This window comes from Manis javanica, chromosome 15, assembly GCF_040802235.1.
Source record: "Manis javanica isolate MJ-LG chromosome 15, MJ_LKY, whole genome shotgun sequence".
In the NCBI taxonomy this organism is placed as follows: domain Eukaryota; kingdom Metazoa; phylum Chordata; class Mammalia; order Pholidota; family Manidae; genus Manis; species Manis javanica.
The window spans coordinates 71,765,528-71,836,565 of NC_133170.1; the positions used below are offsets into that span (position 1 = coordinate 71,765,528).

The 71,038-nt window shown below is 47.9% G+C and overlaps 1 protein-coding gene and 1 long non-coding RNA gene across 3 annotated transcripts in view; one reads left to right on the top strand and one right to left on the bottom strand.

Annotated features, from left to right (window-relative positions):
* Positions 1-34,018: 34,018 nt before the first annotated feature.
* On the bottom strand, positions 34,019-47,910 carry TBX3 (T-box transcription factor 3). Of its 2 annotated transcripts, XM_017673555.3 has the most exons (8): positions 46,383-47,910; positions 44,541-44,808; positions 43,564-43,623; positions 43,154-43,300; positions 41,150-41,226; positions 39,854-40,011; positions 37,808-38,484; positions 34,019-36,061 (listed from the first exon to the last, which is right to left on the bottom strand). In XM_017673555.3, the coding sequence occupies exons 1-8, from the start codon at positions 46,769-46,771 to the stop codon at positions 35,600-35,602; spliced, it is 2,238 nt and encodes a 745-aa protein (XP_017529044.1). In that variant the 5' UTR covers positions 46,772-47,910; the 3' UTR covers positions 34,019-35,599. The 2 variants fall into 2 exon arrangements, with proteins under 2 accessions (XP_017529044.1, XP_017529045.1); XM_017673556.3 differs by lacking the exon at positions 43,564-43,623 and having other exon boundaries at positions 46,383-47,907.
* A 17,733-nt stretch (positions 47,911-65,643) lies between these two features.
* The window catches only part of LOC108405394 (uncharacterized), a 13,403-nt gene continuing 8,008 nt past the window's right edge, over positions 65,644-71,038 (top strand). The window contains exons 1-3 of the long non-coding RNA XR_001855165.3: positions 65,644-67,515; positions 68,333-68,508; positions 68,933-68,983. This is a non-coding gene — a long non-coding RNA (uncharacterized lncRNA). The remainder of the gene's footprint in view (positions 67,516-68,332; positions 68,509-68,932; positions 68,984-71,038) is intronic.

Here is a 71,038-nt window from a genome sequence, read left to right on the forward strand (position 1 = left end):
ACACACATCTTTTTGAATCAGGGATCTTGTTTTCTTTGGGTAAATTCCTAGGAGTGTAATTACTGGGTCAAATGGTATTTGTAATTTTAGTTTTTTGAGGAACCTTCATACTGCTTTCCACAACAGTTGTACCAACTGACATTCCCAACAGCAGTGTAGGAGGGTTCCCCTTTCTCTGCATCCTCACCAGTGTTTGTTATTTCTTGTCTTTTGGAGTTTGGCCATCCTAACTTGTGTGAGATGATAGTTCATTGTGGTTTTAATTTGTATTTCCCTGAGGATTAGCGATGTGGAGCCTCTTAGGAAGCTCTTTCTTCTACTGTTCGCCCAGCTGCCACCTTCCCCATCCATGTGACAAAGGAAGATTCTCTGTCCCCTGGAAACGATCATTGTCTGTCATCCAGCTCTTAATTTTTAGGGCTTCACAGTATGTGCATTTGCAGGAGGGGTGCTTAGAAGGTCAGGGTGTTGTTTGTGAGCCCTACTAATCATAGCTTTGGGGGACACAAACAATTAAACACCAGCCGTCACCTCCCTGGCACAATTAAGCCTCAGCCTTGAATCACCTTGTCTACACTGGCCTCTGTTTCTCGGCTCTGTGGATTTAGTATTTGCCACGGGGTCACACTGTAAACCTTTGGGCTGTGAGTGCCACTATTCTGTCACTCAGAGGCAGAGTGGCCTTACGTCTATAAGCATTCGTGCTTCGGTGACGCCACCTGGGTCTGAATCCTGGAAGTCCTACTAACCAGCTGTGTGACACTTGGGCAAGTTGCTCACCCACTGAGCTGCCATCTCTTCACTAGAAAATCGGAATAATGATACAACATACATCATAAAGTTGTTGTGAGGATTAAATGAAATATGGTGAAGTGCTCAGAAGGCAGTGCCTGGCAATAGCTCAATAAATATGAGTTGCTTTGGCCCCCAAAGAGACCATAGCAATATCTTGGGTTCTAAATTCTCCTGCAGAGCCTTCACACTCTCCTTAGTCAAGAGGTAGAGCTATTTCCCCTCCCCTTAAGCCTGAGTAGGCTTTTGTGATCGCTCACAAACTATGAGATGGCTTCCACTTGGGCTTCCTTCTTCTTGAGACACCCTTAAAACCCATCTGCCATATTGTAAGGAAGCTCACACCCCACAGAGAGGTCACAGGTGGGTATTTCAGCCAATGACCTCAGTTAAGGCACCAGCCAAGAGCCAGCATCAACCACAGGACAAGTGAGTGAGTGACCACCCAATGGTCCCAGATCCCCAAGTTCAAGCTGCCCCCACTGACACGGCAGGAGCAAGCTGTCTTCCCAAGTTTTGCCTGTGTTGCAAGTCTGTGAGCAAAATAAATGTTTCTGTTTTAAGGCACAAAGTTTTAGGTTTTGCCCCAAAGCTATAACACCTGGAACACAAGAAGATATCAAAGCAGTTGGCAAAGATATTGTCTAATTCAGCCTTTAAGCAGCAGCTGTGTAATGGAAATTCCCCTGTGTCACAGACCAGAAGTAGGACTTGAAGAAGTAAAAATAGTTGACCAAAATCGTACAGCAAGTATGTGGGGAAGCCAGGACTCCTACCCAGGTTTCTCTGGCTGCAGAACCCACATGGTTTCAGGGAGGGACACCTACCCAAGATGAGACAGAGTAGAATAAAAATTATTTAGCTGCTGTCAGAGCTATGGCACTAAAAAAAGAGCCCCCAAAATGGATTAAGCAGACTTAGACTATTTCCCTTTATGAAGACTTATTTCCCCAGATAAGAATCCAGCCCAGAGCATCTTGCAAAGTAGTGTCCCTCCGCAGTGGGGCTCCTTCATGTCCTGCCTCCTACTGCTGTATTCCTTGGAGAGGCCCAAGATTATGGGAATGGGATGTGTTGAGTGTGGGAAGATGTTTGTTTGGAAGCCTAAGGGTTTATGGAAATTCCTTTCTCTCTGGGGATAAATGAGGGCTTATGCTGACCTGCTGATATACATTCTGATTAACCTAGATTGAGGTTTATGATGGGAAAATTCAAACAGAGTATTTCCTCCAACACACCCCACTCCATTGAGCTCTGACCATAACCCAAAACACCACCAAGAAACAACCTCACAGATAAAGTGCTACTGAAGAATTCACTAACAGTTATTGAGAACTTCCATGTGATGTGATTTAACCTAATGGTGTCCATCTTGTGTAACCTGTACCATTATCATGCCCAATGTATGGATGAGGAAACTGAGGCCCAGAAAGGTGAGTGGTTTGATCCAGGTCAAGGAGCTAGGAAGTAGAAGAGGTAGAATCTGAACCCAGTTCAGTCTGATTTGGAAGCTACTGCTCTTTATAACTGCGACACTGCCTCCCTCTAGGTGGGGAGGAGAGGGCAAGCCAGGTGGAAGAAGTCATGTGAACAAAGACGAGAAGATGTAAAGTCAAGGCACACCCGACTTCATGAACCCGTAGAATAATGCATAGCGATGATGGTGCTGCAAAACACATTAATCATGAAGTAACTCCTTTCACCTGAGAGGAATCCAAGCATGGTTCATAGACAGGCTGATGTTTCAGTCTTGAAGACTGTCTTGGTCAGCTCAGGCTGCTATGGCAAAACACCACAGATGGGGTGCCTTAAACAACAAACATTTATGTCTCAAAATTCTGGAGGCTGGAAAGTCCAAGATCAAGGTGGTAGCAGATAATTGAGACCTTGGTGAGGACTCTGGGGGGAAAATGGAAGTTCCTACGGCCAGGATCCTCACCTGACCCTAAACTACTTGGTGATGTAATTGGCTTACTGCTAGGTTACTGCTTCCATACAGGTAGGCAATGTGCTACTACTGACTGAGTCACTATATAAAGAGTTCTGTCCAGTGCTCTGGGCAGAGGCAGAGATGAAGGAGGGTTACAGACCTGCAGACTGTTGGATGCAGACATGATTCTAGTGCTCAACCTATGTGTGGTAGAATAAAGCTCGGTATAAACCCTTTTACCCTAAGAATGTTCCCTTGCCATCCCTTGGTCTCACTGAATCTGTAGTCAACTTGTCCAGGGCTGAAACCCTCAGGCAAGACAGGCTCTCTTCTTGGTTTGCCGAGGGCCACCTGCTCACTGTGTCCTCACATGTCCTTCCCTGGGTGGGTATGCATGGAGAGAGACCTCTCTGCTTTCCTCTTCTTTTAAGGGCACAATCTGCATCATGTGGGTCCCACCCTCACGACCTCATCTAAACCCAGTTACCTCCCAATACCATCACCTTGGGGATCAGGACCAATGAATAGTGGGGGACATTCAACCCATCACAAAGATCATGTCAATTGTCACCACATAAGAAGCCATAATAATCAATATTATTACATTGGTGGCCATGACTATTAATATTATTTCTTTATGTGAATTGATGAGGGCTCTTTTGGTTGTAAACGACAGTATTCCAACAAACCTAGCTTAAGAAAAAAATAGAATTCATTGGTTCCTGTACTGGGAGGAGAAAAAGTGCACAGAGATTCAAACAATATCAACTGGCCTCAACTCTCCCTAATTCTCTTCTACCTCTCCTCTCTCCACGCTGGTCTCACCGTCATGCAGTTTAGCTAGCTAGCTTCTTCCAGGGCACAGCACGGCCCCAGGTCACTTCAGGCTCACATCTCTCCAGCTCTTCAGAGCTAAGAGAAAACCACTCTCTTCCAGCATCTAGATACACAATGCCAGGAAAGGATCTGATTGGTCAGGCTTGGGTTTTATGGTTCCCCTTGAGCCAATCACTGAGCCTTGAATATGGCAAGCTGTGATTGGCCAGACCTGGGTCACATGCCACACTCCTCTTCCATAACACACAATAAAGTTGTCTCCTTCCTAAGGCTGATGTGAGCATAGGAAGAGTTGATGTTTTAAGTCCTTAGAAGAGTGCTTGGCAAATATTAAGCCTTCAACAAATGTTAGTCATCAGTTAACTCTTTTTAATTCCCTCAGGAAAGCTCAAACTTCTTGACTGCTGAGATCAAGCCTCTTATTATGAACAAAACAGCACTTGTCTAGTGCCAGATGTTTGCTCCCTCATAAGAACAGTGAAAAGTTGTGTATTTTTTTAACCTTTTTTTTTGGTATCATTAATATACAATCACATGAGCAACACTGTGATTACTAGATTCCCCCCATTATCAAGTCCCCACCACATACTCCATTATAGTCACTGTCCATCAGCATAAAGTTGTGTGTTTTTTGGTCCCCATTTTAGAGATGAAGAAACTGTGAGGCTCAGCATCTGGTGCAGGGCCAAGAACAGTGGTCGCAAAACAATAAACAGCTTTTGGAAGAATGCCTTTGATAGGGGAGGAAACAGGTCCTCAGAGAGCAAAAAGATCTGCTCACATCTTGTCAATATCAGAACCGGGACCTGAATCCAGGACCCTGACTCTCTTTCCAGGGCTCTTTGCACTACCTTGGTAGGAAGCTTGTATTTATTGACTGCTTCTCATAAGCCAGTCCCTGGGCGGAGCCACTTTTCTTGATCGTTCATCTCATCTGTTTTCACATGAACCTCTGAAAGATCAGCAGAACCCTTCAAGGTCATGGAACTGGAAAGTAACAGAGGCAGAGATAGGATTTAGGATTGTCAGACTGGATCTCCTTTGCTAAATCTCTGCACCAAACTGCCTTGGGCTCAGAAAATATTTACCAAAGAGTTTCAAGGATGTTGCTTTGTGCCAGACTGGGAGGTTATTATATAGGGCTCGCTAAAGCACTGGTGAGAGCTAGAACTGAATTTTCGAGTTTTGCCACTCGTAAGCCACGAGACCTTGAGGGGCTAACCTCTCTGAGCCCTATTTTCTTCTCTATGGCATGGGGATAGTCTCTGTGTTGCGAGTCTTGGGCTTTGCAGGGCTTGGATTGATAGTGTAACTCTCAGTGCAGGGTCCTTGAAAATACTGAGATTAATGGCTGTTACGTTTGCAGTATTGTTGTATAAGGTGTATGACTTCAGCTACAACTAGCCCCTGCTAAAGACTGACCATTTAAGCAATGAAAAAGCGTTGCCACCAGGGGGCAGCAGAGCTCCAGTCGGAGCAGCAGACCTGGTCACCCTCCCTACCCCAATTCTGGCCACTCCTCTTTGGGAAGCTCAAAATCTAATCAGCCTTGCCTTTACATGCTTTGATCATAGAAGGAAATTGCAGACACATCTTAAGCAAAGTCAATTGTTTAAAGACACCAGACTTCTGGAAAAGCTGGCTGTGTGACTTTGGATAAGTAACGTTGCTAAATAAGCCTCATCTCCTCATTTTTAAAATATGGGTAGTAAGAGAGAGTAACTACCACATGGCGCATGGTAAAAATTAAGTGAAATCATCTCAAGTAGAGCACTTGAGGGAAGAATAAGGACTCATTAAAAACAATTTGGCACAGACTATAGTTAACCATATTGTATAGTATATTTGAAAGTTGCTTAGAGAGTTCCCATTAAGAAAATAATTTGTACCTATGTGACATGATGGATGTTAACTAAACTTATTGTAATCACTTCACAATATATACATTTAACAAATTATTAGATTGTACACCTAAAACAACTACAATGTTACATGTCAATTATATCTCATGAAAATCAATAAAAAATTATGTGAAGGAACATTTTTTAAAGCACACAATGAAGAATTTGATTAAAAAATTTTGAAACTTAAGAAAAACGTACTTGCTTATACTGAAGAACTTACGGAGATGGAAGCAAAGGTCTATGTACAAGGATGTTCACTGCAATGTTATTTATTATAGTGGCAAAACTGGAAAAATTACTTGTCCAACAATAGGGGAAGGCCAACCAATGGGAACTGGTTAGGTATACGTAACAATATTGATAACAAGGTTTCTAAGTAACCTTTAAGTGTGGGATGGATAGATTTGATCTTGACAAGGACATAAAGACAGCAGCAATATATTGTTGAACTAAAAAAAAATTGTTGCAAGCCAGCAAGTATAATGCAATCCCATGCGTGCAGACTTGGTGTGTATGCATATGTATGTGAATTCTTAAAGAATTATGTAGGAAATCCATTAGCTATAAACAGTGGTTACCTTTGGATAGTGGGATTTGGAGATCACTTTTGGCTTTTTATGTTGAAAAGTAAATTTAACAAAATGAAAAGGCAACCTACAGAATGGGACAAAGTATTTGCAAACCAGATATCTAAGAAGGGGCTAATTATCCAAAAAATATAAAGAATTCATACAACTCAACACAAAAACATAAATAATCCAATTTAAAAAAGGAAAGCAGAACTGAATAGACGTTTCTCCAAAAAAGACATACAGCTGGCCCACAGGTCCATGAAAAGGTGCTCAACATCACAAGCCATCAGGACAATGCAAATCAGAAGCGCAGTGAGCTATCACTTCATACCTGTTGGGATGGCGAGTATCAAAAAGACAAAACGTACTGCTCAGGTGAGGATGTGGAGAAAAGGGAACCCTCCTGCACTTTTGGTGGGAATGTAAGTTGGTGCACCCGCTATGGAAAACACTATGAAGCTTCTTCAAAGGATTAAAAATAGAATCAATTTATGATCCAACAATCGCACTTCTGGGTGTATATCTGAAGGAAATGAAATCCTTATCTCCAAGAGAGAATCTGCACTCCCATGCAGTGCAGCATTATCCACAATGGCCAAGACTGGGAACAACCAAAGTGTCTATTGACAGATGAAAGGATAAAGAAAATGTGGTATTTACATACACCAGAACATTATTCAGCCATTAAAAAAGAAGGAAATTCTGCCATTTACAACAACATTGATGGATGGCCCATTAGGGCATTTTGTTAAGTGAAATAAATCAGAAAAAAACAATACTGCCTGGTATCACTTAAAAGGGGAATCTTTAAAAAAGCCAAACTCAAAGAAACAGAGAGCAGACTGGTGATTACTAGGGGCTGGGGCAGTGGGAGAAATGGGGAGATGTTGGTCAAAGGGTACAAATTTCTAGTTAAGAGTAAGTCCTGGGGAAGTAATGTACAGCAGGGTGACTATGGTTAGCAATACCGTATTGGGCTTTTCAAAGTTGCCGAGGGAGTAGACCCTAAATGTCCTCACCACACACACACACAAATGTAATTATGTGAGATGATAGATGTGTTAACTAGCCGAATTGTGGTAATCATTTCTCCATATATGCATGTATCAAATTATCATGTTGCACACCTTACACTTACATAATGTTACATGTCCATTACAATGAAAAGAAAACTGGGAAAAAAAATCTAAATTTGACAGGGAAGTTGCAAGTGTTAGACAGTGAATTCCCATGATCCCTTCGGCCAGATTTAACATCTCCAACATTCTTCACAGTTACTTTATATCTATAACTATACCTATACGTCTATCTATGTCCATTCTGGGCTTGATGAAGAGGAACAACAGATTCTTAATCAGCCTAAGCCAAATAACTAGGGAAATAAAATATCACACTGACCTCGAAGACAAAAAGTGAATTCATTTGAGATTTTTGACTATTGGGGGATTCTCTGTCGTGCTGTTTCCCTCCAAGTGCAGGTATATCTGTATGAAGCCTCTGGGCTGATGAGAGTTGGTTTTGAGCTTGCGGCCGCACAGGCTTCTCTGCGTTGGTCACTGGACTTCCCTCCCCGGGGCACTAGGTGGCCCCGCTGTCCTCACTGCGGAGGGGTGGGCTGTGCATGGGGGGAAAAGGGGCGGGGATATTTTGATAACCTTTCATTAGGGATTTTTTAAAAAATAACATTTATATGGCTTTTATCTTCTTTTTTATGTTAAAAAGAGAAAGAATACCTGTTTGATGAAAAAGATAAAGACAATTGTCATTTATCGGGCCCCTATTAGCAGCGTTTTTTTTTTTTTTTTTAGTGGGCATGTATCAGAGTTTCACTTAGATGTTTAATGAAGGAACCAGTAGGATGACAAAGAACTTAAATTAACAGCTTTGTTTTACATTCCTTATTTCTTTTAACCATTCCGAGCGTGAGGAGGAGGTCCCTGCTAGTGTCATTTCATTTTACAGAGGAACAAACAGAAGCTCGGAAGATGACCTTACTTGCCCAGGGTCACACAGCCAGCGAGTAACCAACGCCAGGTATGATGGTGGGTGTTCCCCACGCTGGAGCCGGGTAGGCCCTCTAATGCATCGCCTGAGAACTCCTAAGGGGCATACAAGAAAAAGGAACCCCCCCAGGGATAATCCCTGGTGACATTTTTTTTTCCTGTCTTTGTGTAGATGTTTTTTTTAAAAAAAAAAAACAATTTGGGACTATATTATGTATTCAGCCTTATTGACTATTATTCTGTATTTTTTATGTTATAAAAGTAGTTCATACTTGTTGGGGATTTTTCTTTTCAATTGAAAATACATGCATGTGAAAGAGAACACATACTCATGCCCAACATGCTCCAGTGGCTACTCCTGGGTCTCTTTCTTTCCATTTGTCAAACAGGTATTTTTACCTGCTCTATGCCAGGCCTTGTACTTGGCTTCAGGAGTAAAGGTGTGTAAGGAAAATGGCAATCACTGAGCCTATGACTCTAAGGTCTAGACAAGGTGGGGAGGGGTTAGCCACAGCCATAATATGACCTAAAACCCAGGGACAAGGAGTAAGTATGGAAGGGATATGAATAAAATGAATGTGCTTTGCCGTATTACAGGGAAGAAGGAGCCCATTAGTGGGTCCAGAATTTCTGGAGCAGGTGAAAAGGGAGTAACATCTAGACAGGAATGAGAAAGAAACTCATGAACCATCTCAACATTCAATCATTTACTGATCCCTCCAAGCCAAGAACATTGGGGTCACATACTTCAGCTTGGGAATGAGATGTTAGCCTGTAGTAGCAGTTCTTATTTTTTTGGTGGGGTGGGGGGATCCCCCCCACCACACACCCCCAGGGGACAGTGGCAATATCTGGAGATATCTTTTGGTTGTCACACTGTGGGTGGAGTGTTGAGTCTAGTGGGTAGAGACTAGGGACGCTCAGTACCACACTGCACAGGACAGCACCCACATAGAGGATTATCTGGTCCAAACGACCCACAGCACCAAGACTAAGAAACACTGGCCAGGACTGGTTAAGTTAGGAGGCAAGGCACTCTCGAAAGCAGATTTTTGGAATCAGGTCCTAGATCAGCCATTTCTTAGCTAAGCATCTCAAGAAACCCCTTCACCCCTCTACTTAGTTTCCTATATGTATAATGGGCACCAAGAGCAGTACCAGCTTCATAGGTTGCAGGGATAATGTACCTGGAGACACACTTACTCAAGCACTGGCATACAGTAGGCACTCGATAAATGTTAGGAAATTTTTTTAAAAGGTGGAAGTGATGCAGTGGGGGGAGAGATTGACGAGATGTCAGCAATATCTTCCAGAGGCCTTAAAGGTGTTTGAATATTTGCAAAATTTGGTATCCAAGATAACTCACCTGATTTTTCAAAAATTCTTTTAAACCCACACACTCCTAGGAAGCTGGAATATTAGAGGATTACAGGCAGCCTGCGGTGGGGGGCTGGATATGTTTTGTTTTAACAAAAAGGCATTTTTTGGCAGCTAAAGAATATAATTTGGAAAGTGTCCCATTAGCTGGGGGGGAATCTTAAATGGTAAAACAAAGGAAATACATTACAAATAGAATAACAAAACAAAAATAAAATAAATGAATCTCTGACGATGATTTACTCTTTGAAAAAAAATGTCTTTCGGCCACAGCTCAAGAAAGCACTCTTTGAATAATTCAGAGACATACACACACATCTTAACTTTAATGGCTGCTTGGTCAATTATTCCCAAGAAAAATATGGAGCTATATTTCTCTGGTTTTTCTTCAGCAAGGACTGAATCCATGGCTCATTCGTTCAAGTTTTGGTCATGGCAAAATTGACTACATTGCCATTTAAGGAAAAAACCTGGAGGTTCTTCTTGTCGGATATGTACATGGTGGCGTAGAGGAGAAGTGTGCATCCATATTTCCCAAGTAAACTACTTCTAGATGGTTCTGAAGTTGTATTGTCCAGTGCAGGCAACCATCAGTGCACATGAACCGCCAAGAGCTTATCCTTCCAACCTTCCCAGTCTCTCCAGAACCTTTGAGTACATGCCAATGTCAAAGGGACCCAGTATAAACAATGCAGTTCCTGAATTTTTTGTCATCCACAAACAGCTTGAGACCTGTTTACTTCAGAACCAGCAAGAGGTGAACAGGTCTTTACTGAAAGTACTGGTTTCCAGAAGCAGATTTTAAATATAGGACAGTTTGGGAGGTGGAGGAGGTCACACAGAGAGCCAAGACCCAGGAATTGGAACCCATTGGGGAAGTTCTGGGTGGGCATCCTGGCTCCACCACCTAGGTGACCTTGAGTATATTACTTAACCTCTCTGAACCTCGGTATCTTCCTCTATTCAAAAGGATCTATTGCCTGTCAGCCTTGACAGGCTGTTGTGAAAGTCTAGAGAGACAAAGAAAGCTAGAGACTTCTGGAAAATGCCCAGAACCTGCTCTTGTAAAAGATGATCATGGTTATACCTTCTACCCACTTTGCCTCCTGGGCAGGCTGTTGAGGCTTCTCAGCGGCTACTCCTTATCAGCCGGAATGCTGGGGACATTCAAAAGAGAGCTAGCTGGGGCTTGTCTTCACCAGCACAGCTTAACTGGCTTTTGAGGTTTGGGAAGACTGGATGGTTCTCGGATTCTATCTTGATTTTGTCATTGAGAGATTGGCAGGGGCAAGATTAGCTATCTGGAGCTCTTTCTTTGGGTATGCACACAACTGGAAATGCGGAAAGCAACCCAAATCAGTCAGCATCCAGAAAATGTGTGTCCAGGCTGACAGGAAGAGAAACAAAGAAAGCAGACCTGTAACACTTCGCAAAGGACCCTGAGTCCTGGGAGGTGGAGCCACTGAGAGGTTGAGGGTCTCAGAATTCTAACCAGGACGTCATTTCTCAGAAAGGTAAGGTATTAAACAAGGTTGCGCTGTATACAAGTCAGGCGGAGAGCCATCTGTGGCCTCTTTCAGAATTTGACTTTTTGATGACCCGTGAGCTCCACCAGCACAAAGCACCCCCATTGTCCTTCTCAGCAAAAGGGAGTTCTTCCCAGTCCAGAATGAAATCGGATGCAGTGTTTTGGAAATTGACAGAGGATAGGGAGAGAGATGCTAACCTGTAAATCTTAGCTGGTTCTCTAACTAGTAGGACAAGTCGCGCTAACAATAATGACTAGTAATACCACATTTATTTTGAGTCCTAGCGTAGCCATGTGCAACACTTTGTACTTTAACTATGTGTTACCACTTAATCCTCATAAAAACTTCCAACCTGTAGGTTATTATCTCAAATTAGAGATGGGAAAAGTGGATTTGCTCCTGGAGATTAAGGGAAGCCACTGCAGATTTTCTAAGAGAAGGGAAGGAAGGAGAAAGCAAACAGGAAGGGTGTTTCTGGGATATGGATTTTAACTCAGGGTGCTGGATAGACGGAGGGGAAGAGGACAGGGGTCCAGAGTCAACTAGACGGCATCCTGTTGGTACCCCCAAGAACAGCATGGGTTTGAACTGTGCAGGTCCACTTATGTGTGGATTTTTTCAATAAATGTATTGGGAAACTTTTGGAGATTTGTGACAATTTGAAAAAGGATTTTCTTCTATCTTTTTATCATAAGAATACAGACTATAATACATGTAATGTACAAAATACGTGTTAATTGACTGTTTATGTTCTCAGTAAGCCTTCCAGTCCACGGCTGGCTATCAGTAAGATGATTTTGTGGAGGGGCAAACATTATATCCGGGTTTTTGACCGTATGAGGGTAGGAGGGTCACCACCTTGTTAGGGTTGGCTGTACCTGTTTTAGAGGTAAAGAAACTGAGATTCAAAGTGAAAGGTTGCCTGTGTTGCCTGAGGTCAGAGAACCATCAGGGTGAGCTGGAGGGTCTTGACCTTGGGGGCATCAATCTAAACCAACAATACAATTAAATAGCTAATCTCTCTAATCTCAAGAGGCCTTTTGGAGTCAGGAACTACATAAATAAATCCAAGTATCCCCTTCTGATCTCCCTGCAAACAGATGGGATTAGCACATCAAAGGCGAGGTTCTTTGTACTGAAAGTAGTCCTGCCCCCAGGTGGGAGGTGGGCCACAGATCCAGGAGTTCAGAAATTGTAAACTCCATAGATTTCTTGGGTTTCTCTCCTTAGCAGAACAAGTTACCTAACCTCTTTTCACTTCAGTTTTCTCATCTGTAAGATGTGTTAATAATAAGAAACTCATAAACTTACTTTGAAGATTAAATTAAAATAGCATCACCATTGACTGAGCAGTTAGTATGTGCCAAATCCTGTTCCAAGCTCATTCCTTACATTAACTCAATTCTCACAACAACCCGGGTATTAAATGAGTTATTATATAAGGGGGTGGACTATTATTTCATAACGATTAAAAAATGATGGATGTGAAATCTGCAGAGCAACGTGGGAAACATATTAGTAAGAACAATAAAAATAATAAGTCAATTTCAAAACACTGCCCTAGGTCAAAGACTGTTCAAATTTCTGAATATAAGGGTAGGAAAAGAAAGTGGAAAATTGCACCCCAATTCTTGGGGCAATTGTTTTTGGTCCAGTATGTCTCTGGTTGCTGTTCGCTAATTGTCTTTGCAAGAAATGAAATTGATAGATATATAATATTTATATATAAATATATAAGAACAGATTAATAGGGTTTGAGAAATCATGAGATATGTATTTGTATACACACACACATATATATACAGCTCTTTACATATTTGTGTGTGTGTCTGTGTGTATATAATATATATGTAGAATATATAAATATATGTATACATTTTATATTTATATTAAGTATTAAATATATTATATATGTGTGTTTCTCAGACTCTGTTCTACCATTCTTATCACTGCACTTAAAGGGAGTTTGCCAGGCGGCAAATTCTGTGGGTGAATGCTGTTGGAGGGGCTTTATCCCGCATTTTTTGTGAATTACAGACCCTTTGAAGACCCCAGAAGGCCTGGATACTCCTCCCAGGAAAATATGCAGACCCAGAGCCCAGAAGGTAGGTGGCCTTCCTTCCTTTCATGAGCATGAAAAGACCTGCCCACAATTCACCCATGACCACCCCCCCAACACCTTGGGCTCACCAGTTAGAAACCCCTGCTTTCATTTATGAATTCCTTCTTTTTTATTCTCAGTAAGTATTCATCAAGCACCTACTGTGTGCCAGGTGAGAGGGGGCTATGTGCCAGAGTTCTCAACAGAACATGTCACCTGCCAGCATTCATAAATTATTATTTTGCTGGTTTACCACCTTGTAACACATTTTCTGGCCTCCCTTGTGAAAACAACAACAGAGAAGACTACCTAACATCTAGAGGAGATATTGCTGATTATAAAGGGTTTTCTCATGTAATTTGATGTGAGCCTGTGGCCACTGTTGTAAGTAGGCATTAATATTACCTTTGTTTAACAAAAAAGAACACTAAACTCAGAGAAGATGGAATGAATGACAGCTTTATCTGTAAAGAGAGGAGACAAAATCCTAAACCCCGGGGCTGGGTTTTTGACTGCTGAGATCACCTGAGGGCTTCTGAGCTAGTGGATAAGACCAGAATTTGAATTCAGATTCCAGCAGGTACTATGTGACCTTAGATGAGTTCTTTTGACTTTCTGAACCTGTTTCCATATGAAAATGAGTAAAAGCAGTAACACTGGCTCATTAATACAAATAGCAAAACCACAGTGATAACACAATAGCAGTATGACACACAATTGTTATCCCCGTTCATAAAATGTGGATGGCAAGGACTTTAGCATCATCCGTGGCATAGAGAGAGAGAGAGCTCAAGATAGCAATAACAAAGGGAGAGAAATCTCATTTCTCTGATTCTTTTTTTTCCATTGGTAGGTAAGTTTGGACTGAATCTTTGACAATTCCTCCTCCAGAACCCCTGGACCTAAAGCCCCACTTTCATAAGAGTCTTAAATAGTAAGCTGTTTTTTATTGAGCTAGGTGTCATTGTGCATATCTAAAATAGGGCCAGTCTAACCACTGAACACAAAGGACATTTTTCCTCAGATGACCCCAAGGTTGGGAGGGAGGTGACTTGCCAAATTAAAATGAACGAATTCTTAAATGTCGAAACATGCAACTTTATGCCAACTTGCCAAAAGCTCGACTCAGTTAGTTACATGAAATTGTATTTATTATATCCTATGGGTGCACTTTAAGATGTTGGGGGGAGGGTCCCCCAAAAATCAGAGGGTAAAAAGTCCTTGACCAAAGTTACAATAATTGTTCAACTGGTTTCTTAGGCACAGGGGAGTTCATTATGTTGGGATATGTTCCATTTTTCCAAAGCGTACATTTTAAAAGGCTCTTACCCCTTAAAAGCTATTGCTCCATCAACTCATCCCTCTAAAAGACCTTTAGCTTAGTGGAGTTTGAAGCATTCCATAGAGTCCCATTCCCCAGGTCACTAGACCTTGAGGTGGTTTGAGATCCCAGGAGGCAGCAACAATGAATAAACAAATGTTTGTTTTCTCCTCTTCCAGAATTTCCTGAAGTCACGAGGCTGTAAATGAATAAATTAGTAGATCTTTGGCAGGGCCGGCCCCAGGCAGCGGCTGGCTCCAGCAGTCTCCCACCTTTGTTTTTCTAAGACTCTGCTGCTGTATTTCCCAGTTGGTTAAAAAGCCATCCCACCCTTGTTTTCTAAGAGAGGTGGTCCCATTTCAGTGTGGAGGGAGCATCTCCCTCCCCAGGCTGGGAGTCCCGACCTGGTGGCAGCGTCCGGTTGCCCTCACAAAGACAAGAGATCCTTAGCCATGAGTAAGTCCTCCGAAGCAGGCCAGTGGATCTTGGAGGAAGGTCTTCCTGCCCTCCCTCCTTAGTAGGAAAAAGGCAAGGAAAGGTCAAAGTTCACTTTGGACATTTCCCCTTCAGAAGTATGAATTTGTGAAGGTCAGTTTGATGAAATGGATCATAAACTTAAAAAATCTGCTTATCTCTGCCTTTCCACTCTTTGGAATTTATCCTGGGGTGGGGGGCGGGGGGGAATCTACCAGATAGGACAGCTAAACTGAATGAGTTCCAAGGGGTTAAAGAGGAAAAAGAGGGCAAATGAAATTGCAAATGGAATATCTATACATATGGACATAATGTTGACACAGCCATAACATGCAGCACTTTGCCAGACTTTGCAAACATTAAAATGATGGAAACATTTGGAAAAGTGTTCTTAACAGTCTGCAGACATGAATTCAATTATAAAACAATCACTTGTTTTATTTAAAATTGTATTTTTACTAAAAATAAAAAGGGCTTGGACTTAGCACTCTTTAGTGCGTTATTTCATTAAATCTTTTATTTTTAGATTTAAGAAAAACAATAGCAGTGAGCCCAAACTACATTTCAATTATGACAACGGCAAAATATTTGGGAAAGGTGGGTCAGGACGGGTTCTGATTTTGATGGGCACTCCTCCCCTGACTGTGGACAGCTTTCAGATTTCACTTCAAATACCATCTCCTCGCTCGATGCAGCTTGAATCGGCCCCTCCCTGCCACAGTTGCATCACCTGTTTATTTTGTTCTTATCACACCTGGCATTTATCAAGTGCATTTTTCACATTTTTTTTAACCTTTTCTGCCCCCTGTAAGCTCTGACCTTGACATCCTGTTCAGGGCTGCAAGTGCCAAACAACCTTAGGTAATGTGTAATGTGAGGAAGAGCCGTTTATCAAATATTATAGAATAAATAAATAAATAAGTGGATGAATAATGAATGACTGAGTGAATGAGCAAATGAGGGAGTGAATGAATGACTGATTGAGTAAGCGTGGATGAATGAATAAGAGAGTGAGTGAATGAATGAGTAAGAGTAGGTGAGTATATGAATGAATGAGTATATGAATGAATGAGTGAGTGAATGAGTAAGAGAGTGGGTGAATGAAAGAACAGGTGAATGTTTGAGTGGATGAGTGAGTATGGGCAAGACGGAGTGGGTGAGTGAATGAAACTGGACTTCAGCGGGAGGGACCCTTTTGTGCATGCTGCAGCAATGGTGGACTCTCCCCAGAGTGGTCACCATATAAAGCAGTGGCCAGAACGTGGGTGACAAATGGGCATCCCAGGAGTCTGGAGGACCCCCAGGCCCCTCTACTCTTTCAGCTGACCCTGTTCAAAGTTCCAGGAATGACAGCAGCAGAAGTGTGTCTCTTTTCCTGGGGAAGAACTGCCCGTGTGTTGATTTCCTCGGTTTTGCACTCACTGCACCCCTTTGGGATGGGTATCACTATCCCTGTTTGAACTGATTCTCACAACAGAATTGTCACCTTCCAGCCCTATCTAGGAGTCAGGGGTGAGGGTGTGGGGATGAGCAATAGCGAGGCAAAAGCATCCTCAGAGAGAGAGCCTAGGGAGAGACCTCAGCGATCAGTCTATTAAATTCTCAGTGCAGATGAGTTTGAATAGAAATGAATGAATGAATGAATGGAACATAGTGAAGTGGCTAGAAGCCCGCACTCAGGGGTCAGGCCTGGATTCACACTCTATCTTTCCCACTTGCCTGTTGTGTCATCATAAGCAAATGACTTTAATTTATCGGAGCCTCAGTTTCTCCATCTGAAAAAATGGAATAAAAGAGTACCTGTGATAATTAAATACTGCAACGCCCCTTAGTGCTTGCTTAACATAGTATCTGGCGCAATGTGATGTCTGAAGACTTTGTGGTCTGTCTGAAGGTGTTGTCAGGAGTCTTTCTCCTCTGGGGCTTAGAGAAGTAACTCCCTGTAGTCAATAAAGTGAGTTATTTTTATTTTTGTTATTCTATTTAATATGGAGTCTGTCTACGGCAGACAACATTGTGTAGAGAGCTTTAGAATCAGGGGATTCCAGGCTCAGATCTCATTTGCTGTGATGTGCTGTGTGACCATGGGGATGTCATATATCTTCTCCAAGCACATTTCCTCCTCTGCAAAGTGTCAGATTGCCCCTGACAACAAGTGGTGATGTTTACCTGGGAAAATTTCCAAAGGATGCAACACATAGTCAGTCCCTAGTAAAATGGAAGGTTCTGTTAGATCCTCATTATTACTAAGAGCAGCCCAAGAACTTTGTCAGAAGATGGTTAGAAACATGGCATCATTTCTAAGGAGGAAGAGGATAGTAATTTGATTGATAACAGAACTGTGTGTTCCCAGGATGGTTTTTCCAGTACCTTCTTTTTAATAGGCATGAAGGAAACGTGATAGGTCAGAATGGTAGCCTGTGGTGCCCTCATCTCCGAGTGCCTGGAGCTCCACACACCTGAAGCTAAAACCTGAACCAGTTGCCTAACAAGTGCATCTCTCAGGTAACATCTGAGAATTGAGCTCCTGAAGTGACATGGGATTCAAGGTTAGTGGATCTAGCCAGCGTAATCTTATGCACAAACCCTAGAAGAAAGCAATAAAGCTGATTCTATGTACTCCTGATAATAAAAATAACAAACAGTGACCCATCACTTGCTAGATACCACATGCTGGTTCTAGTCACTTTAGATGTATCAAAGTTTCAAATCCACAGATACGGTTGTAACATAGTATCCACTTTATGTGTGAAAACACTAAGCTCAGAGAGGTTAAGTCACTGGCTCAAAGACACACCGCTGGAAAGCTACAGAGCTGGGTTTTGAATGCAGACCCTCTGACAGCATCTACATACTCAAGGCCAGTATTTCTCAACCTTTTTATTATTTTACCCCTTAAGAAGCTTTTTCACATGTTTTTTTCCTCATGTCCTCACCCCATGAAATTATAATATCACAAATTTTGTGATATTAAACACTGAAAACACTGTATATGTGTTTATGTACTGTATAATATATCTGTGCTTTATACATAAATAAAGTATGATTTTTGCCCCCCACCCCAAATCCTTCTTCACCCCCACTGAGAAGTATGCCATAGACCATCTCCCTTAGCCAGGGGCTCACTGCCTTCACTCCCACTGGGAGACTGGCTTGAGGGGAAATTGTGGCTGCCCCGCTCCCCTAAAAAATACAGACCGTGGTTCTCTAAAGGTCCCACCTTGAATTGCATACTAAGCTATTTCTGTTCAGAAAACGAACTTCGTCCCTAATACCAGCCATTTATCATTTCTGAGGTTGTTCCTTGGTCAAAACACCTCGTGTCTTTGAGATTTCGGGAAGGGGGGGTGCTTTCAGAAACAAAGTCGATGTTTTTTAACGAGACAACTGTGCAGATGCTTCTTGGTTTGCCTCAAAACCTGGCGTCCAAACCCCTCAGGAGCCCCAAAGGGGAGTGTGCAAGCTCTCAGCCCACTTCCCACTAGCCTTTCATTAATCTCTGAAGACTCAGGGGTCTGTCTGAAGTGGTCGTCAAGAGCCTCCTGGGGACGCCTCCCCGGGGGCCCACTCGAGCCTCCCCAGCGTGGACAATGGCACAGCTTTCTTACTCCATTTCCGCCCCGCCAGCCCTCTCTCCTGACCCTCAGAAAAGGGACTGAACACAAGGCCCTCATTGGAGGGGCTGACATTGTAATGCCAGCTTTTGCGGCCTTCCCAGTGTCAGCAGGATCTGCCCCCCGCCCCTGCTTGCGGGCACTTCCTCCCCACTCCCATGACTGATGTCAGTTCCAGAAAGGATAGATTGTTCTCCAGCCCGCCTGGCGGCAGAGCCCACAGTCCAAGCCTGGGAGAGAGAGGGTGTGGGATCAGGGAAGCACCCACTGCCCTGAGGACGGAAAACTCATTAAACCTCCTGCCAAAGACGCCCCCATGTGCGGGCGCCAATCCCGACATTCAACAACAAAGCCGATCCTGGCATTCCTGATGAGGGAGGGACATTTGTAGTCCCTTCTGAGCTCGTAAAATGAACACTGCCACGGAAAGGAAATGGAACGGGGGTGTTTTTGAAGTTGAGAGGAAAGAGCAGATGACGGTTATGGGGGTCCTTGGCTGTAAATGTGTGCCTTCCTTTTTTTCTCAGAGGTTGCATGGCCTTCAGCCAATTAAACACGGTAGCTGCCCTGGCGAGACAAGTTTGGCGCTCAGCACAATGACTCTTCTAGAAGAAGCTAGCTGAAGTGCCTTTGAACCTTACTATGATACTGTTTTCAGGGGTCTTGGGAATTCTCCTGGTCCAACGTGCCCATTTCACAGGGATGAAGATGGAAGTTCCAAGGAGAGGAGTGGACTTACCCAAAGCTCCCTCCCACGGCTCAACGTGGTAGATTCTGGACCCCTAATGTACAAACGACATCTGTTTCCACCGACAGGTTTCTTCTGCCCAAAGCTTTCCTTTCACGTTTCCTCTGAAGAGCAAGTAGGGGGTTCTGTACTATGGTGAGACAGTGGTATGCAGAGTTGGGCACTGACCTGGCATTTGAATCCTCTTCCTAATCGTGTGTTGCCAACTTTTCATCTTTCCACTTAGAAAAGAGAACTGCTATGCTGACCTCACAGGGTCATTGGGAAGATTAAGAATGACTTGTGTACCCACTGCCTAGTGTATCATTTGCTAAGGCTTCTTTAGCAAAGTACCCCAGCCTGGAGGGCATAAACAACAGAAACGTATTGTCTTACTTATCTGGAGATTATCGAGGACATGGCAAGGTTGGTCTGTTCTGCAGCCTCGCTCCTGGGCTGGCGATGGCCATCAACTGTCTTCGCTCTGCGTATCTGTGTCTTGGTCTCCTCTTCTTATAAAGCCACCAGTCATATTAGATTAGGGCCCACCCTAATGACCTCATTTTTCCTTAATCATCTCTTTAAAGGCCCTGTCTCCAAGTGCAGCCACATTCTGAGGTACTGGGGATTAGAGCACCAATATATGGATTTGAGGGGGACACAATTCAGCCCATCGCACCTAGAAATACCTGCAATTCAATTATTCTTGAGACACCCCCAAATCACATTACCATAAAGTTATCATTCAACATGTGATGATGCTTCTGAAATGTTATCAGGTAAGAGCTCATGCCATCTTCAAAAGGTGGATTCTTCTAGAGCAACAATTGTCAAACTAAGGCCCCTGGGGCCACATGCAGCTGGCTGCCTATTTTCCTGCACCTGTGAGCTGAGGATGGGCCTTACACTCTTCTTAATGGCTAGAAAAAAGTCAAAAGAAGAACAGTATTTCATGACCTGTAAAAATTACATGAAATCTAAATTTCATTGTCTATGAACAGCGTTTTGTGGGTGTATACTCATGTGTGTTCACTTGCACGCTATCCACGGCTGCCTCTGCAACAGTGTTGTTGGGTAGTTGTGTGGCAGGCTGTGTGATCTGGACCTGAAATGTTTGCTATCTGGACCTTTGCAGAAAAAGTCATCAGACACTTGATTTAGAGAATCAGCAAAGGCATTAATGTAAAATTCAGATCCTCAGGAGCCTACGAAGAAATTCTGACTTAGGGGCTCTGGGGAGTCATGCAATTAGCATCATTAATGGGCAACATATCTGTGGATAATGAGCTGACTCACAACCCCACCAAGGTTGCATGTGTCCTTCAGAAATCCAATTTATAAGTCCACGAGGAACCCTACAGCTGCCAAGGAGATCAGTTTCTCTGGTCCCCTGATCAAGGCATCCTCTTTTTCAGAAAAACTCACGGGAGAGGTGAAATCCACTCAGGAGATGAAATGCATGAAGTTGTCTAGTCACCACACATTCAGAAGGTGGAATCAGGTGGCTGAGTTTAAAAGTTCCATGGCTTTTGGGGGTGAAAGCTCATGCCATCACTTTCACCTTGGAGATATCCTTTAAGTCCGAGTAAAGGAGTTCTTGAGAAGCATATTTCCATATAATTGGTTTCCTTTGAAATCATATGTATTTTCTTTTACTCATTTAAAAATGTTCATCTAAGAAGGGGTTCCCCAGCTTTACAAATCTATCAAATGGGTTTATGGCTCCAAAAAAGTTTATGGATAATGTTTGAGGGTAATATTCCTTCCTTTAAACTGAAACAGTCGAAGGCATATAGTAGATACTCAATAAATACTTCCTAACTAACTAGAAGAACTTAGTCCCATCTTTCTGCAGTGTAGGAATGTCATCTGTTTGACTGCAGCCCAACTCTCCTGCATTTTGGGCTGGGCAAACACTTGTTTCTCAGGTTTCTTTCACAGATCTGTATTCCTCCAGGATGCACTGATGGAATTTCTGCTCATTTTTTCCCGGGAATCTGCTGACTGCCTTATGATTTATTCCTCAAACGTGCCTCTATGCATCACCTGGTAACTTCAATTTGTCATTCATATCCCAACTTTAATGGGATTTCTTGAGGAAACCTTCTTTCCACATCATCCCAGACAGCCCATGGTATCCCTGGATTTCTGATGGATCCATTTGTCTCCAGTGGGATTGTGAATCAGTCCAAGCTATATTTTTTTTCAGCTGGAATCTCATTGATTTGTTTCAGGGAAGTTGTCACAATGTGTAAGTTTACATTTATTTTTGTGACTTCTTGCTTATAGACTGTCTTCTCCTATAGACTAAAAATTCCACGGGGGCAGAGATTCGTCTGCTTTGGAAATCTCTGTATTCCTGATGTTTAGCACAGTGCCTGACACAGAGGAGGGCTTCTGAAGATGGCTGTTGGATGGATGGATGGGTGGATGGATGGATGGATGGATGGGTATCAGCCAGGGATACGGGACATGCAGAAGGGGGGAACAAGGATAATGGATGCAGGCTGATTATAGTGCCACTAAGGTGACTGAAATGTTGAGATGGAGACACCAAGTCAATCCATGGGCCTGGAGTTCCAATGAGAGATCTATTCAGAGAGGAGACCGATTTTGGAATTGCCGACATGTTGATGACTGGGGAGGCCTGGGAACAAGCAGAACGTGTTTACTCACATGGCAATGGCGCGGCTGCATCATGGAGGAACGGGCGAAAGGAGAATCTGGGCAGGCACAGAGTAGGAAGGTGGCCAGAGGTGGGGGTGGGCCAAAGGGCCAAAGGGTCCTGGGAACTGAGGAAAGGAAGAGACTTCAGGGAGGCATGTCACTGGGCTCAGCGGGAACCAGGAAGATCAAAGACGACAAGGCCGTGACCTTGAGCAGTTTGGGCCCAGTGTCAGACGTGAGACGTGGTCTGAGCCTCTGTCCTGGAACATACTTATTTTGACTTAATCTCAGAGCAGTGACTTTTAAACTTTTGGAGAGAAGGTCATAACTGTCCCCTTAGTTTGAGAATTTGATGACAACTATGGACCATCTCTCTAGAAAAATGCACTTCTATGTATCATCAGCAAGCCCTGCATACAGTTTGAGGGCCCCAGAGGCCCACTGAAGCTAGACCCAGGGAAGCAAGCTAGTCACCCACATTTCAGGACTGGGAGTTCAATATCTTTTTTCTTGTTCTTTTCAAAGCTTCTTTGAGTCAAAAAGTACAAAAGATTTATTTTCTTTTTTCTCTCCTAAACACAACTTCCTAATGAGATTGTGAGTCCCCTGTAGGGATTATGAATAGCATCCAATGGTTTACTTGTTTTGGCTTCCCTTGGGCTTGAGCTTTTTAAAAATACTGATGCCAGGGCCTGCTCCCCGAGACTCTGATTCACCTTGTCTGGGGTGGGGCCCAGGTCCTGGGATACTTTAAAGGCTTCCAGGTGAATCCAACATGCAGCTGGGTGGGAATAGTTGGCTGGAACGGGAGGTTGGCGTGGACACAGAGTGACAGGAGGCAGTGTTCCTATTTGATTTGTATTGTCACTGCAAATGTTTTAATTTACACTCAACATTTTTGTACTCCTTCTTGCTTGCCGAGTTGGCCTTGTTTTTACTGATGCTGGATCCTCTGGCCCTGAAATGGCTTCAGGTCCTGACACGGAGTCTTGGCCCTTCTGGACCTCTGCTTCCTTATCTCTAACCATGAGTGAGGCCGCCAGCCCTGCTTTCCTAACTGGCTTGAGCAGCAGCGATAAAGAAATAAGAAGAGAAGCAAGAAGCTTGCGTACTCAGGGTTCCTGGTTCTACGTGATGTCACTGGACACTGGATTGCTTTGCTCCAGAGCATGTTCCCTTAGAACTAGGCTAGTCTTTATAACTGTAATGCAAGGATTTCCCGTTGCCTGGGCACCAGCTTTCCTGTTTCATCCTGGTGTGCCTACCTAGGAAAGAAACTGGCTGGGAGGTCTAGGGGTACCTGCCTTGTTTCTGGAAATGCACGTGAGTGTGTTCACTTTCCTAGGTGGGACCTCAGACCTCATGGATACAAGAACAGCAGGCGAGGGTGCTTGCCTCTGGAGCATACTCCCTCCTTGAGTATGTACTTTGCTCTACTAAGCTATTCTTTCCTTGATAAAATAGAATATCAGGCAGGCATCAGATATGCTGTATGCTGATCCCTGGGCTCTGTGTTGGATTTACGTTATCTCCCAACAACCCTAAAGAGCAAGGATCATTTTTTAGCCCTGTTTTAGGAGGAGGGAAATGAAGGATCCAGGAGCCTAAACTTCTCCTAGGGTCACATAGCTTGTAAGGAATTTGGAAGCACAGCTGTGTGGCGGGGAGGCAGAGAACACAAGTATCTGACTCCAAAATGGACTCTCTTTTTCTAAGAAATCATAGGAGACTTACATTCATTTTTTTTCTAATTCTCCCTTATTTGCTTAGCTTTCTTTTTTAATGTGAGCAGGCACACACTATTGCCACTTTGATGTTTCACATGTCGGGAGCTTGTTCACAGGATAGAATTGCTGGGGGGCAAGTGTGCCTCTTGGATGGGGATTTCATGGAAACACAAAGGTTATTGACCTCAAACGCAAATTGGCTTGGCCCTCTAGAGTCGGCCCGGCTGCCTCTCTCTTCCTGGAGTTTTGTTCTAACCCTCTCTCCTTAGCCACCGGGCCTCCTTCCATCCGGGCAAAACAAACAGGGGCTGTCGGGGGAGAATTGCCTCTTCTACAGCACAATGAGGAGTAGCAGTGGAAACAATTACTCCAATAATTCAGACATGGATGTTAAAACACTCACAACCCAACCCCAACGTTTACCTAAATTATCTGGGTAATTGCCTCCATTCTCAGCTTGGATTTGGGTCCTGTAAATCCCGGGGCTTCCAAATGATAAATAGGGAGACTCTCATTTAGGCCAAAGTGGAGAGGGAGGCAAGTCATTACAGAAAGGACGCCGAAGGGGAGGCCCAGAGTCTTGTGATAAAGTGGCGCCTTGAATGTAGAACCCTGGGCAAAAGGCTTATGTTCTCTAAGCCTCAGTTTCCTCCCCTGACCCTGAGAGTGAAGGCTATTGTCTGAAATAGGAAGCAAGGAAGGAAGGAAGGAAGGAAGGAAGGAAGGAAGAAAAAGAGAGAGAGAGACTAAGAGATGAAAATTATGGTGGCCTCTTTTGTGTTTTGAATTGCTACCAGCATTAGAAAGGAATACGCATGACCTATGTCTCTTCCATTCAGCCGAAAATAGGGCAAATCACAAAATAAGCCATTGCTGGCAAGCCTCAGCTTTTGTCTTACAGCTTTAGGCTTTCTGCTTTTATTTCACTGAGAGCAGAATTGAGAACTAAGCTGATTTCACCTCGAGTCTGCACAAGCTGCTGCCACACACTCCCTTGACTCTCACAATCTGTTATTTTTAACCTTCGCTGGAGTCATTTAAATCTGAAACTGCTAACCAGCACCTTGCCTCCAAGATCCCGGGCTCCTGCCCTCTGGGGTTGATCTTTTGTGACCACACAGCTCTTTTTGGGGGACCTACTAAGTGCAGAACACCATGTGCTGGAACTTATTGCCCTTTCAAAGCAACTTTTTAATTATCATTAATGTCATGTAACCCATTTGGACTCCTGGTCTGCATTTTTTTTGGCCCTTTTAAAATTTTCATTAACGTATCATTGATATGCAATCTTATGTTGGTTTCAAATATACAACACAGTGGTTCAACAGTTACCCATGTTATTAAATCCTCTCCCCCTCTAGTGTGGTTACTATCTCTTAACACAGTAAGACGTCACGGACTCACTGACGATATTCTCCATGCTGTACTGCCATCCCCGTGCCGGCCTGCATTTTTAAATCCCCCTTCAATGTATCAGAAACTGGACTCCAGACTTTCTTGGGCTTTGTAACAGTTTTCCATTTTAAAAAAATGGGTGTAGTAGCCACCTTTCCTTTAGACATGGGGCTGGGAAACTTTCTCTGCAAAAGGCCAAATAATAAATATTTCTGTTTCTGCAGGTCATATAGTCTCTCTCAAAACAACTCACTTTGGCATTGTAGAGAGAAGGCTGCTGTACGTAATATGTGCAGCAATGGGTGTGGCTGGATTCCAATAAAACTCTATTTATGAACACTAAAATTTGACTATCAGGTCATTTTCACAGTCATTAAGTATTCCTTTTCTGACCTTTCCCCCCAACCATTTAAAAGTGTAAAAACTTTTCCTCGCTTACAGACCAAATGAAAACAGGTGGCAAACAGCACGTGGCCTGCAGGCCCCAGTTCATGGACACTGCTCACACCTCCTTGAAGGGCATCTGAGAAAGGCTAGAGTGACAAATGGAAATGGTCCCAATTGCCCTACAAGGTTCCAGCAGATGAAACTTTGAGGATAGTGGGACATAATCGTACCGAAAGCTTTTATAAACTGCCTATTATTTGCAAGGCCTCCTCCTGGGGAACTCTGTGAATGAAACCAACCAGGTCCTCCCCCTCTGTTTGCTTACATTTTCTTAGGGGAGATAATTACTAAATGTCTCATCACACAATCTGTAATCTAATTACAACTATTTTCTGCTCAGCAGAAGAGATATTAGGGGCCCTGAGAATCTATAAAAGGGGGGAACCCAATCAGGTCTGGGAGGTCAAGAATCGCTTTATAGAAGAAGTGGTATAGGTACAGGTGTTGAAATGAACCCCAGGAGAAAGATGATAAAGATGGTTTGACTAACAGCGGTGGTTCCCAACCAGGGGTGAATTTACCCCCTGTTCCCCCAGGACACTCAGCAATATCTAGGGACATTTTTGTTTTTCACAACTGGAGGAGAAGATGCCACTGGAACCTAGTGGGTAGAGGCCAGAGGTGGTGCTAAACACCCTACAGAGCACAGGGCAGCTCCAACCACAGAGAATTATCTAGTTCAAAAAGTCAATCATGCCAAGGTTGCAAAAAATTGGGCTAAGGGAACAGCATATGCAAAGACTTGGAGCAGGGTGGAAGGTGTGGTGACTTGGCCAACATAGCTTGATTTCAGAGGACAGGGCAAGGCAAAGTGGGAGAGACAGAGGGGATTAGATCAAGCATCCCTGATGGCATGCTTGGAGGCCATGGGAGTTGGCCTTCATGTTGAAAGATGAAGCAGACAAGGATCATGGGACCAATCCTGCTGTGTGGCAAGACCAGGGATTTGCTGAGAGGCAGGCAGGCAGGCGTGGATTTGGGCAACCCCATAAGAACAGGGTCACCACAGGGGACAAAGGGTGGTAACGGTAGGTGGGAGTGGCATAACCACTCAGGACTGCTCTCAGGACACGTATGACAAGCAGGAGGGCTCAGAAAGAGTGAGCTGCAGGACCAGCCCCACCTCGTTCATCTGGGAGTCTTTTAAACCCATGCTCAGAATCCCCCGTCAATAAATATGAGTTGAATGAAGTTGCTGGAGATTGTGCAGCTAAGGTGGGGAAACAATATTTCTGGACACTCAGGAGGAAAGAAAATCTACCTGAATCAACTCTGCTTTTGTTGTGATCTAGTCACGTAACTCCTCAAGCGGAAGATAATGGAACACTGATGGAGCAGGTGCTTTGCAAATGTAAGTAGTATTTGTCCTTTGCCCTGTACAGCACACCTGCCTACAGGTATCATTATTCCAGTTTCAGTTTGTGAGGAATTGAGACCCATGAAAAAAAATAGAAGACCCATCTGGCTAAAAGCATTCAGTGGGTAGTTGGCAAAGCTAGAATTCTAGTTCCACTTCTCTACCTCTAAATCCCAGCACTTTCCCCTGATACCTTGTCCCTCTGTATCTTACTTTCAGGAGGGATGGCTACGATGCTTGCTTTACTGGAAGGCAAATCTCATGGGAACAGAGACTCGTGTCACAGCCGTGATGCTCTGCTGAGTGAAGGAATGAGTGACAGCCTCTCAGAAGTCTTGGGGAGAGCCCCATGCACTTCCCAAAATCACCAGCAGATGGCAGCAAAGGAACGGCCAAGCCAGAGCCCCCAGCCCACTTGGAGTAAAGCTGCCTTTATTGACTAACCCCCCGTTCCTGAGCTCTGCAGGACAAGTAGCTTGAATTTTCCCCCCTGGAGAAACCAAGATTTAGTGTTGAGTGCAGTTCCCCCTTCCTGTTTGGGGTCTCTCACCTCAGGCCTCTGCTCCAACTTAAAGACTATCAAGAAACGGGGGGGATAACACCAGGAGGGCTTTGGGGCCAAATAAAACAAGCTCAGAAATGGTCAGTTGATCAGCAAATAGAGAAAAAACGCTGTGTCCTCAGCTCCCTGCGGCAGACACAGGCTGTCTACAAACGTCAGCCTCAGCAACCACACTTTTCTTGTGAGAAAGCTTTGGCGGAAAATTTCCAGTGGAGTAGATTTCCAGTGGGGGGATTTGGTCATTTGCTGGGCTGAGATGGTGGCAGGGGAGCAGTGGGTAGTTTTAGTTTACATCTTATTTGAAATTAGCCTTCCCTTGGCCAGGAGGAAATCCATCCTTAAGTGGTCAAGTACTACCAAAAGGATTTATTTAGGCAGCACTTGGGGGGGATGACCCCTGGGGCCCTATTTTATCAGCAGGGGATGAAGAGGGAAGCATTCCCTCTCCTTTTGAACACTGTGCAAAGTCTAGGATGTTTCTTTAAGGGGGCTTGTTGGTGTATTGACCTGAATAAAAAGTGAAATAAAGAGAGAAAGGCAGGCATCGTTTAAAAACATAGCCACTATAACCCCCGTCTTCCAAGGTAGTGGGGTCCCTGAGCATGTGTAGACTGGTGACGCACACCTTTGGGGTAAGGGCCTGCTTTGTTCTAGGCTTTGATGTGCAATAAAGATAAAGGCGATGATCTGCATTGGAAGAGGTCCCAGCCTTCACCTTGTTGGTTTTTGCCCAGAGGAAAAGGCTCAGGGAACCATCAGACCTCAAAGGATCCCTCTTCCAGCACATGCATTTCTATCGTCCAAAATGCGGGCCCTGTGGCTTCAATGAAAAACGAAGTCTTTCTAAGATCTGGACAAAGATGGAAACTGCCCATATCACCATATTAGGGTGATAGAGTGGGGATGGCTAGGAGGGGGTGTAGAGGTCAGGGAGCCCCCAACCTGGACCCCAAGAGTCTCTTCACAAAGGTGGCTCCCCTAGCTCCCCTTGCCCTAGATCTTGAGGTGGGAAATCTGTAGTAAAAAGCAATCATTTTATGAAAAGTGATTTCCTTTTATTACCTGTGATAGTTGAGAGGGGTGACCCTAGCAACAGGAAATTAACACAGCATTCATTAGGGGTGATAATGGTTGTTCATAATCACTTGGTTGATAAGCTAACATCATTTAATTAGTCAACTAATTAGGCAATGCCTGGGGCCTTCCGGATCTGGAGGCGTGGGTTCAAAATGAGCAAGAAAATAGTGTCCTTGAAAGAAGTGAGAGAGATGGAGAGGCAGCTAGTCCCTAAAGCTAAATTCCTCCTGGCCAGACCACCTCTCTAGGGACCACTCTAAACCCTCCCCCCATTTCATTTCATCAGCAAACCAATGAGTGGGTTATAATTTGGTTGGGCTCACACAGGTCTGAGAATTGAAGGAAGATTGTAGGGTTCCCCCCACCAGCTGCATATATGCACAGTTAACAAACTTTTGCATGTGATTTCTGTGGATTCACTGAAGTCATGAACCTCCAGTAGAGTCCCCACCCTGGAGGATGCCCAGTTATCTGAAGGTGCTGGCCTTCGAGCGAGTGGGCACCAGGGAAGCACCAGGTGTGGTCTGGGGCTCGGCAGACACACTTACCTGTACTCTGCACCCAGCTTGGGAGGGTTGTGGGGGAGGGGCGACTAAAGTGAGGGAGGACCCAAGACAGCTGGTGTTTCCCTGGAGCTGCTGCAAAAATGAGGGGCACCTGGTCCCAGCATAAAAGGAAAAAAGTGTTAGGTCAAAGGTGCCCAGGCTGGGGTGTGGGGTGGACACAATGGACCAAAGTGGCAGGAAGGAAGTTCACCCTTCCATGTGTCAGTTCATGCCTGGGTGTCCTTGAAGATTTGGGGATCTTGAAAGGGGGGGACACACCCACCTGGGCCACAATGCCGGCAGGAAGAGCGCCTAGGTGAGGGTTGGCTGATGCAGGCCTGGGGAAGCAAGTCATCTCCCCCAGGTGCCATTCCCCACCGGGAAACAGAGGCCAGCTGAGTCATTCGCGGGAAAGGAAGTGGCTTGGGGCATCGCATTTCAAAAGCTCAAATACACTGGCTAACTGGGATCATGGGACTGGGATGGGGGGGTCATGTTGAGAGCCAGAGGCTCCAACGGTACCAATGTCCCCCTCCCACTGTGCCCCCACCAACCTCCCATTCCAGGGATTGTACCCAACCTGCAGATTCAAGACGCAAAGGCAGCCTGACTTCACCCCAGCCATGGGGAGAAAGCACCGAGAGTCTTGGGCACCCAGAAGAGGGGTACCTACACCCATCTCGAGCACTGTGTTGTTTCACCTGTGCCCAGCCCTCAGCCGGTTGGCTCTCCAGATGCGAGGGGCCCATAGGGAAACCGGGCTGTGTGGCTCCATCACCAGCACCCCTTTCGTTTTGTGAGGATGAGCCCTCCATACCCCTTCTCCCACTTTTCAGCAGAATCTGTCTCCCCACTAGCCAAGCCCTTAGCTCCCATCCTGGGGCCAAAGAGTTGAGAGTAAAGGGACAGGAAAAACTCAATTTGCTTAGATTGCTGGAAGCCAGGCAGGGTCAAAGCAGGAAAGAACAAACGGTCCTTGTACCGCGTCCCCACCTGCAGTCCCCGGCCTTCGCGCCTGGGCAGATGGAGCACAGCAAATGCTATGGACACGGGGCAGGATCCGAGGTTGGTGGAGAAAACCCGAGACAGCCCAAGCCTGAATCTCGGCTCTCCCACCTCGCGGGAAAAGGAAATTGGGGTGAGCATGGCCGCCCTGCCCACCCGGGCTCACGCCGGCGCTATTATTTCCCTCTGCCCCGCGATTCAGATCCGACAAGAACACAATGACTGCTTCAGCGCCCCGCCGCGGGCATTTTAAAACGGGGTTTTGTCCCCAGTCTGGGAACCAAGGCCCCAAGCCTATGGTCTTCTGCCCTTGAGCACTTCGGTGCACCAGGGAGAGAGGCCCGGGGAACGGAATGCTGAAATAGAGGCTACACTTGCATATTGCATGACAGATGGCGGGAGAAATTTAAATGGTCTCATATTAGCAGCTCTTGAGACACACACCAAAATCCGGAAAACGCGCATAGATTTCTCTACAACCGGGACTTACGCACTGCAGGTATGTACACCTACATCTAAATTAGAAGTAGCGATTAAAGTGGATTCTGGTGCCTTCTTAGGCTCGCATTCTGGCTCCAGTTCCCCGGGTAATTTTGGGTAAGTAACTTAACTGTTCTGTGCCTCAGTTTCCTCCTTTGTAAAATAGGGATAACATCCTATACAGATTATAGAGTTAATTGTGAAGATTAAAGGCGATTCCTTTTGTGGGGTGCTTACTCTGGTGCCTGGCACGCGCACATACCCCTTGTATGCCAGCTAATTTTATTATTGTTGTTACGTGTACTTTGAACACCATCTGCAACATATACATCTTGATTATACGCATCTTGATTGTAAAACAACCAAATGCATCTACATCCGGAACTGTCTTGTGCATGCACTTCTAAACCCAAATTGGAAGAGACGTCTACAGATGGAGCACGCACAAGCACACGCACACACGCATCTACTCCTAACACCTGTAGTTCCTAGCCCTAGAGCTCAATTCCCCGAAGAGCTACCCATAAATACGAATATCTACAGTTACGTGTGTAAGAGGCCACGTCGTGGCCTCGTGGCCTCGCACACACCCCAGCAGCCACTCTCTTGGCTGGTTGCCGGGAGGTCAAATTTGGAAACCAGCGAGGCAGAAAGCGCACGGACGCGAAGCGTTTCAAGCCTCTTTGCAGCGCCCGATGGCGGCTGCCTGTCTGCTGGCTTAGGGGAAAGGTCAGAACAAGGGTTTTCCTTCTTGGATGGAATTTTTGTAATGGCCTATGCGCCACCGGGAGCTTTCCCCACAAAGGGTGGGTTCCGGGACAGCGCAGATCCAGAGGGAAGCTCTGCACACACACACACACACACACACACACACACACACACACACACACACACGCACGCCGGCGTGCACACGCCCGGGCTCCTCCAGGGTTGCTGGAACCTGGGAGGAGGGAGCACAGGGTCGTGACCCCTGCTTCTGCCGGAGCGCGCCCTTCGGCCCCTGCAATTAGCGCCCGGAGGTCAGTAGGAACCAGGACGCCTTTACCCGCGGCTCAAAGCACAGCGAAAGACGACCCCACTCCTCCCCCACGCAGGTCTCAGACGCCAGGGCGCAGCCTGGCTTGGAGCCGAACTTCCCAGGGGATGGGTCCAGAGAGCTAATGCCTGCACCCGCCTTTGTCACCTTAAATCTACAAATCACGAAGTCGCTGGGCCCTGTAGGCTGAGGTAGCTGACCCCCACCGGGCCCGGACTGCTGCTCAGGAGAGCCATGACCTTTGTCCCTGTAGACGCGGCCAGTGTAAAATCCGAAAAATTCCAGAGGCGTCAAATAAGAAAGAGAGAGGGCATCCACTGTATAATTTGAATTTTGTATATTGGGGAAGGGAAAATCCTTTCTCTCTCTATGTATCAGGAGTTCAGGTTTTCCCGTGCCCGGCAGAGTCGGAGTAACTGCCGGAAATTTCTGCACCGAGTATCAGGGTACTTGGTAAGAAAATTATGAGAGAGGGTTTCCCTCCAACCCCGACATGTACCCTGAGTTTCCTTAAGCTCTGTGTAAACTCAGAGACGGAAGGACTGTTTTTCTCATCTGAGGCCCAAACAGGAGTGAAAGTGATATCCAAGACAGAGTCCGCGGCTGCTTCTTTCGACACTGGGGGCGGGTGGGGGGCAGCGGAGGAGGGGGGCGCAGCAGGGGGGTGGCGAGGCTGACAAGTGGCAATGGTGAAACGCCCAAGTTCCGGGCCCCGGGAGGCTCTGGGGCGCCGAGCCAGTGGCGATGACCGGGGACGCATTCGTGGGCCACACAGATAGGTGGCACTCGAAGCCAGGAAAAAAACCAAAGGCGCCGGCCCCGAGTGGCCTTCGCGGCGGCCGCCGCCACCATAAAGCCTGCGGCGAGATTGCGACCGGCGCCAGGTGAGTAATAGGCAACGAAATCCAGAGAGATTGCGAGTTGTTCACCCCCACGTCCATCAGCGCCACAAGAGTTACTCATTAACATCACTAAATACAAATAAGATACACAGGAGATTAAAAAAAAAAAGCCCAGCTTGGGAGGGGTTGGACACAGGTCTGAGCACTGTCCGAGCATTTTGGGGGTGAGGAGGTGAGCCAATCTGGCCTGAGAAAGTAAATCATTCCTTCCCCCTTCCGCGCAGGCTGTTTGCTGCCCCACTCGGGACAGCGCCGTTGGCCACAGCCGGCCGGCCACCACCTTCCCGGGGCGCAGGCACTACGTTGGGCCCAAACTCGCCCGGGTCCGCTGCAGCCGCTGCGCGTAAGGCGCGCGCCCTGGAAATCTGCGGGCCCTCGGGGGAGCTAGCGCCCCAAAGGTCCCCGGGCCCCTCAAGCCCCCACCCCCCACCCTAGTTGTTTTTCCTCCCAGAGACAGCACCGGAGAGGCTGTGAGGCTCCCCACGGGCCTGGCTGGAGCTGCAAGGAGCTTTGCCCCCTCTCCAAAAGGTCTCGACCTCGGTCCCCTTCCAAGTGCAGGATGAGGGAGGGGGGTGCTCCTCGCCGGCCATTCAAGAGGCCCGTAGGTGACAGGGACTTGGGGCCGGGCTGGCGGGCTCCAGGGAGGGGGAGGGCGGCAGCCGCCAGGCAGGCTCCGGCTGGTCCTCACGTCATGGCCCCCGGGCAAGAAAAGGCCTAGAGAATCTTCCCGCGGCGCACCCACCAAGGGACACACACCTCGGAGGCGAGGCTGGGGGTGGGGACGCCCTGAGACCACAAGACAGTCATGGCCTCACGGTTTTTAACTGAATGTTTCAAAGATAAATTGAACTTCAAAAGGCAACTCCCCACAGAGCCTGGAGGCTGGCTGGAGGGGAGAACTGGAGGGTGTCAGCCTCCCGGGGGACTTTTCCCCTGGAGGGGGTCAAATATGCGCCCTGGGATACCTTTCCCTTGCAGGGAAAACGTGTCTTCTAACTCGCGTATCACAGCTAAGTGTGTGGGGAGCTGGTAGTGCTTCGCACGCATGGCTCTGGGGATGGGACCCCGTCGGGGCGCCTGGGGTAAGCAAAAGACCCCGGAGTCGAGTGGGAGCCTTTAGTCCCCCCCACTTCCGTGCCCTAGCGGATTGCCGCCCTGTCGGGCTGCGAGGAAATCCTACTAGCTTTTTTGGCACGCTGGTGCAGAGATATTTTGGACTTGTAGTTTCCAGATCAACGTGAAAAGGGAAAGCGAGCCTGAAACGAAAACGTTTGCAGTCCTCCAACATATTTTTGGTCGGACTCCTGTGGGAAACTGACTTAGGGAGCCGAGCATTCTTTTCCCACTATAACTTAAGCATCTGAAGTTGCTATTCTATCCAATTCTAATCAGTCTGCCTTCCGTCTCTCGTTTTGCTCCCTAATGTAAAGGAAAAGTAATTTCAGATTGAAGCGGCTCCCTTCGCCCCAGTAAGGGACTTTTGTTTTTAGCTTTGTAACTTGAGTGACATCGCATTTCGGTTCAGTGGGGCGGTCTTAATTACTTAAAGGCAAAGGGAAGGGAATAGAGGAAGCCAGGAAAAAACACTCCACTTTCAGGGCAGTTCCCTGAAGAAAGCACTTAACAGGAGGCCCTGAGACATTTCAATAAAAATTTATTGAAATTTCAATGATGTTTTAAAGAGAAGGGAAAAAATACAGAAAAACCAAAGAACTCATCAACAATTATAACACAAAATATACCTTCATGAATTTGTCTTTAAACCATCTCTCAGCACCTGACTTTTGAACTGTGAATATATCTCTACAGGCACCAATTTCAAAAACACCATCAATATTGAAGACAGTAGTCAATTCCACTTCGTTTTGAAGAAATCAGAGACTAGCAAATAACAAAAGAAAAATTAGAAAGTCAAACCACAGCCTCTGCACTCCCCCCCAAGCAATCTCAGAACCACTCCTTAGTTTTAAGGAATTTAAGGTGGAGCCAGAGTGGCACCACCTTCCCAATTTTGGGTGAAACAGGCAATAGCACTTCCCCCACTCCTGGACATTAAAAGAGAAAAAAATTCTTGCAGGCAACTCTTTTGAAAGTGTTACTGTTGGTGCATACGTGTGTTTCCTAGTGTTAAAAGCGATTGTGTGACCTTGAAATAAAACGGATAAAGGAAAATACCTGACAGCTGCAATCCTATTTACATAGAGCTATGTACAATGTCAATAAATTAAAGTTTAATTTTCCGAGCATTCATATTCCACCTATTTACAAGAGTTATCAAATAATTACATAAATACTTTGTCTAATAGTCTCGCTTCTTTTTTATTATTTTTTAAAACCTTGTTATTGCATATACAGGAAAGAGAAAGAACGGCCAAAGAGAGCCAGGAATCCTGCCACAGAGCTTAGATAAAATAAATTCATTTTCTGTGTCTTCCCCACCCATTCCCCTTAAAACCTCCCCCCTGGGTGTTGCCATTCCGAGGGTAGAGAATGGGGGAAAGGGTATGGGTTATGTTCTTTTCTCTCTAAAAGCAAGCATCCAAAATAAAAGACCACACATACATTACTGTGGAACATGCAAGAAGAGACCTATAGCGGCTCTTAAAACATCACAAGATTAAAAAGACACAGATTTCCTTAATAGAGACTAAACAAGGATGGCAGCGACTTCCCTCCCACAAACAATGCTGCTCAGTCATTTATTTAGAACTGATATGCAAGTCACTATAAAGTTTTTGATCTTCACATTAAATCATGTGAATGTATTCATCTGTCCCGGGTATTTTTTTTTGTCTTGTTTTTGTTTCTACTTGACATGGTGAAGGAAAAAAAAAATATATATATATATATAAATCTGCACTGGGGAGAAGCCTTTCAACACCTCCCTCCTACTGGGCCAGGCTACCTTTTTCTTCCCACAGCAACCAGACCAGCCTGGCTGGAGATGCTCTGGACATACATGCTCTAACTCCCACCGCCAGTAAGCTCAATGCAACAGACATTTCCGAGCCCCAGAATCTCAGCCAGATCCTGGATATATAAACCCCTCCAAGAAGACAGGGCCTGATTCTAGCACATTCTCTCGAGGGAGTCCAGCACCCCTTCCCAGACATAAAGAAGGGCTAATCTCACTGCACGCCGGTGGTTTATTTTACATCCAACAAAGTGCACTGCAGACTTGAGTAGAATGGAATGAAGAGGCTTTTCTGGGGAGGGACTTATGGGGACGCGCTGCGGGACCTGTCTGGCTTGGCTTCCAAGCCGCTGACCAACCGCTGGATGCTCTGCAGTTCGCTGGTGGCTGCCTCCTTCTCAGGGCAGAGTTTGGGCGACAAGGACACGGAGCTGGAGGAGAGCGTGGAGGAGCGACTGTTGAGTTCCGAGCCTGAGTCCACGGCCACCGAGGCCGGGCTGGCGGCCAGGGCGGCGGCTTTGCCGTCCAGGGGCCCCGCGGCAGCGGCCACGGACGGCAGGGCGGTGGTGAGCAGGCTGCTGCTGTCCGGGACCGGCATGGGGATGGAGTAGGGGCTGTAGCGCAGCCGCGGGCGCACGGCGTTCAGGTTGAGGAAGGGGTGGCGGTGCACGGAGCTCGAGGCCGCTGCAGAGGAGGCAGCCGCCGCCGCAGCCATGTACGTGTAGGGGTAAGGGAACAGGCTTCCGAAAGGCGACATGGCCAGGCCCTAGGGAAGGAAGACGAGGCGCAGCGAGTCAGCCGAGGAGGGGCCGTGCAGTGGGAGGAGCTCCCCAGCCCCCATCCTGGGACCCCAGGTAAGTCTTTAATCTCTCTCCCCGGGTGGTGGTCCGGGGGAAGGACACTCAGAGTTCTCTCTCTAGGTCCAAATCTTAGCTGTATCTCTGGGCCCAGACTGCACCGCCCATCCCCACCCCCGGGCCTCAGCTTTCTTATGGGAAAAAAGGCAAATATTACATAATTCATACACTTATTGCAGACTTTGTGGCTATTAACTGAGTTAATAACTTGCAATATGTTATCCAGGGCAGGTGGTCAATAGGGCTGTTAGAGATCTCATCAGATCAGTCGTTGCACCTGCTAAATGGGGCTACAGAATCATTCTACCCCACAAAAGTAGCTGAGTGAAAACCAGAGGGCATAAATGAGTGGATATAAAATTTTTTTCATGCTTGCCTCACCCTCATCCAGCCCCTCCCTCTCCAATTCTAGAAGCTTCTCAAATGAAAAAAATCCTTAAGAAAAAAATAATCAGAGAGAGTGGGGGACATAGGCAGAGAAAAAGAAATAACCTAGCCTGATATGCTGGTGTTACAGGTGGAGAAACCCAGGTAGGCCCTAGGGGTGCAGGAAGTCACTCAGAATCTGAAATCCAGGGGCCCTGGCCTGGGCCAGTTCTCTGTCCTTTGCCTTGGGTACTATTAGTACTTGTTTGCCCAGGGAGCCCCTTGCCCATCTATCACCTGCTCACCTATGACAGGGTCTCCAGGAGGGGCTAGCAGAAGACAGGGGAGGAAAGATAAAGGCCAGAAGCCAACTCTTTTCTCAGTTCCCTCCTCCTCGCAGAGGGGAAGGCCTATCCTGCCTCTTGGCTCAGGGAAGGGAGACAAATGTGCTCAGACAAAACAAAAGGCACAGACGTGCAGAAACCCCCATGGAACCTTCTGCCTTGTTCAGAGTGTTTCCAGGGGTCTGAGACTTCTCCCCAGCTGACCCACACCCAGGTCCAGCTGTCTGAACCATACATAGGCCACCAGGGCTGCCCCAGACCCAGCCTGTCCCGTTCCTGTGACATTTTCCACGTGTGCACAAGCCATTAACCCTTTGGGGACAGGCTGGCCAGCCTGGGTTGCGGGGCAGGGGGAAAGCTTCAAATGGGGAGGAAAGGCTCAAGACTCCACTCCCACCCAGGGGTCTCCTCCCCTCCCCAGGCCGTGGTGGTCCCCTAGTCTAATTCCTGGAGGAGGAGATACTTAAGAGATATTCAGTTCTGAAGTTCAAGTCACAGACTCTGAAAAAAGGCCATGGAGTCAGACTGCCTGCGGGTAGGGCCCCCTGCTCCGCCACTTCCCAGCTGTGTGACCTTGGACCTGGCTCAACATTTCTGGGCCAATGCCCCTTCAGCTATAAAGTGGAGGTGATAATAGTGCCACCAAAGTCAGACTAGACTGAGTACTTAGGCGAGCGCCTGGCCTAACATAGCGCTATATAGTTACTATGATTGCTACAGACCTACTTGGCTGGAAACATCCCTTAACTTAGAAAAAAAAAATGAAGTTTTTGGGGGAATGTGAGGTGATGATAAATCAATGATTTAAGCTTAGCACCTAGTAATTATGATGATGATGATTTAAAGCTACTAGGCAGGGGGGCTGGGTGAGGGTCTGGCATCAAAAGGAGGAAAGCTAGGTGCATGGAGGGAGGGGCAGGGAGGCTGAGGAAGGGCAACAAATACCTGAGAGGCCAGGACATGCTGCTGGAGGTGGAAGGGCAGGGTGGCCGCCGACGCCCCAGACAGTCCCTGTGCCGCGGCGGCAGAGGCCATGGCAGTGGAATCCAGGCCAGAGACACCGGTGGAAGCCCCGGACACGGTGGCCAGCAGGGGCCCCATGCCTGCTGCCATGCTGGAGAAGGCGCCCCCCATGGCGAACTGGCCGGGGTGCAGGAAGAGAGGGTGCCCGTTGAAGAACTGCTGGCCAGCTAGGCCCGGGGCGAAGCCAAGGCCGGGCAGAGGACCCTGGCCCAGGTGCGCGGTGGCCGCGTCCGTCTGCACGGTGAGCGGCGCGAAGGCCTCCTTGCCCGGCAGCGTGCGCGCCTCCTCGGCCTTGGACGTGGCCGCGCCATCGCGGCCCGGGCTCCGGCGCTCCTCGGAGCCCAGGCCGCGGGTGCTGGACGAGATGGTGGCCGGGCTGTGGCGCGAGTCGGGCGACGCCTTGTCCAGTCGCCCGCTGTCCCGGGACCGGCCACCGGGATCAGCCGCGAAGAGGTGCGACTTGACCGCCGGGCTGCCCTTGTCGCGGCACGGCTCCTCCGACGTGGTGGTGGAGATCTTGGCTGCGTCGCAGGCCTCCGGGCCGTGCTCCTCTTTGCTCTCTGCCTCCGCGTCGCTCTCACCCTCGCTAGGACACAGATCTATGTGGAAGGGGAATAAAAGCAGAGTGGTAGGGTTTAGCTCAGAACTGGGCCGGTCAAACTCGTGGCCAGTTTGAATCTCAGCTCTGCTGCTTATGAGCTGTGCAACCCCTGGCCAGCGCCTCAGCCTCTCTGTGCCTCGGTTTTCTCATCTGCAAAGTGAGAGTGACCATACCTTACAACTTTGTGGAAGGATTCAAAAGGATTTATGGACAGCAATGACTCTAAAGCATTTAGACTGAGCTGAACCCCTCTTCCAAAAGACCCTTTCTCCCCATTCGGTGGTGAATTTCACCATTTTTTACAAGTTTCCTACTGTGTCAGACAAAGCCTGTACTGGCCTTTTCCCATTTGATTGAAAATTCACTTAAAACTACCCTAAAATTTTCTGTGGGTACACTTTCTAGTTACCACCCGAGTCTTTATTCAGGGAGCAGTTAAGATCAGCACCTTCAGCAAATTTGTGAATTCGTTCATAAGGATTTGTTTGGAGGGAACTCTGACGTCTGAATTGGGAGCGGCAGAAGTGCACACCCCTCCCCCAACACACACACACTCAACTGAGTCCGTCTGTTTGCCCCTGTCCCTACAGACAGGGATGGGAGCGGCGGCTCACTGCCCCAAGACAATCATACATGCTCTTCTGATTTCGCCCCACCCTCTGTGGGTGTCCCGCAAGAAAAGGAGAAAAGGGGATCCTATTTTATGTTTAAAGCTTAAATGGATTGAACACATAAAGGATGTACATTTTAATTCACTTAAAAACAGGTTTCTTCCCAATGAGAGAGAGAGTGTGTTTCCAAACAGTTCTTGCTCTTTAAACACAGGAAACCAACTGGGGCTTTGAATCATGTCATGCCCTCCCAACTCTGGTCCCCAGTGTTCCGTCTCCTCTCAGGTCAACTGTCGCTCTATGGCTGAGTGTTTTCTGGGCCACCCTCCCTGTTCCAGGTGACAGAGAATCAATTCTATGCCTCCCCAGCACAGGAGCATTTTAAACCAGAGTTCAAAGACAGTCAAAAGCCAGCAGTTGCTTGGCGGGCTGTCTTGGTTGGAGGGTGAGAAAGAAGTGCTCCAGGCCTGTTTTCAAAGCTGTCCACACTGAGAGGAAATATGAGGGAATGTACAAACAGACACCCCAGCTCCAGCCAAATCAAGACTTGGAAGAAGGGGTTCAGAGGTCTACTTTATACTAGCTTAGGGAGGGCAATACACCTCATCACCCTTGTCTCAACTTTGGTTCCCGTTTATGGACTTCTAGAAGCCTCTGGAGCTTTTGAAGGGCAAGTTACCTGGTGCATGTCCCCACCCCCAATGCTTGCAGCCCTCCACGACCTGGAACAGAGACCTTAGAGGTGACCAGGCTTACCTTTGAGGTTCGATGTTCCTACAGTGGAGACAGCTGGAGATGAGGACTGAGCAAAGCAGTTGAAGGCTGCCTGTTCACTTGAGGACTCATCAGAAGTGCCATTCTCCTTTTTGTGCCTGTCATCGAACACTCTCATGGACTGCAGGGTGAGCTGTTTTCTGTGGCAAAAGCCCACACCCAGCCTTACAGAGCAGAACATACATTTCCCCCCTTTGTTTGCCTCACCCTCTCCGAAGAGGCACACACACACCTCACCCTGCCTGCCGCCCACGGACAACACTAATTCTCTGAAACTTGCTTGCCCCAGGGCAGCCGCATAGACCCAAGCATTGTTCTTGACCCTGTAACGGGGCTGAAGAGGGGCTGAAGAGTGTGGCACAGGGGTTAGGGAGGAAGGAAGAAGGCTTCGGTTGCATTTATTCAAGATCAGGGTTTCATTAGGGGAAGAGCATTGGCTTGGTCTGTGAAATTTTGTCTAAAAGCAAAAAGCAAGAGGGAAGCCTGAGGCGGCCAGTGACAGCTGAATAGCCAGCCTTACAGAGAGAAGAGAACTGGGTACCCAAACCAGGGAACACAAACAGCCTGCAAACTCCCGCCTGGTTGCTAAGATTGGGAGGAAGTGGTTATTTCATGGTGCACTTTACTCTAATTGTTTCACCAATACATTAATCATAATCAGAGTGAAAAAAATCTATTTAGCTGTTAGAAATTATTTTTCAACTCCCCCCACTCCCCACCCCCAGGAACAGGTTAAATATTTGGACTGATTTTCTGGATTTTAGAGATTCTTTGAAAGCGAGAGGGGGAGGGGAGAGCTTCTTTCATATACTATCCAGCTGTCTGCTTAATGCAAAATAATACATATATCCGTAAAGGAGGGAGCCATAGATTTCTCAAGGGGCCTCAGTTCTGTCTGATGGTATTTGCAAGACAAGATTGCAAAAATTCCACAGCATTTTGTGGATGGCTTAGTCCTTTCTTGGGACCTGCCCAGGATGAACTTAAATTAATTAGGAAATAATAAGCTTCTGTATATAATCTGTTATCCTTGATACTTTTCTTCCGGAGACCACTATGATGTAGCCTAGTTAATTTCCTTTAAGGTAACATGTGGGAGGTAGAAAAATTATTGTCCTGAAATCAGCAAGTGTGTGGCAGAGGGGGAGTAGGTTATTTCTCACCCTCCCCACCCTTCTCTAGTGATTCCATCCCACTTCTAACAGTTAAAATTTGGGACCTAGACAAGTTATTTTTTCTAAATCATCTGTTAAATAAACAATAACTGTCTCTGCTCACCTTTTTTCTCTCCTGCCATTTCCAGTGTCCCGGAAACCTTTTGCGAAAGGGTTGTTGTCTATTTTTAACTGAGTTATCTAGAGGAGGAGACACAAACAAGAAAGAGACATTGGCCTCATTTTCTGGAATGTTTTTGGGGGTGTTCCCCCCCACCTCAACAGTTTCCTAGGAATTCGACTGCCAACAGAAGTCATTTGGATATGCCAGGTTAAAGGGTAAGGGAGAGGAGACAATGGCAATAGTTCGGAGGGCCTGGGTCAGGGTAAAATCAAAGGAAGCTGTACCATAGCTTGCATCTCCCGGAGGAGGCCAAACCAGGGATTCCAGGATGAAATAAACCCGCCTGGGAAATGGTTCATTCTTTTTTGGGGGCAGCCAAGAGCTTGGGCTTATAAATGGAAAAGTTGTCAAACTTGTCCATAGGGACAACCTGTAGATCTTAAAATTATGCTTTCATTTTGATTTTTTTTAATACAATGCAGCTAATCATAAAAAAAGGTTATAGCATATTTCCTGCCCCCACCCCCAACACACAATGTACACTCCAAACCTTTCCTGTAAATCTAATAAAATGATTTATGGGGTTTCACCACTACTCTTGTTAGGGAGTGGGTTTGATTTTTTTGCTGGGCAGGGGGCAGTTTGGAGGAATTAAAATTACTGACAATTACAGATGTAAAGAGCCTGAATAACCACTGGAAACATTTATTTTCATTTATATGCTCTGCTACCATGATTAGAGAAGGCCCATGGCCCCTTTGATCAAAAGTGTTACATTTTATTATTACATTAACAACTTAAGAATCACAGGCTTCTGGGTCTAGAAAGAGCACACATTTTGCACGCTGAGGAAAAAGGCCATAGTATGTAATCTTTCAAATCTCTTCCCTTTGGGGGAAAGAATGATATATATTGATTTCTCCAGAGGTGGAAAAAAAGGCCCCTTGTTTGGATTCTTGTTCTTGCAATAAATTCCTCTATGCAAGATTGCCGAGAGAAAAGGTGCTGATGGTGTATTCTAAGGGAACACACCTGGAAACCACCCCCCCAGGCCAGCTGGAGGACCCTCCCACAGCAATAGTGAATTCAGAATGCAGGGTGTTAAATGGTGAACTGGACTGCCACCGAGGTTCGGGGTTCAGAGTTGAAGAGCAAGGGTCCTGGGTTGCTCCCACCCCATAACTACCTGCTGACAGCCAAGGGGACTGGTCAACCAGCGGCGAGACACTTTGTGCATCTCTGTGCAAATGCCCATGACCTTCAGGCCACCATAGCTTTACCTACCAGGTGCAGCCTGCTGTTCCATTTGGGAGTATTCCTAATCCCCAGCCTCAGACCCAAGGGAGGAAAAAACTTCAAATAAAGTAGTGACTTTTCTCACCTCATCTCAAAAACCTCAGACAACTCGATTAACATGACCCTGTGATCAGAGTAGGTTTTTCCAAACACACACACACACACACACACGCATGCACACACACACACACACCATAAAAAACACAGCAGCATAGAAGGTAATAAAAACCAGACCAGCTACTCGGGATTTCTGGCTACAGGAGAAAAGCTGGTCTCTACTAGGATCTTCCTTCCAGGATCTTGAATAGCTTTTGCCTTAAATTTTTAGCTGGTTCCTTTCGAACCTCAAATCTCATTTCTTAATCACGGAAGAGGCTGAATCTCCAAACAAACAAGAGAAAGCCTGAGGAAGGGTGGGGTTGGGGGGGGCGCTCCCTGTGTCAGTGGTTATAGGAGATTTTCCCTGGAAAGTTCATTTGACGTTTTTGCGCACAGTACTGGATTCCTAGCTAGTCAATTTGTTTTTCTCTCCCTGCCTCTGCGATGTCCCCTTTCCCCAAAACTTCCAAGGAAGGTCAAATCACAAAAGGAAACTCAGATTCCCATCCCAATTTTCTCAATTCTCTCGCAACTTTCTCAACCTCACCCAAACAGCTTAAAGTGGAGGAAAAAAATATCCCCGTTAAAAAGAAAACCTTCTTTGGTCACCTTATCATTCTGGTATGCCGTCACAGCGATGAATTCGGTTTCGGGGAACAAGTATGTCCGAAATGTACTATAAGGAAGTTTCAAGATGTCATTGGCTCTCACAATGTGGAACCGGGGCTGGTATTTGTGCATGGAGTTCAATATAGTCTGCAGGGGCAAGGAGGAGGGGAGACACACATCAACAAGGATTTAGGAGGGCCAACAGGATCTTAGGACCCCTGCCAGGCTGATATCTACCCCACCGACGGGTACCACTCTTGTACCAAGCCCACCTCCTTGGAGTACCTCTTTGGGTACACTCCGCTCCACAGATGTTATCTTCTGGAGAATCCAAATGGCTCCTCAATTTCCAAAAGGGTCCCCCCACCCTCACCATCTAAGGTTCATTCATACCTTGAACCCTAGCCTACCTGAGTACCAAAACTATAATTCCCCTGCCACGTTGCGTGATCACTTGGGAAGGCCAAAGTCTTAAAAGATAGAGAAAAACATGCATTTTAATTTACAAAATGATCCAGTCCTTTAAGCGCCCACTAATTGACGAGCCCAATCCACTTAAAGCCCTAAAAGGTTGAACTCTAGAGAGGAATATTTATGCCTTAATCAAATCAAGGGCTTCAAATGCAATTCCTGCCGGCTGAAGATATTTCCGCGCCATTCACGTCTTCCTGGGCCTAATCTTTCTGCTTATTCCTCGCTTATCACTGTTTATTTTATTGAAATGCTGGGGAGGGGTAAAGGCGGGGTGGGGGAGGCCCTTTGCTTGACTTTTACAAGCAATCCAAGCCTCCTAAAGTTTCTAAGTACTCTCACACTGAACCCATCTATGCCCTCCCAGCACACGCAATCGAAGTCTCATTTCTAGTAAACTTGACATTCACCCAAGCGCAATTCTTTTTTAGTAAAAGATTTTTAAAAAATCTCTTTAAAAAGGGTATCACACCCTTTAACCAAGGTAGTCAAGACTTGGAACCTTAAAACTCTCCCCAGAAATAATATGGCTGGTTTCAAAATAGAAGCGTGATATCTTAAAACAAGTCCTTTACAAACACATAACTTTAAAACTGATTTTACATCTAAACGATTGGTTTCTAACTTCACTGTCAGGATCAGGCATTTACCATGACCTGGAATTGCCATAGAACAGGAGCCAGTGAGTTTTCTTGCTCTCATTTCTTTTAGAATGCCAGGTCTTTCATTATCCAAAGTGAAACACCCCAAATCCTCTCTCCAGCTCTGTTGCGGATTGAACAAGTTGGCTACACTTAGCAACAGAACAACAGCGAAGTCTGAGCAAAAATCACGATTTTACATGGAATGGGGGAAACACTGCCTTTGCTAGAGTGAACAAAGAGAAAATTTTATTGAAGGGAGCAATGAAACTTACAAATCCGTGTTTGTCAGAGATGTTGTTGGTGAGTTTCAGTTTGTGGAAAGTGACAACTTTGGACATCCACTGTTCCCCTGTAGCAGGGCTGTCTGGGTGAATGTACATTCTCTTTGGCATTTCAGGGTCAGCCTTACCGGCCACCATCCACCGAGAATTGTGAAATTTATATCGACAGTCATCAGCAGCTATAATGTCCATCAGCAAAATATATTTGGCTTTTTTATCCAGCCCAGAACATCTTACTTTAAAAGGAGGAAACATTCGCCTACAAAAGGAGAGAAAAGAACAGAAGAAAGAAAAGTAAATCACTCAGATTCTTGGGTTGGATTCTGTACCCTGTTTAAACCAAATTTAAAACTCTCTCCTGTGATTGATGAGCCTGTATGTTTCAAAGTAGGGCCACTGGGTGCAAAATTATTTACTTCCACAACAGAAGTGTTAAATATACTCAATTTCTGTATCTTTAAATGTCTCAAGATTCAAAACAAGTGAATTGTGGCACTGCATTTTTCTATATTGGCTAATAAATTTTCTTTATAATTTTTTCTCTGCATGACTTTATAGATTGCCCTTTCTATACAAAAATTCTTGCTATGCCTTTTCCTGTGGGTGTCTAGTTCTGAACAGTTTAGGGTAGGATTTTAGTTTAAGTGCGGTCAGTCAAGGCTAGAATTTTCCACCACACATTGATGAGAAAATGTTAAACTTATCAAGGAAATAAACATCAAGTTGCATGGGTAACAGCAATCCCGCTGCTGACGAAATGAAACTGGACTTAGGTGAGTTCTCCAAGTGAAATGTGTAGATCGGGAAGGACTCCCGGGCCCGATAACTAATCTGCCCAGTGCATTGCTAACTACATTCCCCCAACTCCTCAGGCCAGTCCAAAACTGCAAGACTGTACCATCAGATTGCTTTTTATTTTCCAAAAGTGTTGGCATTCTATACTCTTGACTGAAAAGGAAGCACTTCACTCTGGGTCTTCTGGGTTTGAGGAAATCATGCCAAACTTTGGCCTCATTTAGCTTAGAAAGCTGAAGATACCAAGAGAAAGGGATTTCACTTTTATTCTTTCAACTTGATGCTTTGATCGACTTCAATGCCATTAAAAAAAATCACTGAATTTAAATGACAGGCAGGTCTCAGTCAGGGAAGGACCTTTAAACATTATATAAAAAATAGCCTATAATATCAACACCTAAAAAAGCAGCATGTGTCTTCCCACTGCCTCCTTGGGTCTGTGAACATAATCTTAATATCCGAGATTGCCTCTGAACTCCCAGATTACAGATGTGAAGCAGTGTGGACAAACAGACACCAACACCCTTCGATTTCTATCTGACCCTGGCAGCCACAAGGTTTAGGCCCCCTCCAGACCCAGAAGCCAGGCTGGAGGACAGAAAGGGCAAGGGAACTAATGTCAGATCTCCCAGTACCACACACAAAAAAGGGTTTTAAGTTTTCACTTTGCAAACAAAATGAAACAGACAAAAACACAAATCAACAAAGACATGAGGAGGTTCCAGCGAGGTTTGAGCAGTTCCTGCAGTGTGGTGTTTTTCTTTCTTCCAGCAGAGATGTCTGTGCTCCACTGAAAAATTCTATCTATCCTGCAGGGAACCCAGGATGCAGACTTAAGTAGGAAAAGCTGCCTGCCAGGTAAACTGAAATTTCCTGCCACTGGGGTAGTGCCGGGGAGTCTCTGTACACAGCTTTTGGGGAGTTAAGTTTCCCTCTAAGCTCAAATAACGGGTGAACCGACTGTTCTGGGAAGGAGAGAGATAAAGGGAGGGAAGAAGCTCTCAGGAGCTTGGGGGAAGGGGCCTGCTGTTTGCTTACCTTCCGGACTTGGTAATGACCATCTCGGTGCCCCGCTTGTGGAACTGATCCCAAAGTTCTTTGGCCTCGAGATGCACCTTGGGGTCATCCTCCACCTCTTCTTCGGGCTCCATGGTCTTCAGAGGCCTCAGATGCGCCTGGGGCCCCAGGGACGAGAAAGGGATGCCGGTCTCGGCCGCCCCCACCAATTGATCCATGATCGGCTTGGCCAGGGCGCCCGGCAGCGAAAGCGCCGCGGCGCCGTTGGGAGGCAGCGTCAGCGCGGGGAAGAAGGGCGGCTGGTGACCCAGCACCGCGCTCATGGCGAAGTCCGGCGCCCGGTGAGGTAGGAACGGATGGTAGGCCATGCTTGTCCCAGGAATGACCGGATCTCTCATGGAGAAGCTCATCCACTCCAGGCGGGGTGCTGGGCTCCAGCCGGGGACAAGTCCGCAGCTGCTGTTTTGTTTTGTTTTGTTTTAACAGCAGCACATACTTTAAAAAAAAAAGAAAGAAAAGAAAAAAAGTGGGGGAGAATCACAACTAAAGCACTTCTAAGGTCGGGGGGGGGAGGAGTGTCTTTTTGGGGAGGAGAATGCCGCTTTAAAGAGGGCAAGGCGAGAAATCAGCAGACATAGTCGCCTGGGTGACCGTCCTGGAGCCTGGCGTTTCTAAAAGGCGCTCCTGGAAGTCGGTTTCCGAGGCGAGGGGAACGAGCGGGGTCTCCACCCGCTCCCAAGCCCTGCCGCTTCGCTTGGAACAGACACACTCCAGACCTTGGTCCCCGGAATCGCTCCAGCCCCTAGTTCTTTGTTGCAAATGCGGACGGTTGTCCGCGGAGACTTTTTGCCTTTTCTTTCTCCTTCTCCTTCCCGCGTTCCCCTATCTCCCGTCCTCTCCCTCTTTCTCGAAGGAGGCGTCTGAAACTGCGCTAGACCCGGCTTCAGCAGTGAGCAGAGCGCGGAAAAAGTCTCTCCTTTAAAAAAAAAAGGGAAAAAAATCTCCGATTGAAGCCCTCTTCTACCAGTGCTATCAAAACTTGAACTGCAAACTGGCTTCCGTCCGCCGTCCTCCTCCTTCCTCTGCGCCTCCGGAGGGGTGTCTCTGGGTTCCAGTCCGAATCTTGCCTCCTCTTCTCCCGCGCCTGTCTTCCTTGTCCTAAAACGTGAGCGAATTTGCTTCCTAAATCTGCGTCCAGACGCGCAGGGCAGGGAGGATTTAGGGGGGGGAAATGAGAAGGGAGAGAGAGAGAGACGGAATGGGCGAGGGAGCGAGTAGAGGGAGGGAGCGAGAGAAAGCGAACCAGAGCTCCGCGCCACCCTCCTCCGCCTCTAGAATTCCCCGGGCGTCTGCTCGGCGGCTCTAGAAGGTCGGGCTCTGCTGTGGGCTGCGGGGAGCCGGAGGCCTCTTGATTGGCTCTTTGACGCTTTCGGACCAATTGTGTGGCTGCATAGGCGTGGTTTTCACAGGTCGAGTGCTGTGGGATAGAGCCGAGTTATAAAAAGAAGGTGTCGGAAACTGTAACGTCGCAGCGCCGCATCGGTACTACTGCCTGTCCTGTGAATATGTCAACATGATCAGAGGGCGGGCGGGGAGCCACTGGGGAGCGCGCGCAGAGTCGCCTCTAGGTGGCTTATCGAGAGATCGCCTCAGCCCCAGAGCTCGCTTGCTCTCGCTCAGCCCGCGTCTGAAATGCCTCAGTCATCCAGCCCGGGAACGGGGGTGGAGGCGAGGCCAGCGAGAAAGGGGGAGGCGGAGGGAGCGAGTCAGCTGGGCCAGGAAGGCGGAGAGAGCGCCGGGTGCCGGGCAGGGGCGCTCGCCTCTCGCGGGCTCGGCTTGCTTCTCCGGCCGCCGCCGAGGCCGTTTCTCTCTCCTGATTGCCCTGTAACCCCGACCCCGGGAGAGCCGGGCGGACGGCAGAGCATTCTGCGAGCTGCCCTACGGCCACTGGGCGCCACGAAAGCCGGCAGCGGCGACGGAGAGGCGTGCGCTGAGGCTACAGGCTTGCGCGCTCTGCAGCCCCACGTGGAGCCAAGCGCCGCCCGGCCGCCGCTACAGAGCTCCCGAGCTCGGGTGTCTCTCGGTGCCGGTCACCCAGGCTTCTGGGCTCGTGGGTTCAAGAGCACACGGATGCGGCCGGATCTCAGTCCACGCGTGCGGGGGCTCCCTCTCCACGGTGCCCCACACAAAACCGTGCGCGGAGACCCAAACAAACCCCGCACACCAGTACGCGAACACGCGCCAGCACACTGGGAAAACACGTACACGCAAACACGTACACAGCCTGCGCGGCCCGCCCTGCCTGCACTCACTCGCCGAGGAGGACTCTTGAGGTTTGGAAATGCATATATCAGCCCTTTTCGATCTCGCCTTCCATCCGGATTCGGGCTCTCGGGATTACACCTGGATGTGCGCGAGAGTGTAGGGGAAAATGGAAATTTGGACAAAGTGAGCGCAGAGAGGCACTAGGTTCTGGGCCCGTCCCCGCCAAGCCGCTGCCCTAGCCTCGGCTCGGTGCGGAGCTTCGGGTAGCCGGTGGGCGAGCTGGTAGGGGGAGGTGCGCCAGTCTTGTATCTTCTCCTGGCATCGCACGTATCTCTCGGTGCCTTAGTTCTTTCTCCACCCGGGGACTTATCTCGCCAGAAGTCGGGGGTGAATTTGTAAAAGAGACCGTGAAACGCCCCCACCCCAGAGGCGAGGTGACTGGTTCCAATTCGGAGGGGGAGGCTCAGTGAGGATGAAGCGGTGGGAGGCAACCCGATCTTAAGGATCAGACCGGTTGCTGAATTGGTAACTTTTACCGCAGGCCCCTGTCGGGGTCAGAGGATTCCCCAAAGCCATGTTTCTCGTTTCTGGGGGAGGGGGCAGTGAGTCGGGCTGACCCTGTTTAAGTTGGGGGGAAATCTTGGAGAGAATGTTTTTAGCCTTACTGGGTTGAGACCTTTCTCGAATGGAAAGGGCTGACTTCGGGGCCTAGGGGGTTAAGAAACCCCGGGCTTGAGATGTGTGTGCATCTGTGGGTGTAGGCAGCTAGCACAATCCTCTGTACATTTTGCCTTGTGGACCCCCTAAACCCCCCAGCTCCCAGACTCCGAGGTGGGAGCAACTGGAGGGTAAAAACTCAGTTCTCTTGTGGGCCAGCCACGCCGAGAGGGGCGGAACTTTGGAGGCGACAATCTTTTCCAGCCTCGCATTTTTGACGCACATGGTTAAGAGCGGTTGGCGCCAGCGCAGAGAATTCCCTGAAGTCACCAGAGAGAGTAGAGTGGTTCTGCGAACTCCGTCTGACTCGCCGTCTCTCCCCTTTCTTTCCCTTTTGGTCTTTCTCTTTTTCTCTGGCGTCCTCTTGGTCTCTCTGCCTGTGGTTGAGAGGAGAGAAAGAGGGAGAGAAAATAAAGAGGCGGCGGGGACCCAGGGTGTTGGCTCACGACGCCCCTGCCCCATGCTGAGGGTGCCAGAGGCCTCCTTGCACGGACGACCGAGGTCGAGGCAACTCTCCCCCCACCCGCCCGCACACACACAGTGCTCGCCGCCTGAGCCTGGGCAGCTCTGCTGCGCTGTCAGGAGCGGCCCCTCAGCCCCGCGATCTGGTTTTGCCAGCACCGGAGGGCCAATCTCTGCCCGGCCGCTCGGAGTAGCAGGAAAGCAATTCCAGAACTACAACGTGACTGACCCCCTCCTCACCCACTCGGTGCCCCAAGCGTCCAGATGCACCCAAAGGCCCCTGGGCATTCTGGCCTCCTTCTGTTTGGGACGTGGGAGGCAAGCTTGCTGAATTTGCTTGTAAAATTTTTCGACTGGCTTGTGGCCTCATCGTGGACTCAGCGTGGATGATTTCTGCTCTTCACACTGCCCCTTCCTTCAAGTGCCAATTTTTGCCCGTAGCTCGAACTTAATTTAACCCTGGGGTCACCTCACTTGCCACTCCTGATCCCCACTCCCACTCTAGCGCTTAAGAGAGGGGCGAAGAGGAAAGTTTGCGGGGTTCTGAATCGAAAATGTCGACATGTTGCTAATGGTCTGCAAACTTCCGCCAATTATGACTGACCTCCCAGACTCGGCCCCAGGAGGCTCGTATTCTGCAGGGAGGCCGCGGTAACTTGGGATCAAAAGCGGGAAGGTGCGAACTCCTCTTTGTCTCTGCGGGGCCGCCGCGCCCCCCTCCCGGTGGGTGATAAACCCACTCTGGCGCCGGCCGTGCGCTGGGTGATTAATTTGCGATCAAACAAAAGCGGCCTGGTGGCCACCGCACTCGAGTTAAACATTGGCCAGCGTGTTCCGAAGACCTACGCCAGGCCTGGCAGCCGGGGGGAAGCGAGAGGCTAGCGCGCCCCAGGCCGGGGCTTTAGGCTCCAGGCGCAGGCTCCACACGGGCTTTTTTTTTTTCTTCCTCTTTGCAGACCCCTTGGTCGTCTCTCTTTCTCCGCCTCACTGCTCAACAAAAGACACACGGGAAACACTGAATGAGCCTGCCCCTCGGAAGAGTCTGAAAGTGGTGCGAGGGCAGGAGAAGGGAGAAGAGGCCCACCTTTTGGGTCTTAGAGGGCCCACGGAAATTTTGGTGTCCTCCAAATATTCCTCCCTACCTTTTGCAGAAAAAAGTTTTCACTTAATTGTAGTTCTGATTATTTTTTTAATTAAAAAAACCCACTTCGCTGTATCTGTAACGCTTGCAGCCTTTAAGGTGGAGTAGCGCGTGTGGTATGTGCGCGGTGTGGTATGTGTGTGTGCGCGCGCGTGTGTGTGTGGTAAAGCAGGGAATGGTCAGAGGAGCCTTTGAACAAATTTCGTATTTACACCCTCTGAACGCACACAAATGCGAAACCAAACCACCTACCCTCGGCTCAGGCCACTGGTTCAGCAGAGAAGCCAGTCTTGCCAAAGAGCCGCATGGGGAACCTCTTCCAGATCCCACTCTCCCCCATGGCAACGCCTGCCTCAGACTATCAAGGGGACAAACCGACCCTTTTGTGACCGAATCGTGTTTATCTGAAGTTTACAAAAAAAGAGGGGGAGGTGGGGAAAGGATGGTGGGTAGGCGGGGTGGTTTACTTTGGCAAGTTTGCTGTAAATATTCTCTTCAGCATGTGTGAGGTCTGGCGAGGGACTGCGACACGCTTATTCCCTCTTAAACTTTCACCCCCGTTTGCCGCTGAACTTCTTTCAGACTGAGGTGTTGCAGAATCGGGAACTGTGTTGACATAAGGACATCCTTGTTTCTCCAGGGGTCTGTCTGAGGCCTAATTAAGAAGTTTCCTATGGGGTGGGTCAATACATAAACTTTTACTGGGGAGGGGCTTTCTGATGTCCTGGCAGTGCACACAGGGCTCCCTATTTCTCCCCAGTGCCCTGTGCACTGGATGCGGGCTGCCTTTAGGGCCCTGGCTTCCCCTACCTGGGGAAGTGGTTTCCTTGTGGTGGACCCCGGGGAGGCAGCTCCCTGGCCGGGGTGGCAGGGGGTGGCTAGCTTACAGTTGGTGGTTCCTCCTCCAACTCACAGACAGCGCTCCTCTCCCCACATTATTAGCACTCCTATGCTACCCCAGAACCCTGACTCTCCTGCACGCAGAGAGCTTCTGCCCAGAACTGGGAGGCTTGATTTGTCTTATCTCCTGGAGCTTCAAACTCACCGCCCACCCCAAAGGCTTGCCGTCAGAGCTTTGCTCCCGCCGGCCAGGAGGCAGTGGGCCAGTCTCTCTGCCGGAGAATCAACTTGTTCCTCTTTCCTGCCTCCAGGGGCAGGCTCAAGCCTGGGGGCTGGGCCACAGGGGGCACCCCCCTTCTGTCTTTGCCTCCCTGTTCATCCCCTTCAGGATTCTTTGACTGCCACCTGTGATCATTCTTCCTGTTTCCTTCTGCTTTTCTCCTCTCCCGCATATCTACCTTGTTCTTGGTTTTTATTTGTCCCTATCTGTCTCTGTGCCCCAGCCTTTAACTTCCCTTGTTCTTTCTGTTTTTGATTTTCTCTCTTCTAGTCTTTCTTCTTCTTCTCCCCTTCTGTTTTCTCTGGCTTTCTTTGTCCTTTCTAAATTCTCTCCTGCCTCTCTGGATTTCTGGATTGCCTTTGTGTCCTCCCCACCCCACCCCCATGTTTTCCAGTAACTATGGCAAACTGGAGACTCCTCTCCCTGGGGATTCAAGCAAACATCTACTCCTCATGCCCTTGGCTTGGAAGATAGGGTGTCCTGAGAGATAGAAAAGAGTTAGGTTCATTTGTGTAGGTTGGAACTAGCACCTTCTTTTGGTATCCTCAAACTGACCCTTTACCCTGAGCTGACTCTCACCCCTGTACCAACGCTTCTTATCTCTCTTCTCTGTCTCTCTCTCTCCTTTCCAAGGCAGGAGTCCAGGCTGATGGGCAGCATGTTGGGCCCTAAAGCCCTAGATCCTGACCTCTGCTTTGTCCTAGCAGCACAGGGCTTTCCTGTAAGGCACATTTCCCTGCCCTCTGACAGCCCTCTAAATTATTGATCAGGGCGATTCGGTGCAAGAGTCTGAAGCCTGTGTGTGTGAGAGATTGTCAAAGTTGTCTAGCTTGGGGAAGCTGTATTTTTAGTACAGAGGCTCACTTTGGCGCCAGCTAGTTTATTCTGTTTCTAGAACTTCATTCGTTATACACTTAATCCATGGTTATTATACCTCCTTTAAATGTAAATATGTTTTTGGCAGAGGCAAAATGAAACGATCTCACCCTCTGCATTATTCTTATTAGCACCTACCTTTCATTAGAGCTGATCGCCCTGCAAAATGGCACATTTGTACATGGGTAGTGATTTAGATAAGTCGGAAGGAAACAAGGCGGGGCCCGGGGTGGGGGAGAGAAATGTAGGAAGTATGTGTGTGTCTGTTGGGGAGAGTACCTTTGATACATTTGCGAAGGCTTTTCTCCTCTCTCTCAGGAAAAGGAACTAATTGCGGTTTCCCAATTTCAAACCAATCTGTATCTTCAATGTTCGCTTTCTGTGTTTTACCCAATTACTTAAAAAAAAAACAACAAGATAATGCAAGGGACGTTTCTTAGTCCAGCAGAAATGAATTCAGGAGGAAGAAGCCAGGAATTTTTCCCCTCCTCTTATCTCACCCAGAATCAGCACAACGCAGGCCAGAGCTGACTTGGGCCTCAGGCACTTTTGAGCACACAACACCTTTTCTCCAACACCCTCTTGCCAGAGTTTCAGTCAAGACAGGTAAGGGTGTAAATGGTCCTGCAGAGATTTGTGCCAGGAACCTAGCTTGGGGGGTCAGGGGGTCTAGGGACAAAGTACTTAAAATGGGGGGAAAGAAAAATACAAAGGCACTCTCCCCAATCCCCGACTGCAGATTGAGGGTTTCATTTGAATGGGAGAATTTACATCCATGGTTTCCTGCTTTTGCTTCTTTGCATTATTATTGGTGTTGTTAGGTGCCAGGGGCATGGGGGCAGCAGGATCTCATCCTGTGAGGGCAGCTGGGGCAGAGGGAACTGGGAACTCTGTAAGTGAGAGGGCATGGCAAATTAAATGGCCGCTACTGTCAAGAAAGTTGACAGGCAAAGAAAGATCGGCTTCTCCAGATCTGCTGAACTAACTGTCCCCTCGTAGCCACAGACACGTTTGCTCAATTTGAGTACAATATCCATTACTATTTCCCGTACTGGGTTTCAATTAAGGAGGGTGAGAGCAGAGAGGGAAGGCAGGAGATAAATGGAAGGAACACTGGGCATAGAAGTTGTGTGTGTGTGTGTGTGTGTGTGTGTGTGTGTGTGTGTGTGTGTGTGTGTGTGTGTGTTTCCTTGCTCGTCTTTCCATTTCCTTCTTGCCAGCCGTCCAGTCTGCCTGTCTTCCCGAAGGTAATGTTTTCCTGTCTCCTAAAACCAGTAGAAGATAACTTACTCTGTAATTCTTTCCTAGCCAGTGAAGCCCCCATGAGATGTAGCTGTCCCTGTGGCAGCTATGGCTTTGGGGAGGGCTTTGCCTGCCCTAGGTAGGCTTGGGGTTTGCAGGATTGGGGGCATGTGAGTGTGTAAGGGTCCAGGTTTTACTGTTATATTGAAAACTGATGAAATCCCTTCTCCCTTATACAATTCTATAGAAAATATAACCCTGTGTGGTTCTAGGGCACAGGGTGGTGGTGGTGGGGAGTGGTTTTACCTGCTTCTCTGGCATTGCTGGTAGGTAGGGAACTCGGAAGCCTGCTGCCAAGGCCAGAACTCAGGTCCTGGAGATCCTGACTTCGGGCCTGGCCTGTTGCTAAGCAGCTACCCCTTGGGCCCAGGCAAACCCTCTAGCCAAACTTGCTTCTCACAATTTGGAACTAAGCACTGGCTTCTCCACAGGTTCTGCCCTCTGTGGTTGCTGACCCTGCACCGTTGCCACGCAGATAACTGGGGAGGAGGGAGGGGGGCTGCTCCTCAGTGTCACTCTTAATTACCCGATGACCTGCATAGCCTCCTTTTCCATGTCAGCAAAAGAAACTTGGGGCCTCAACAATGTGACTTTAAGTTGCTCCCAACCCAATCATCCTGACTCCACATAATACATAACGAATCCTGCATGAGTCTTGTGGAATATTCAGGGAGGAATCTGTGCCGGCTGGAGGGTATGTTCTCTCCCTACCAGCCTGAGCTAAAGGCCTGAGTGAAAGTTGTGGCCATAGAGACCCCAGAGGCCTTTAAAAGCCTCCAGCTTGGTATTTGAACACCTGAGGGCAAGAGAAGTTTCTCTCTTCTTTCTTTTTACATTTTTATTTACATTTTAGAGGAAGGAGAGAGAGGGAGGTAGAGACGTGCACACACAGAGAAAGACAATGTTTTGGAATTGTAGGAGCGATTTTCCTAAGAGTTGCTTTTGCTGGCGCCCAGGCCTCAGTTCATTTCAGCTCCAAGCCAAATATTAAAATCCTTCTGGCGGGCGGAGAGGAGCCGCCTTCCCGGTCTAGCAACCTGCCTTTGCCTTTGTTCCAATGTCCTTTCCTCCTTTTCTTTGGAAATGGAAAACGTAGGGTACCAAGAAAGAGTGGGAGACAGCGGCAGCCCAGAGCACCCCACAAGGTTCTTTTGGAGGCGGTAGTTTCTGCCCCAGGAGATTTCACCTACTGCCGCTCCCCCTTACCCCGGTTCCAAATACGGAAGCTGGACGTGCCTCTGAGCGGCTGCAGGCCTGACCCAGCGCGGAACCGGGGAAGACGCTCGCGGCCTCGGGCTACACTCGCACCCGGGGAAGGAGGGGCCCGGGGCTGGGATCAGGCCCCAAACCCCGCACCAGCAGGCGGGGGTGTAAAGGGGGCTCCGGCAGGCCAGCCTGCCCCGGCCCTCGGTGGCCACAAGGTCCCGCCAGGCCCGGGAACCCACGACCGGCGGGCATCGCCTTCCTGCGCTGATTACCTGCCTACTTTCTACAGCTACCGGGCGGGGGCAAGGAGGGCTCCCGGGTGGGAACGAAGACCGCGCCGCCGGCCCTTTTCTCTTAGAAAACCAAAACTAAGGTTGCAGGGATTCAGTTAGGAGCCCCTCGCCCCACCCCTCAACGCCGCATTTGTCCGAATTGTCTCCATGCTGCACTGATTCCTACCCACCCCTCCGCAGCGCTGGCACAGGACAAATGGGGGTGGATAGTAAAGACCTTCAGTGCGGGGAAGGGGTGGGGATGGGGATCACCAAACTAAAAGAGACTCGAGCACTCTCGTCTCAAAGTGACGGAAACAGCGATTTTTGGGAGATAGCCTCCCGAGAGAAAAACAGGGCTCAGAGGGAACCAAGCTGAGTCCGGGGAGAATCTTCCGGCGGAGAGAGGGTGGGGTGGGAGGGAGCCTTCTCTTCTCCCACCGCTGGGGTGTGTTTTTGCATGTTTTCTCAGCAGCAAGTTCTATAAACGGGTCAACCCGTGCTGCCAGCCCAGGGAGTTTGAGGCTTCCAGTGTAGATGCCTCTCTTTCCCACTCGCCCCCCTGCAAGCCAAACGCTCTGGAGACAAGGGGTGGGGAGGAAAACGCTACCTCCCATTTCTGAATTGGGGGATGCATTTGCTTTTGAAATCGCTCCTCTTGTCTTCAGACGGTAAAATATGAGTTCCCCACATGTCTGAGTCTGGTCTTCTGGTACCTCAAGCAGAGTTTGGTTATGGGGCGGGGGTGAGGGTGCTGCTCTAATTACCTCTGAGCTGAGTGGGGGTGGGTAGGGGATTCTCTCTTTTCAGCCCGGCTCTGCTGGGGTGCTGGGGCGCATTATTAAACCCAGACGCTCCATCTAGGAATTGGGGCCATGCGGAAAAGATTTACAATTAAGCCAATTGGGGCTGAATACAGACGTCCAAAGTTTGCAGGTGTAAATAATGCCTTCCTTTTTTTTTTTTCATCCCTTTCCAAGCGGCTTCATTTCACCTTCCCACCCCCCCACCCCCAACCAGGACTCTAGTCCTTTTGAGAGAAGGGGGAGGAGGAAGAAGGACAGTGCAGGCAGTTAGGATTTTTCTGTGGGACAAGTTAAAATATGATGTTGCACCCACTTTTATGTCTGCATATTAATGCCGTGAATAACCAAGACAGGCTCCTCTACTAAATTTCCCTGTCTAGTATTCGAAAATTTTTGGAGTCAATGAAAGGCCTTTTGAGTGTGGGCTATGAATCCTTTTTTTTTTTTTTAAGAAATGGGACATATTTCTGTAAAACAGGGATATTGGAGTTGAATTATTATATAAAGTTTTTTTAGTCGTAGAGATTGGGTGAGGGAAAGTTTAGAGGCAAAGGAAAGTCCCTTTAGTTGGAATATCAGAAGATTGCCCCAAACTGAATCTGGATTATAGGTGGGCCTGGCTTTCTGAGAGCAGAGCCACGACCCTTTCTAGAGCTTCAGTTTAGATCGTCTGAATGTTTGGAGAGCTTGTTGAGCTGAGCACGCATCCAACTTTAAGGCTATATTTCATTGCATTATTTAAATGTAATAGAATATGTATGTGTGTTTCTAAAATGTTCTATGTGGGTATAAGTGTGTACATATGGACATTCCAAGTAGCCCCAGATATGAAATTAAATCCTAGATTAAAAATGCATTGTGATCACACCCCACAGGCAGACTCCCATTTGATCAACATAGACAGAGTTAAGTTTGTTTTGCAGCTACACAGTTACTCCTTTTCTCTCGGAGCAATAAAGTCTGCCTGTTACAAATTACTAGGGAATTGGAGAATATGTCCAACCCCCCATCCCCAACTGTTGTTCGGTGTTTTTAGTCTTGCACTAACCCGCTCAATAATATATGTAATATGTGTATACACAGGCACTTTTCCAAAAAATTAGCGATAACATTAGAAGAGTGCTGTTTTTCTCCCTCTGCGCTGTGGATTCAGTGCGCGCTGAATTACACTCTGGAGCCCCATCATGGGGGACTGACACCCACGGGGATCTCGTGGAGGTTTTCCAGCCTGGGTTGCATGCAAGGGCAGGGAGTCAAAGTGCCTGACTCCAGCCGGGAGAAGATTATAAATGTAGAATTAGGGAGGCAGGACTTGACATGTCCGCTGCTAAGGGAGAGCAAGCGTCACCCAGCCCCGGATGAACTCCCCCTAGAGCCAAAGGAAAGTTCCTCGTCAGTGATGGCGCAAACGCTTAAAAAAAACCAACCACCTTTTCCTTTCTTTTTCTCCCTTCTTAAAAAAATCCCCTGTCCAGTGCATATGTTGGGCATAAATAAAAAGGGGGGCGTGTTGAACGCTGGGTGAACCCGAATCGGCCTTAAGCAGGGCGGGGAGGACGTGGGGAGGCGTGGGATATAGATGTACCTGGTTTCAGGAGGTGGGTTGGTGGAGGGACTGCTTTCCACTTGGAAACCTCCGCACCTCGCTTCTGGAGAGGCTATGAGGCTCTGCGGAGGGCGCCCTGGCAGTGTCGCCGCTGGATGGCGCTCGGGGGAGACGTGGCTGGCCGACAGACGTCTCCGCGTGCCCCGAAGGGCCTGAGCGAACCTCGGCCAATGCGCGCGGAGTGAGGACCTCGGTTTTGAGCTTCTATAGTGGCAGCTTCAGATGCACCAGGTTGCAGAAACTGCTCCTGGAGGCATGAGAAGGAGAGGGCCACCCAGATTTCTGCCAGATCTGGGAGCTGGACCCAGAAAGGCTGGCAAGACCGGGGAGATGGGGGAAGAGGGTTCTCAGGGCAAACTTGAGCCTCATTCCTTAGGCACGACTGCACGAGCTCTTTTTTACCAGGAAAAGTGTGCTTGTGTGTGTGCTGGAGGAGTGATTTGGGTGTGAAGATAGGAAAAGGGTACATGGTTTACAGAACCTCATGGTCCCTTGATTCCATTTGCAAAGGCCAATCGGGTGCACCCCAGCCCACGAGAAATCGGAGTGGCTGGCCTTACCAGCCCGAATTGTACCTGAACTGGGAAACTCAGGGTTGGGTGGGCACTCCAATCTAGTGTATGTCCAGGGCACCTTGGGGACACTGCACATTGCTAGATCCACCCAACTCCTCATTTGGAAGTGTCTTTGCTGAAGGAGCTGAAGACCTCAGACTGGCTGTCCCGCTGTGTGAGGAGCTGTGGACTACAGCACTCGGAAGGATGAATTCACACATTTACTGATCTCATTACCACGAAGCAGGCAATGCATTAGACTTTGCAATCTTGTCCAAAATTAAAGAGCTAAGAAAGGAAAAAAGAAAAAAAAACATAACCAAAGATGTTAATAGACTCCTTGGTCTGGGTAGGAGTGTCTAATGTTATGTTTCTATTTGGCAAGCTCCTGGAGGAATGGGACTCATCTTATCTCCAACTCTGATCACAGTGCTTGGTTACTAGTAGTGCTCAGTAAATAGCCTTTCCATACAGGAATGAAAGTCACCGAGGAAAGAAAGAGAAAGGGACCAAAGCAGATTCACCATGCATTTGAAAATAATGACCGCTGTCAAAGTGCATTAAAAAAACCCAGCATCAAACAGAGCTGCTACCCCAGACAGATTCTGATGTGTAAAGTGATATAGTGAGAAGAAAGGTTTGGCATAATAGGTAGAAACATCTATTCAGTCATTCCACAAATATTGATTGCTGGGCTTCTCTGTCCAGGTACTCTGCTAAGCACTGGAGACACATAGGCAGACACGATATTGGTCCTTCCCAGCTTGTTGCTTGCTGTCCTGAGTGTTATTCACTGCCATGAACAATAAATATATACTATATAATTCACATTTTAAAGACGAGGACAATGGAGGCCCAGGAAGGGTGGGGTGGGAGGGGGCTTATGTGTAAGGTCTCAGGGCAGGAAGGCCAGGCTCAGTCTGGTGCCAGCTCTTCTGTGTGCTGGGGACAGGTAGTACTGGGTGGTTTCTGCAGCCGGGAAGAAGTAGCGTCTGGGAGCCCTGGAAATCCCGATGGGGCTGCTGTACAGACTGGGACCCAATGATCATCGCAAATGCCCAGTGTAGGAGGGAGCTGTCTACACCCTGCCGCAGTTGCGTGCAGGGCTTCTACAGATACGCTCTCCCCAGCTCCGAGCTCGGGGTTGTGATGTAGGATTTAACCTCTAGACTCTACTGTCTTCCGAGCAGCGTGTACTCCTTGGCTAGGGTTGGACATTACTGCCTCTCTTCGCAGACAGGATACTGTGGGAAAGATAGCCTGGGAGTCTCAGCCCAGGTCGCATTGCTAAAAAGTAACATCAAAGAAGCCTCTACTGTCCCTCCAGAGCTTGGAGTTTATGTTTCTGTGCAGACTTCTTCCCTACAGTGCTGAGTGGTTTGGCACACGTGGAGGGTTGTCAAATGTTAGTTGATTGAATAAACTAATTCGTGGGATTTTTTTTTTTTTGGTTTTTTAAAAAAATAGAACAGAACTAAAAAACGAATCAATGATCGAATAACGAACGGGCAGTGGGGTGGGAAGCTCCTCGTTTTCCCAATGTGTTGCGTGAGTGTGGGACCAGCTTGGACTGACGCGTGTCCTTGTTCAGCAGCGGGCCGCTTCCCACTAGCTTTACAAAGGTGGCTGTGATTCCCTTCCGTCTGTATTTTTGTCCTAGACTTCGTTTGGTTAATCCATGGAGGAGACAAGCTGACCCACCCACATTATTGTGAGGTCGATATAATCGATGGGGTCTTTCACGACCGCTGGGTAACTACACTTGTCGCTGCGGTCTCCACCCAGAAGGTTTCAGGATTTAGTTTCTCGCTCAGCGCTGCCGTTACTCAACTGGTGGGAAGATGGCGGTAGGCGGGCTCGAAGAAGCCTCCAGCTCAACCGGGCGGACCTCTGGAGACGCCAGGCCGGCAGAGCGCTCTCCTCGCTCACCCATCCGCGGCGCTCTCCAGGCTCACGGGCAGATTTCGTTTGGGATCCCCGCCGCGGAGTCAAACATCTGGATTGCTGAGCCGCAGGCCCGCTCTTCTCAACGCTGGGCTCATTTGCTAAATGGGTTTGTTATAAAATGCTGTTTATTAGAGAATATTTGTGAATATTGCAGGAGAAAGGTAATGTTCTGAGAACCTTCCCCCACATCAGCTCATCAAACACAACGCTCCGAGGAGGCCAGCCTTCCCATTTTCCAGATGAGACTAACATACAAAGAGGCCCCGAGGTCCCACTGCTAGTTCGTCTCTCGTAGAGCTAGGGATTCAACCTGGGGACTAACTCATTGTGTGGCTTTTAACGACAACACAGTAGGTACCCTGAGCGCACACACAGTAGGCCTACGGTAGCGGTGCGTTTTCTTTACTTCTTTGCCCTTTATGAGGAAGAAATTCCATTATAACCCTTTCCCAGGCAGATCTTGTAACTGCCTTGGTCCAGAAGGTTCCTTCTCCTGGAAGCAAACGCGACTGCTGATGGTGGGAGCAGGGGTGCGACGCTAACAAACCTTCTTAAACTCTGGAAATCGCGAGCTTCTAAGACTTCTTTGTACGAAGAAAGGAGGAATACGTGCGTCCGCGCGTGCGTGCGTGTGCGTATGTGTGCATGTGCGTGTGTGTGTAGAATCAATGTGGTCCAGACAGCCCTTCCACAAAGGGGCTCCAGGCGGGCGCCTCCGCCGCACGGCCCCGCCCCACCGCCCGCGGCGAATTAATTGGGCCCTGAAAGAAGGGGCGAGTAGCTTCCAGTTAATTGGTCAAGAACTGAATCAAGTCCCAGAGGCCTGGCAAAGGACCCTGGGGCGCGGGTTTTGTGCGAGCCAAATTGGTCGGTGGGGCGCGCCTCTTGGGCCGGGTGGGGCGCGGCCGCGAGCACAGCTTGGGCGCTCTGTCTGTCCTGCGCCCCGAGCCTCGCGCCCCGAGCCGACTCGCGCGCTCCCGCGGGCGCTCGCTTTTTCCCTTTTCCCGTCTCCCCTCGCTTTTCTTTCCCCTTTTTGGGCTTGTCTTTCTCCGCCTCCCGTTCTCCCCGGGTTCGGAAACTTTGCTCGGGTTTCCCTCCCCTCTCCCCGTTGCATCTCCGTCTCTCTCCAAGTTCTCCGCAGAGACCTTGCCCTGAAGCCCTAGCCCCAGCCTAGCATGATCCGGTCGTTTGGAGACAGCCCTGGGAACGTCAGGAAACCCTGGCTTAGGGGGACGGGGGAAATGAAGACAGGCTTTGGCGCCCTGAGGCCTGTCTGTCCCCTAGCACAGGACTCCTCCTCCTTGGGCCGCCTTGGGTCCAGACTCCCTTGGCGGTTAGGAGACCTCTCACCTGGTTTTGACAGGGTTCGGTAATCGGTGTCCTGTGTCCTGTGCAATGAGGACTTGGAATTAAGGCAGACTGCTCCAAAGGAGCAATAGCGGGCACCTGCTGCTTTACATTTCTCCTCCAGCATCTTCCTTAGTCATTCCGAGTCAACCTAGGCAGTAAAGATTCTGCTATTTTCGTCAAAAGCAGCTTTGTTGGAGGGAAGGGACGGAAGGTAACAAAACGTAAACCCCAGTTATTTGGTGGCCCTCTTGGGTGACGGGCCAGTGCTCTTCTCTGACCTAAAGGGATGGAACTGTGGGCTCAGAGAAGTGGAGCAATTTTCCTGAAAGCACACAGCAAAGGGGAGGACATGCTGAAGGTTCCACTCTCTAAGGAGGCATTACGTGCCCTCCAGTTGGTCCCATGAGAATGTCAGGGACCTTTGTCCTTCTCGCCTGCCTGGCACGGATGTTTATGGACAAGATGAGCATTGCTGACATCGCCTTGTCACCTCCAGCTTGACGCTAGGCCGAATCTCTTCAACTCTTTTCACTACCAGTTTTCCATCTTTGAAGCTCTGTCTCTGCTTTGGTCTCCTTCTGAACTGTCTTCTCTCTCTCCCCTAGTGCACATGGAGTCTGGACTTAAAAGTTGAGGTCAGAATCTACCCCTCCTCCAATTATGCAGGAAGCTGCCCACATCTTGGAGTTTGGGGCTGGGTAGATGTCCATGTGTCACCAACTGCCAAGATCTGAGGTGCAGAAGCAAACCTCATTCGATTCCATGCCCCCTCTGCTCTGTTGACTGCTCAGCCTCTCCCCAAGCCGCATGCACGCAGTCCTAGTATAGACTCCAGCAGACAATTCGGTGAACGCGTGCATTCCAAAGAGCAGCCTGGGATCGTGTTTTTTCTTTCTTCCTTTGCCAACTTCACCGATTTTGGCTTCGCTCAAGGCCGAGAGGTGCCTGCGCCGTGCTTGGCTTCGCTTCCCGCCTCTTGCAGGAGGCACAGGACCGTGGTTTCCGCTCACCACATTCCTGCTGGCACACTTGCAAGACCTTGGCGAGCTTCCTGAGCGTGCTTGGAGCCAACCGCTTTGGGCCTCAGTTTCCCCACTCTTTTTGGTCAGAGTAGCGACCCACGAAATGGTTGGGGGAGAAGGAATGGCTAATGATCGGTTGGTGGCAGGGCGCGGTCCCTGTGTGTGGAGGGGCATGCAGACTGGAACCACAGCTGCCTTCCCCTCTCCCCCTCTCAGCGGATGCCAGGCGCAGAGGTGAGGATGAAATGCTGCTGCCGACCTGTTTCCCGATTTGGGAATGGAGCCCACCAACCTCCTTGTCGCCAGTCTCCCGGAAGTGTGCCCCACAGCCTGGTGGAATGCAGTTGGCAGCTTGTTGCACGTAGGCCAGGACAAGCCAGATTCTAGCCAGCGGGTGCACGTGGGGGCGTAGGGCAGGCTGGTTCCTTATGGGGCTACCTGCTCCATTGTGATTGCTGCTGGCCTTGGTACCTTTGCAGACTCTGACCATGCATTCCTGCGGGCTTGGCACACCTCCTGCTGAGCATTAATGGATGGCCTTGGAAATTTGTAAGAACCCATTAGCGCCTCCTTTGCCCACTCTGGAAAATGGGAATAACAGGTCTTGCTACAGGGGACCATGGCAAGGACTAAATGAGATCAAGTGTGTACATCGCTCAGCCCAACTCCTGGCACGTCAGAAGTACTCATTAACTGTTAGCTGTTTCGGCACTCTTAACTCTCTGTGTCCATTTCTTTATGGATGTCTGTGTGTATATATAAAATATTCTCTTAATACATTAATTAAAAGTACATATTCTTAATATATACTTCACATATACTATATATTTTACTAAAGGTATATCCCATATATATTTAGACTATACCTAAGGTATATATACACTCTTAGAAGACTACCTAGCATATATTCAGCTCTCCCTCTTGTCAGTATTACTCTCCTGCCCAGTTCTGTTCCCAGCTGAGCCTGCAGGTCCATTTCTTGCCCTCTTCCCAAGTTGATACTGCAGTGAGAGCCTTCCTCAGTCTTCCCACTCGAGGCTTGTGCCCCTGTAGGCCCCTTTCCTGAATCCTGGGATCCCCAAACTGCATGCAGTTGCAAAGATAAAGCGCCCCCTTCGTCCCTTGCACCGGAGTTAGGGTTCCAGTTGGGCTCAGAGGGCAGGTGTCCTGACTCAGACTCCCCTGCCCTTTCTACCACCTGCCCGGCTCTGCTCAGGGTCTTCTTCATCCTGAGGCGAGGAAGAAAGCTTCCCAGATCTCTTGGGGAAAGAGAACTTGTGGAGAAGGAAAGAAGGAACATTGTTGGGATGCCTGGAGGGTCCCTGGGTACAGCCTCCAGTGGCTGAGAGGTCTGTGCCTGAGGAGGTGGCTGCATGTAACCAGGACCAGAAGAAATTCCAGGCTCAAGGCAGAGAGAGACAGAGAGAGAGAAGCGCTGTGAGGCAGAGAAAAGGGGCACCAGACGGAAGTGGGGGAAATGCGGAAGGAGCATGGCAAGGGAATGCTCCAAGGAGACAGGAGAGTCGGTGGGGAAGGGGACGCCCAGTGAGGCCCGAGGCAGCCCGGCCACACCTCCAGCCCACCCTCCTGCTGAATTACTTAACATTCATAGCAGATTATCTAGCACAGTATAAATGCCTCCATTAAATCAAAAGTGAGTTACTGCAACTGACCAATTCCCCGAAGCAGCCTCAGTCCTTAGGGAATATGGTTTTCAAGACCATATAAAGCATCTGATACCAGCAACTTAGGAGATAAGTTATCATTCATTAGGGGTTTCCAGGGGCCCCCTACAAGGCCTTAGAGGTGGGGTGGGGAAGTGTGTGGCTGACAGCTTGCAAGTCAGCGTGGAAACAGACCCTGTGTTTCTCCCATTGCCTTCCCTTGGCATAGAAGCCTCTCCCCTCCAGTGCACAGGTGCTCAAACCAGGGCAGGTTTGGCTGGTGGGGTCTAGTTGGCCAGGAAGAGGAAACATCCCCCCAGAGTTCTCTAGATTTCCAGAGTACATTTGGTGAGATGGAAGGGACATTGCAGTTTCCTAGATGCTCCCTCAGCAGAGTGATGGTGGGAGCCCCTGGTACTCCTGGGCAAGCAGATCTTTATTCAACCAGTACAGGCTGGGGAGAGATGGGGAGGAGGTTTGGGTACCAGAGAGGAGCCTGGTTAAGGTGAAGCTCCCTCCTCCCCAACTCACCACTCCAACTAGTTCAGATCAACCAGCGCTCATCTTCCCTCCCACTCCACCTCCTCCCTTACTTGTCTCCCAGTCTGCTGAGAGAAGTATTTTGGAAGGACATTTTGAGGGTAACAAGTAAAAGCATCTTTTCCTCCCTCCCTCCTTCCCTCCTTCTTTCCTTCCTTCTTCCCTCCCTCCCTCCCTTCCTTCCTTCTTCTTCCCTCCTTTCCTTCTCTCTCTCTTTCTTCCCTTTCCATCACTAAGGCCTGTGTTTGTTTTGCTTTAACAAACAGCTGAGAGAGTTTGCTTTAAAGGAGCACTAAAAAAATACCCACAGGGCAGGCCTAATGTTAACTGTGAGCATGCACATTCGTGTGTGTGTGTGTGTGTGTGTGTGTGTGTGTGTTTAGGCCTCCTGAGCGGGCTTGTAGTAATAAAAGGGACCTGCTTCAGGTACAGAAAGCTGGGAGGGGTAGTGGGGAGGAATGCATGGACAGATTTACACCTGTCCCTACAGCTGCCTTCGACAACACTTACAGCCTCCAGAAATGACCCTTGGTGCCGACTTGTCTGGAAGCCATCAGGGTTAGTTTTGAAGCAGGCATCTTCAAGTGGACCAGAGGGCGAGCTTTGCCCACCCCCACCTTCCCTGCTGCTGTCCTCAAGTGCTGCCCAGTGAACGAGTCTGGCTGCCTTTCCTCTCTGCCCACTGACCCCTCCCTCTCCATTTCGTCTGTCAACTAAATATCATCACCGACTTTCAGCTCCCTTTAGTGCGGCTGACCAATAAGGGCTGGCAGGGTGCAGGGTCTGTGGCCAGCTCATCATGACCACCCTCCTCCCTCCCTCAAGAGCCAGGTCTGGCCCCAGGAATCCATTTGGGATTCCTAACTCTACCCTCCAGCCAGTTTCTGCCCCCTGCCATTGGCCTCATCCCACCCCAATGGCCAGACAGTTGAGTGACTGATAATAACCAGATGCCTCTGGAATCCTGCTTCCAGTCCGCCCAGCACTCTGCCTGGTCTGCAGAAGTGGGGGCGGTGGGCAGCAGGCATCCTGCCCTGAAACTTGTTACCACCTCTCAGAGGCTGATGAAAGCCCCACTCAGCTGAGCCCTTCAGGACGGGGGACCCTGGAGCCAGGACACTCAGAAGGCATGTTTGACACCCGTGCTGGGAACTTTGAGTCCCTGGCTTTCCACCCCCGGCCCCAAAGAGGTCTAGGAGGCTGAGAGGGGGCAGATTGCAGGCCACCAGCTACTAGAGAAACCACACGGAGAGTCCCCTCACTTTACTTGGGAATTAGCAGGCACTGAGCAAGTACCTGGCCTGAGGTCTCCTAGTAAACCTGGGGGCAGGTGGGCTGGGGGGACACTGTGGTGCAGCACACTCACATTTTTATATCTTAGTATCTTTCCTTAACATATAGGCAATCCACTCGCTTTTTCAAAACACATATTTGTTGAAAATGAAAATTTATCTAGGTGGTATAAACAAATTCTCTCACTTCCCAGACATAGAAGGAAATAAAGTGACAAGCAATGGAAATGAAGCAGGGTTACAATGCTCTGAGCCGGAGGCCCGCTCTCCCCTGGCTGGGGATGGAGGTCTGCAATTGTCCGAAGGGTGTTCAGGACAGGTTAGCACTAATCTGGGACATAGCCGAAGGTCTGAGGAATAATTGAAAAGGGAATGATTTCCTTTCTTTGCAATTCAGTTCCATATAAGCGTGTTTTCCTCCAGCTTTTTAACAGTAATAGCATTAACGATTGTGTGCTTAGATTTCAGGTTTCTAGGCTCTGCTACGCTTTTAGTCTGTATCATGGCTGAAGCCTTTGCTACATTTTCTCCGTCACCAAGAAGAGTTGATTCTCCACCTTTTGGGCCACACACTCCTTGGGCAATCTCATGAAACCTATGGATATCCTCAGAGTTTGATTTTTAAAAGACATAGGATACCACTGTGAAGTAAAAGCACTGTGAAAAATGCGGAATTATGGTAATGTTTACACTCATTATGAGTGAGTGCATCAAATAACCCAATCTAATATTGCACTTTTGAAGTCGGAATGAGCTAAACATCATCTTGGGGTCTCAGTCACACCTGTAATGTGATAAGAAAACACCTGTGATTCTATCGGTGACCAAGCCATAGCCTCTGCAAATCCTCCTGTGGGTTGTCACATATTTGTAATGGAAGGAAATACTAATGTCACTGTGAATTTAGAAAAAATGCAACTGTGGTATTTTTGTTTCCATTCAGTTTCGCAGATCCCTGAATTCCATCCAGGGATTCCCGTGCTCCTGTAAGTGTCCACTGGAAGACACGAGGGTAAGAACCCCTCAGGTATAAAGGGAATGGGGACTGAGCTCTTGGTCTCTCCAGGGGCAGAAGCAGGTTCTCATGAGAAACAAGCGCAGCTTTGAAAGCTGGTGCAACCTGCTGACACTATGAGCCAGGAGGAGAGGAAAACAGTTATAAACAACAAGGGATATTTCTCAAGGGGCCTAGGGGGTGAGAGGTCTGGCGTGTGGTTTTGACTCAGAGAGGGGACCTGGGGAAGGAAGGTGCCTCTAAAAGTGTCCATCAGTAACTTCACCCCAACATACCCACATTCCATTCTGGGCAATTCTGACTCCTCTAAAACGTCAGTTTTCCTACCCAGATAAAGAACTCCTTGCCTACCTCCCCACCTCTGCCAATACCACAACACCTTTATAGCTCTTTCTTCCCAAAGGATTTGTGGACAAGACCTACCTTAGCATTGGGTAATCCCTTGTTAAAGATTAAGTCGGGAGCTGATACATTTTCTGCCTTTAAACAAAGCACTTACTCAGACATCTGTGCTCAGGGAAGGAAAGTTGCAAATGGCCTCAGACAGCAGCACTCACTGTCCTTGGAGAAATAATAGCTTCAAGAACTCTGAGCTACTGGGACAGGCACTTGGAGGCCAATTTAAGGGATAGCCAGAATTAAGAAAGTTGGTAACTGTCAAAATACCCTTCGGTAAATCAAGTGTAGCTTAAAGTCGAAATGGGGTAACCTCAGTGCATTCTGGGATTCTGGCAAATGAGAACAAAAGCATATATGGACCAGCTGCTCCGTGCAAGATCTATACCTGGTTTTTCTTTGCTTGTGTTATCTACAGGTACCACTACCGTTCATTCAATCCTTCATTAACTCATTCATTCGTTCAACAAACCTTTACCAAGCGCCTACTGTGTGTCTCAGACTAAGGACATAGGAGGGATCTAAATGCATGAAAATGATTATCTCCATGGATCTCCCAGTGGGGGAGAAAATGATGAGGAACAAAATCAGCAGGTAAAATGTTCTTATGGTGATGATCATGTGGAAAAAATAAATCAGGAAAGGATGCTGTGAGTAGGGGTGGTCACAAGAAGGGTGGTCAGGGAAGCCCTCCCTGCGAAGGTGATGTTTCAGCCAAGACCTGGGAGAGATGAGAATAAGCCATGGTGATGGCTGGGGAAGTGTGAGAGGAGAAGTGAATGCAGGAGACACATCCTGACTTGAACACCTGCTTTATAGTGACTGAGCTGGACACCCTACCTCCATTGTCTTAATTGGCTCAGTGCTATTCAAAGGTGGTTATTATTTTCTTCCCTATTTTATTGTTTGGGAGGGTAAGGGTCAGAGAGATTAAATGACTTGCCCAAGGCCATTCAAATAACAGAAGGCAGAACTAGAATTTGAACCCAGGACTCAATTTCTATTTCTTTTATCCCAGCCTGTCTCTGACATGTTCCCAGGAAGACAGAAGAAAGGAAGAAATGGGAAGGTAATGGAGTAGGGGGCCAAAGAAGACATATAAGTAAAATGTATCCTTATGAATCATGAGCTCAGTCTCATAGCTAGGGAAACTGAGGCACAGGGAGGAAAAGTAATTGCCCAAAGTCGCAAAGAAAAAATCATAGTGGCTGGATGTCTTAGCTCATCAGCTGCTCTTGTCTTGGCACCATATGGCAAGTCACTTTGGCTTTCTGGGCCTCGGTTTCCTTATCTATAAAATGGGACTGACTATATCAATCTCCCCCACAATTGCTGAAAAGACAAAAACTCTCATGAGAGAGAATTTATTCTAGTGTTTGGCGCAGGTAGATTTCTTCATTCCTCTTCAGCTAATCTGCTTCTTGGTGACATTTGGTTCAGAGTAGGGGTGAAGTGCTGCTGATTTTTGTGGTTGATGCTAGTGGTCTCCAAAAGTTTTTTTTTTTTTTAATGACACATTTCCAACATAAAATGTAGAGAGACAGGTAGAATGTACTCTCATATACCCACCACCATGCTTCAATAATTATCAATGAAGCCCATCTTGCTTCATTTATACCCACAGTGGGTTGTTTTAAAGCAAATCCAGACGGTATCATCTCATTTGTAAATACTCCATATGTATTGCCAAAAGGTGAGTGTACTTTTTTTTTTTTAAAGCACAATGACAATGCTGTTATCACACACACTCCCACAAAAGGCAATGATTGCATCGTCTTACAGAATAGCCAGTGTTGTTCCCTGGTTGTCTTCATTCTTATTTCATTACAGTTGGCTTGTTTCAGTCAGGGTACAGACAAGGTTTCTACACTGTGTTTGATTACAGGTCTCTGATACCCTTCCCATTTTTTTTTTCCATGAAAAATATTTAAATTGAAGTAATGGAGTCATTCTGGCTCTTACCATTTGTATCCCTGTGGTATCATTTGTTATGTTGCTCTGTCCCCTGTATTTCCGGTAAAGCAGTGGTTTGAAAGAGATTCGGCATTGTTTTTTTTTTTTTTTTTGGCAAACCAGCTTTATAAACAGCTGTGTGAACTAAAATCAAAAGATGCACAGCATCACTTTTCTCTTTTCTTGGTTTGTTAGCAGCTGCTGATGACCATTGTCTGGATGGAGCTGTTATTTCATTAAGGGTCTGCAAAAGAGTGATATTTCACTTTTCATTTCTTCTTCACTCATTATGTGGGATGTTCCCAAATTTCTCTGGAGGACACCCCATCATTAAAGGCTAAGATTTAAGTAGACATCCAATATCTCTATATTTTCACATTTGTATATTAGGTATCTCTTCTGCTGAATTGACATCTATATAATGGAGCTGCATGAAAATGGAAATTAAAAGAGATAGCATTTAAAAATAAATAAGCATTGAAATTCTTCCTGCACTCAGTTGTCAGTCCATGGCACAACGCAGGGTTGTACGCAATTTCATCAGGGATTCACTTCTTAAATCCTTCAGGATGCCTCTTGCAAACCAAATGGACTCTGTAAAACTCTGAAAATGTTCATTCATGGGATCCCTGCACTGTTACTGATGCTGAGAGAATGAAAAGAAGATTCTGCCAAAGCTGCGTGCATCTGGGGGTCCTGAGCAATGAGGTTTACAAACCAGAAACTGCTTTGGGGAAAGGGGTGCTTTTTTTTTTTCAATTTGAAAGTCCTCTCTCCCTCAGAGCACATGGGAAGCAGGTCAATTCACTCAGCAGGGACTTTAAACAAACCACATTGCCTGCAGGTCTGCTTTGTGAAGGAGAGGATTGACTCTTCACCCCTCCACCTAAGGAGTGTTAACAGCAGAATTAAGGCTGGGGAATCTGGCAGGGGCTTGCTTGCTGCAGGGGAGGTGTGTCTGTGCCTTTTTGCAAGGCATTAATCACTTGTTTATAGAGGGGAAAGGGAGAAAAACAACAGAAGGAAGATAGTGTGGGTCACTCAGTCTTGGGCTCCCTCCGTGGGAAGCCCCCACTCGCACCCACCCTCTAGTCCACTGGGACCAGCTCGGGCTGCCTTTGTTCTGGTTCCAGAGCGATGTGCAGTGGGGACAAACCCTCAGGAGGTGAGA

Coding starts and splice junctions, on each gene's coding strand:
- TBX3 (XM_017673555.3), bottom strand. CDS start 46,771: ATGAGCTTCTCCATGAGAGATCCGGTCATTCCTGGGACAAGCATGGCC. Junction 40,012..41,149: donor AATGGCAGGAGAGAAAAAAG/GTGAGCAGAGAC, acceptor CTTTTGCCACAG/AAAACAGCTCACCCTGCAGT. Junction 38,485..39,853: donor AGGAACATCGAACCTCAAAG/GTAAGCCTGGTC, acceptor CCTTCCACATAG/ATCTGTGTCCTAGCGAGGGT.